Raw genomic sequence first — 72089 nt, forward strand, 5'->3', positions numbered from 1 at the left:
CTAGTAACTGTTCTAAAGAGGTAACATACAGAAGTATAAAGTTTTTTACGATAAATATTTTGAGACAATAAAATTAAATTAAAAAATAATATTTCAAATGTTTAAATAAATTACTAAAGCATAAAATTTTAATCTTACGATTTGTTGCATTTTTGCTTGTCACGTCTTGTGCTCAACTGATAATAAGTGGGTCCAAATCAATCTTTTTATATGTTGTACCAAAATAGTCGCCCCCATTCACAACTCTACGTACTTGACAATTTCATCTGATAAGAAAACGCGTTGATTTATATTTCATCACATCCTAATCACAGTGTACTGGCATAATTATTGGAGGTATTTGATAAATAAAAAATTAAATGTTGCTAAGTCTAAATATAAAATTATTTGTTGTATGATGTAAGTTTTATTTTTTCTTCTGTATCATTGTGTGTTGATGTAACTGACCTTGTAATTTTGTAATATTATTAGCCATACATTTTTAAAGAATTTGGTGTGTTTTGTCGATACGATTTAACAAATTTATTTCAATAAACTAAAATAAATACTTGAGACGGACTCGGTTAGGTTTTTATTTCAAAGTATTTTACAAGTAAACTCAAGTCCAGCTTAATTATCGAATACGGCGAACATTTAATTATTATGATAGCAACGTTTATAGTAAATGTGTGCAAAGTATCTTTGGACTTAAATATATAATTAAATCAATATTAATATTTCAATAGTTTATCATTTTATAATTAGAACATTAAAACAATACAATAGTATAAAATTCCTTGTCAAAACGGCTTGTTAAAACTTAAAGTATTTGGTCAAAACTTGACGACGTTTTCTTTCACGTGTCACGCTATTTAATAACAATAACAAGTCTCGTCGACAATAACAAGGTCGAAGAATGTAACTTGATATGATAGGAAAGGTGAAGGCAAAGGACCACTAATTGGCAAGAACAAACAAAACAACATGACCACAAAAAAACAAGCCACACATTTGTGTGACAAAAACAGAAAATATGAACAACAAGTTTGCCAAAAGCTTCAGATGGTTAATTAGGCCCTCAAGACTCACAGTTAATTCAATTTTAAGTACGTAATTAAAAAAGGTACGCAAATAAGCCTAGATTGTTAAGCACAATAATAAAATGTAAAATATTATTTTAATTTATTAGGTGACAGATGTCAGAAGTGTTGACATGATAGTTCAACCAACACGCAATATCTGTCATATAAAAAAACATTATGACTTCATTATTGTTTGTTTATCAGATACCAATATTTCAAGACTAGAAATCATTTGCAGTTTGACGTCTGTGGCGTTTCCAACACATAAGTATATACAATTTTTACATCAGAAAAAAAACCCTCATTTCATGTTTTTATATATTATATAGAAATTCTTCTTGATAGATGTCAAGAATTTGATTTTGATTTTTTTTTTATAATTTATATTTCACATTGGCGTAATTCTATTTTATACTAGCGACCCGCCCCGGCTTTGCACGGGTGCAATGCTGATACTAAATATACTACAAAATGTCTTTATTTATAGTATTAAGCTAGCTTATGACATGGTTATTAACATAATAACAACAACATTCAAATATGCGTCGTTAGATTACACGTTGTTACAGAATGCGTTGAAGAAATAAAGGTTCACTGCTCATTCCCCGTAGGTGATAGCGTGATAATTTGTAGCCTATATGTTGACCCAATTTCTTAATAATATTCGTGCCAAATTTGAAGTAAATCCATGGGGTACCTTTTGAGTTTATCCCGGACATACATACAGACAAACAGACAATCAGACAAAAATTCTAAAAACTATATTTTTGGCTTCGGTATCGATTGTAGATCACACCCCAAGTATTCTTTTAAATAAATATTCAATGTACAGTTTTGACTTTCCCACCATTTTATTATATGTATAGATTTTGCTACGTGAACATTGTTTTATATTACTACTAGCTGATCCAGCAATCGTTGTTTTGCCAGATATATTATGAGCCCCCTTAATCCCCCTTCCTTATAACTTAGGGGTATGAAATTAGATGTTTTCAGACCTACCCGATATGCAAACCAAATTTCATAAAAATCGATTAAACCGTTTCGGAGGAGTTCGACAACAAACACCGCCAGTGGAGATATCGAATATTTTATTATTATAACATCTGTAAAAAAATAGCCCATTTTCTAAACATCCATTAAATTTAGATTCTAATAAAATTTACTTTTTTATTATTATTTGAGTTTAGAGAGTTTTTAATATATGAAATACGGTTAGTGAAAAACTATCACTGATTCGGAATATGGTGAGAAAAAGTTTTTCTATGGGCAAAACACGAGTTCTTTTTCTATCTTCACTAGCTTATATCTCCCTCTCAACTTCCGCTCGCCTCGCACGATCATGATTTTTGTTACACTTTCGTCACGCATTCACCAGCTCCTCAAGTCAAGCGTGCGTAAAGAAGTTTTAAAAAGACTAAAATAAAATAAAGTTATTGAAATTCCAATAATTACTGTTTGTGGTCATATTTTAACATTTTAATTGATTCACAATTTATTTATTTATTTTTATGTAAATTGTTTCAAATTTATTTTTTGTATTAATGAATTTATTTTCAATGTTATTCAAATCATCTTGATAAAATAAACATTCCTATATATAGATTGATTTTATAAGAAGGTAATAAGGGAAATAATGAAAAAAGTGGCTTAAATATAAAAAAAAGATTTATTTAAAAAAACAGACTTAATGGTAAGAGGCATACAGTGATAATGAGTTTACAACTGGTACAGTTTCGTGGACAGTTAAACTGTGATGAGATACGGCGGAGACAGGGGTTTTATACGTGACTATAGGTGATGAGTATGAACTGTAGACTGGGGCGTGGACCACGGGAGTGTGAATCACTGGGGCATGGACTGAATGAACCACTGGGGCATGAACCACAGGGGCATGAATCACTTCGGTATTGCCATGGTTCACAACCTGACTGCTTTTAGTTACAGTGGTTTTTGCGTACGGTACGTGGTATTCAAAATCATGTGCAGCTATTACAGGTGCGTGGAGTACGTGAGTGCTACCATGATCCACGACATGGCTACTGGATGTAAGAGTCGATTTGCCGAGAGGTACATAGGCGTCATATCCTAGGTAGCCAGGCGCGGCTATAGTGACAGCCAAAATGGCGCTGAAGATGATCTGAAAAAAAAATTGACAATATATTTATTTTAATTTTAAAGTAACAATAATAGTATGTGCTGTGTGGCTACGGCACTAAAGAATTTAGCCACCCCCTCTCTTCCCGTGGGTGTCGTAAGAGGCGACTAAGGGATAACAAGGTTCCACAACCACTTTGGAACTTATGAAGCCGACCGATGGCGGGATAACCATCCAACTGCTGGCTTTGAAATACACAGGCCGAAGACGGGCAGCAGCGTCTTCGATGCGACAAAGCCAGTACTGCGGTCACCAACCCGCCTGCCCAGCGTGGTGACTATGGGCAAAACACACGAGTTCACGTTATTTTTGGCGTAAACTTGTGGAGGCCTATGTCCAGCAGTGGACTGTATAGACTGTAATGATGAATAATAGTATATTTCGAATTGGTCTGTATTTTTAAATTGAGGATTATAATGAAACAACTTTTTCGGATTCTATCGCGGTTTATTACGTTTTTTAGATACCCGACATTTAGGATATTTTGCAGCAACTATGGTCACGGGACGACTGATTGCTGTAAAGTATCCGAAACGTTGGCGGGCGTCTAAAAAATTCAATAAACCGCGATAAAATCCGAAAAATTTGTTTCAGTATTATGATCGAAATTCGCGTAAACATTAGAAAACAATAAATAAAGCATTTTTAAATATTTCACATATAATGTGCAATGGTTTTGCATTTTTATATTTTTTGGAATTATATTAAATTGTAAATTCGAAACCTAATGATATTACAATTTATTGTTATTATTTTTTCTTCTAATTAGGAAAATAGCTTACGATTTGTTGCATATTTTATGTAACGTTTACTTCTCAGCTGATACTAGAGGGCACAGCTCCAATCTTTTATGTTATAGGCTTTTTAAAATGTTCGCCCCATTCAAATGTGGTGGGTAATTAATAATTTTATCTGATAAGAAACGCCTTCATTTACGTTACGTTACATCCGAATCATATATTTAGTGACATTTTAGAGGTCATATCTATAGACTTGACTTGAATAGATGTCTAATTTTGAAGACAATATCCTTTTTTAACCGACTTCAAAATAAGGAGAAAGTTACTCAAATCGACCGTATATATATATTTTTTTATGTATGTTCGGGGATAACTGCGTCGTTTATGAACCGATTATGATAATTCTTTTTTTTGTCGGAAAGAAGATATCCCGTTGTAGTATCATGATAAGGAAACCCGGATCTAATGAAGGGATTTCAGAGAAATCGAGGGAAACTCTCGAAAATCTGCATAACTTTTTACTCGGTGTACCGATTATAATGATTTTTAATTTAATCGAAAGCCGGTGTTTATCATGTGGTCACATTTAAATTTCATCGTGATATGATTACACCTTTTGGAGTAATCTTTAATAATGCGTATTTACATGACTATTTTTTCATCTACCTACGTTGTATTACTTGTCAATATAATTGAAGTCGGTTTTTCTTCGTTTGAAATATATATTCATCATCATCATCATCATTTTTCGTTAGCCTGCAAACACAATTATTTACTCTTATGTTCTCAATTCGATAGTACTTTTTTTTATGTATGTTACGTCAGAACTTTTGACTGGGTTGACCGATTTCGATATTTTTTTAAATCATAACGTGGTTTTAATCTTTAGTCCCATTTAAATTTAATTGAGATCAGACTTTTCGAGCTATATCTGCGTATTGACTTGATTACTTTTTCGTCGACCTACTTTGTATTATACCCTATAACTTTTCACCGAGTGTACCAATTTTGATCTTTGTTATATTAATCGAAAGCTGATGCTTGGCTTGTATTCCCACTTTAACTTAATCGAGATCTTTTTTTTTTTTTTTTAATGAATTTATTTATACAAAATATTATACATATTTACAATTCACAACTTAAGAAATAAATATTTACAGATAGTTTTGGTATAAATCATGTCCGCGTGGAATTGTGCCAAGAATGCTGGCAGCATTTCCCCGTTGAATCGCTATGCCGATTCTCTGGGCAAAAAATGCTCCAACCCTCTTGTCACCAGTGGAGGCAATAAGGCGAGGTGTTATCTCATTTAAAAATTTTTTAGCACTGCTACTCCAAGGTCCAAGTGTTTCGACTGCAAACGGCACAAAGATGTAATTTGGAATTAGTGACGAATATTTGTGCCGTTTAGTCGTTTCAGCTTTTTCCGCTGCGGCTCCCGCTTTTAAGGCTGTTTCCCTGACATGAGACGGAGCAAGTGTGTCAACGCAGGTTGCGTCCCACAAAAGCGCCCGTCCCCTTTCCCAGGGAACCAACGTCAATCCATCAGGTCTCTTGCCATCATTGCGACTAATTCCAGTTGGCTCGATAAGAGCAGGAACGTCGATGGTGGCAAGAGCCCTTTTTATGGTATCGTTTAGGGAACCGTGGCGGGAAAACCTACCTGAACTCTTGTTACAGGAAAGGCCGTGTAGTCCGAAATAATCGACCTCTTTTCCGCACGGACATCTGTGTTCAAAGCACAGTGGAGCTCCCAACCGGAGACCGAGAGCAATTCTAAAACTTTCATTGTCTAAAAGTGTCCCAAGATTTTTTGACGGCATTGCGTGTAACCAGTGACCTGACTCTTTATTTGACACAGCTAGAAGCCTGGCACGGTTTTTGTCACTTGTAAGATTTTGCGTCAAACTTATATGAGTATTGTGAACTATTGGTATATCCCAAAGTTTTTGTTTTGTAACGTCCTTCGGGATATCGCCATTAGGACACATTAACTTCCAGTTTTCTATTGCATCTGTAGCATCTGTAATTTGGACTGAATTAGATTTTAAGATGTCAGAACATAAACCCTTGATACTATGCACAGAAGCAAGAAACGCAGGAAGAGCGACACTAGAAATTTTTCTCACGCCGATGCCACCATCTCTAATTGGTAAAGTAGCTTGGGTCCATGAATTTTCATCAAAAGATAAATTTAGAATTTTTTCTAATGAATTTTTTAAAGTGGCATCAAGTTTTTCGGTCATTCCAGGAAATTTCCAAATTGGGCTTGCGCGTAAAATATACATTAATTTTGGGACAAATAGACAATATTTTAATATAGTGTAGGCAATATGAGAATTTAGAGTGCCCAATTTGTCAGTGTTTTCAACAAATATTTTAATTTTATTATCCAAAATTGGCTGTATGCCTTCATCAAAAAGCGGTGCACCTAGAAGACAAAGTGTACTTCTTTGAAGTATTTTTAAATTAGGAGCAATTTTATTAAATAATTCCGTTGCCAAATTAATTTTGGAAAGTGATAGAATATCTGTGAAGAAAATTTCACACTTTGAAAAATTTAATTTGAGACCAATTTTATCAAACTCGTTTTTAATTTTAATTAAGTCTTCAACGACATCGTCCACTTTACCTCCTATGGTTCCATCATCTAGGTACCATATGTTCAATTTAGATTTTAAATTTGAAATACATTTGTGGATACCTAGACTAATAATTGTGTTTGCTCGCAAACGAAAAAAAAACCGACTTCAATTACATCGAAGAGTAATACAACGTAGATCGACGAAAAAATAGTAATACTTTGTTCGTATTCCATATAACGCGACATTATAAAATTGTAGAATTATATAATGTTCTACTGTTATTTCTAACATTTTGTTAGCGATTGTAGGCAGAAATTTCATAAAAGGCCCGTCGTCGATTCGCGCGAAGCGCTGACATCGCTTATTACGGCGGGTTTTTTAGTTGAAGCGGATTTATATTGAATTACGGTTTATGTCTTTTTTATTAAAAATATGTAATGTTCATGTTTTCACACAGCTCCGATGCACGACTGGAGTTTACCCCTTCAGATCAACTGTCTAAATAGGCACAAAAAGGCTTACTAGTCTAAGAAATATATTATTACTATATCAAATTGTAAATAAATGAATGCAATAACGCCATCTATCGGAACCTAATTGCGTTATTAGAAAACGTCTGAACGCCATCTCTAACAAGGTCATTCGTTCAGTAGATTTTACTGTTCAATTTTTTCATTCCGGGGCCTTAAATGAAAATCGATTCTTAAGGAGAAAACTCCAAAAACAGTCAAGTAAATACGCCATATCAGATATAGCTCAAAAAGTTCGAGTCAAATCTCAATTATATTTAAATGGGACCACATGACAAGCACCACCTATCGATTAAAAAAAGAATCATCGATATCGGTCCACCCAGTAAAATAGTAATGAGGTTAATATAACGTTGGTCGACGTAAAATAGCCAAGTAAATACCCAGTATTAGCGATAACTCAAAAATTAAAAGCTCAAATATATTTATAACGAATAAACTGCTACTCTCTACTCTAGTGGAATATTGTAATTTGGTCGATAGTGAACGAAGTAATTTCATTACATTTTGATAGATGGCGTTGTGGCAAAGTATTGAACATGACCACAGTCGTCTTAACATCGTCATGTAAATACGTGTCATCAAAGATTACTCAAAAATTGCTCATTATATCTCAATCATATTTAAAACGGACGACATGACAAGTATTAGCTTTTGATTTATACAAAAAAGATCAAAATCAGTGCACCCAGTAAAAAGATATAACGTATAATACAACGTAGGGTGACGAAAAAACCGTCAAGTAAATACGCAATATTAGATATAACTCACAAATTACGAATCAAATCTCAATTAAATTTGAATGGGACCACGTGACGAATAGTAGCTTTTAATTTATATAAGAAACGTCAAAATCGGTGCACCCAGTAAAAAGTTATGAGGTATAATACAACGTAAGGTGACGAAAATAATGTCAAGTAAATACGCGTTATCAAAGATTAATCAAAAAGTAGTTATCAGATCTCGATAAAATTTATATGTGACCACATGATAAACATCAGCTTTCGATTAAAGTAAAAATTATCAAAATCGATACACCCAGTAAAAAGTTATTGCGGATTTTCAAGAGTTTCTCTCGATTTCTCTAGGATCCCATCATCAGATCCTAGTTTCCTTATCATGGTACCAAACTAGGGATATTCCCTTTCCAACAAAAAAAGAATTATCAAAATCGGTACACCCAGTAGAAAGTTATGTGGTATAATACAACGTAGGTCGACGAAAAAAGCGTCAAGTAAAAACGCATTATTAGATATAATTCGAAAAGTAGTTGTTAGATCTCAAATAAATTTAAATGGGACCAATCGGCACACACCACCTTTCGATTAAAACAAAATTTGTCGAAATCGGTCTACCTGGTCAAAAGTTCTGATGTAACATACATAAAAAAAAAAAAAAAAAAAAAAAAAAATACAGTCGAATTGAGAACCTCCTCCTTTTTTGGAAGTCGGTTAAAAAGAGCCGGACCTAGTGGGTCTCCTTGCTGAACGCCGACATTAGAAAAAATTGTATTTTCGCCAAAAAGTAGTTTAGATGGTGAACTGTAACATTGCCAAACATAAGGATAAATTTCAGGAAGATGTAATGAAACTTCGTTAAGCAAGGTTGCTCTGTCTAAAGAATTAAAAGCATTCTTTAGATCAACTTTCAGCAGAACTTCAGCCTCATTACTTTTTAAAAAAGTACGAGCCGCGTGAACTGCTGCTTCACAGCTTCCTTTGCTTCCAAAGCCCAATTGTATTGGTTGAAATTTTGTTTTTAGGCTGGAGACTATGTGTCTACATGCCAATTTAGACGCCAGACGGCGAAATGTGGTCCCAATAGCAATCGGACGGATACTACCGTCTTTTTTGTTAAAGGCACATAGTCTTGCACCGTAAATATGAGACAAAAAAGATGAAGATACCTTGCCAGATAACATGAAATTACAAAGATTGGTTATGTCATTCAAGAGAGCCCTGCCAGCGTCACCGGCTGAGACACTCACAAGATCTTTAAGATGTTGTGGTGTGATGCCGTCTATGCCGCTAGCAGAGCCACTTGTGAACGACATAATTGCAGCATAGGTGTCTTCATCTTTAACCTGTAAAACATTATTGAAAATAGGTGGACTTGGGGGCAAGGACGCCGGATTCGGTAAGGGATGCTTTTCACGTAAGGCTTCTAGCGTTTTATTATCAAAAGGTGCGAGGGTATCACTAGAGAAAAGAATGCGAGCTGCATTCTTAAGATCTCCATCCATTGCTTTATTTTCAATAATTTTACTAGAATCAGAATATAAAGGTCGTGGGTTTTTAGGAATGATAATCGGAATGTCTAACAAGCTATTCTGTTTTAATTTAGTTGATAAAGAACCATTTTTGGTTTTATCAACATGTAAAAATTTATAGGAAAATAAAAAAAGATTTTGCCAGGCCGAATCAGTGTCCGAAATACATTTTTTAATTACAGACGATAGTGATCTAGCTAGAGACATCCTCGCTCCTCTAGGAACTCGTTTAACAAGCGGAATATTTTGGTGACATTTTAAAATAAATTTTTCAAATGGAACCGAATTATTATCACTGGTTACGGTTGATGAAGTATCAGTTAAAATAGGTAATGAATGCACTAATGGATCGCTGTGGCAACGGGTGGTGTGAATTTTTAAGCCTTTGCGGCCCCTAAACAACTTTCCGTTAGTGCATTCTGGACAAGTGAAAAGTTCCGGTTGAGATACATTGGTTGTTTTAAAACTATTTGACATATTATCGCACTAAACAATGTACACTTAAATACACACACATAAAGTCACTATAATGGCGTTGCTGCGGCGTCGGCAGCACGGAGACCCGCTGCAGGGGCACCCGGCTGCTTGCCTCAGGCCGCCGTCATTGCTCGGCAACGCCACGCTCAGGAAATCTGAAAAAGAAAAACGTTAAAGCGTAATCTTGTAATTTATATATAATTCCGATATTGTCGGAATTATTTTATGCAATTTGATGTCAATTTAATCAAGAAATATGATCGAAATAATAAAATATAAAAATAAAATTTAGAGAGAATATTTTTGAAGTTGACATCAAATTGACATCTATCGAGATCTGATGAAGACATTTTGGGTAATAATTGATAACGCGCATTTACTGTTTTTTTTTTTGTCTGCCTATGTTCTTATTACTAGTCGATGTAATTGAACTCGGTTTTATGTTCGTTTGCGCGCAAATACAACTATCAATTTATGCAGAAGCAACAGAGCCTTCACTAGAATAGCCTACTGGCGTTAAATTTGGAAACCCACCACTGTATGTACTGTAAAATCAAACTCAAAATGTTTAAGTGCTAAACCAAAAAAATTACTTGTAAATAAAATGCTGCCTAAAATTTAGTTAAAGATTCGTTGTATCACAGTTAAGTGGAACACTCGTTTTATCCCAGAAAATAATTTTCTCATCATTAGCGGTAACTTCGTAGAGCCTTACTTCGCAGGGCCTTAATTAAAAGTTGTATTTTTTTAATAATCTTGTTACAAGATTAAAAAGGTTGTTAACAAAGCTGTAGAACTTATTCGTTTTTTTTTTTTTTTTATGAAACTTGGTTGGCAAACAAACGTACGTCTCACCTGATGGTAAGTGATTAACGTAGTTTATAGACGTCTGCAACACTAGTAACATCGCGAGCGCGTTGCCGATCAGGATTTAAGAACATTAAGATTTTTAAGAATACAATTGTTTATCACCAATTTTTTCTACTTAAGCCATATAATAGTGGATTTAAACTACAGGTGCGACAGTCTTGTAAAGTTTCACAAAACTTCCTTGGACTAATTAGATTTTAACGACAATGAAAAACGACTTACAAATAATTTTATTCTATTTCAAGTAAATTTTAATAAGCTTGGAAAAAAATACGAAATTTTACATTTAATATATTTAAATGATTTTTTTTTACATATAATATATTTAAAATTGTCAAACCAATATTCTTAAATATTGCTTATTAAATACCAAAATTAAGTCTAGAACGATTCTGCTTGTGACGTTTATTTAAAGATATTATTTATCTTAATATATAAAATTCTCGTGTCACAGTTTTCGTTGCCATACTCCTCCGAAACGGCTTGACCGATTTTGATGAAATTTTTTGTGCTTATCCGGTATCTATGAGAATCGGCCAACATCTATTTTTCATCCCCCTAAATGTTAGGGGTAGTCCACTCCTAAATTTTTTTTTTTTTTTTAGACAAAATTTTTAATTTCTATTTTTTTATGATACAACATTAAAAAATACATACAACCCTAAATTTTCAACCCTCTACCATCAACCCCTATTTTTAATAGCGTTTAGCGGCAAGACAACGATTGCCGGGTCAGCTAGTTATTATCATTACAGCCTAAACAGTCCACTGCTGGACATAGGCCTCCACAAGTTTACGCCAAAAATAACGTGAACTCATGTGTTTTGCCCATAGTCACCACGCTGGGCAGGCGGGTTGGTGACCGCAGTACTGGCTTTGTCGCACCGAAGACGCTGCTGCCCGTTTTCGGCCTGTGTATTTCAAAGCCAGCAGTTGGATGGTTATCCCGCCATCGGTCGGCTTCTTAAGTTCCAAGGTGGTTGTGGAACCTTGTTATCCCTTAGTCGCCTCTTACGGCACCCACGGGAAGAGAGGGGGTGGCTAAATTCTTTAGTGCCGTAGCCACGCAGCACAGCAGTGCAGCTAGTTATTAATAAATGTGTTAAATTAATTTGTGAATAGAAGGGTAGGTTACAAGAGTATAATACGAATATGCTTTATTGTATACTAAGAGAGGAAATTTTTACATTGTCATGTCGGGCCGGGATGGGAACCCGGTCCTGCTAGACAAGGCATCGTCGGGATTGTTCAGAGGTGAGCCGGACAGTCCCCATGGAGGAGAAGTCTGGTCTTTTCGCCGAAGCCAGCCTGTCGCTGGAGGGATCCTATTACCTGCAGATCCGGGACCCTCCATTTAAAGCGGCTGAAGGCTTCCGCAGGGATTTTGGTCGGTAGTGCACCCCCAAGTGCTGAAGCCGACATACGGTCTAGGAATGCCTACCCGGGCATCCTGGATATCACCCGTAAATGGGTTACCCTGCGATATCAAAAAAAAAAAAGGAAATTTTTACATCGAAAAGGAAAATGAAAACGTGTACAATAGCATTGTAATCATATTTTTTTTTGTAAAGAAACATTTTTTTGTAAGAAAACGAAAAAAAAAATTTGGGCAAGTCAGTCGGAAGTTTTGCGCTCACGTACATTTCTACGATTTGTTTTTACTTAAATTATCATCACCTCAGCTTATCGCAGTCCACTGCTGGGCATAGGCCTCCACAAGTTCGCGCCAAAAATACCATGAACTTATGTGTCTTGCCCTAGTCACAACGCTGGGCAGGCGGGTTGGTGACCGCAGGGCTGGCTTTGTCGTACCGAAGACGCTGCTGCCCGTCTTCTTCCAGTGTATTTCAAACCCAGCGGTTATCCCGCCATCGGTCGGCTTTTTAAATTCCAAGGTGATACTGTGTTGTCCCTTAGTCGCCTCTTACGACGCCCACGGGACCTTACTTTTATACATTTTACTTATATACAATATTGTATTGAAAATTTGGATATGAAATATGAAAAAAAGTATTATGTTTGTATTTTGTAATCGTAATAGATTCTATCAATTTTATTTATGAAATTTATTCATACAGAAATGTCATTGCAACAACTAAAGAAAAATTACTTATAAAAAAAAGAATTCTCTATAACTCTGACATGTTCACGTGTTCTGACTTAAGACATGTACAAAACCTTACTTAATATCAATAAAAAAAAAATATCTTAATCGTTAAATCATTAAAAGAGAACAATAGGATTTTAGTAACAAAGACCACATTTAATAGTCAAAAAATGTGCAAGTCATAGACTTAAGGTGATTTTACACACCATTAGAATATTAATAGTACTTGATTAAAACAAGTCGACCCGAATTTAATTCACTTTTAGTCAATGATTTGACTGAAGTAGTTGATATAATTATTTCAGCCTATATACCCAGTGACGTAGCGAGCTTAACTGGCGCCCGGGGCACAATTCCTTTGGCCCTCCTCCCCATTCGAGAACCATATAATATATTAAGCAATTTTTTGTTTTGCGGACCATATATATTTCAACTACATATTTTAATTATGTTGTGCGTTTATATCATGAGTTCACACCGCACATACAAAAAAAAAATGAGTGTGCTTGACCGCACAACTGAAGTAAAACTTATGCACATAGGCTTGCACTGTGTCTTAGATATAAAAAACGTAACTGGCTGTGAGAGAAAGAAAATGCGTGCTTGCACCTCTGTCTCTTGCTCTGTTCGCCTCGCCCGATCTCACTTTTCGTAACGCTCTCGTCACGAATTCACCAGCTTGCTCCTCAAGTCTTGCGTGCGTAAATAAGTATTACTTCAACGATACGTGATATATCATTTATTAACATGACAGATTTCTGTACGAACACTAATAATCTTTGATTCTTTCTTTCGTTCTAATAGTAGTTAATCGTTAGAATTGTCTTCTGCTATCAATACTTCTAAGACGTATAAATACTATTTATGGCAGTATATTTATTTTTAAACGACCGTTCTTCAGCTCCAACTCAAGGTGTGTAAAAAATATTGTTTTTAATATGTATAAAAAAATTTTTTTATTGTGGCTGATGAAAATATTTCAGTGAGTGTAAAGTCCTTCTTAAATATATTTCATATCGATCACCTGATAAGTATCAGTTGCTTAACAATGATTATAATGACCATCGTTTTATAGTTTTTGTAATTTTTTCGTAATATCTGATTGTCTTAGATAGCGATTCTACATAGTATATTGTTCTGGGACGTGCTCCCGAAGTGTTTTGAAGGGCATATAATTGCGTTTGTTCGCAAACGAAAAAAAAACAGACTTCAGTTTCATAAGCTGTGTTGCAGTAAAGAATATAGCCACCACATCTCTTCCCGTGGCTGTCGTAAGAGGCAACTAAGGGATAACACAGTTCCAGTACCACCTTGGAACTTAATAAGCCGAGCGATGGCGGGATAACCATCCAACTGTTGGCTTTGAAATACACAGGCCGAAGACGGGCAGCAGCGTCTTCGGTGCGACAAAGCCAGCCCTGCAGTCACCAACCCGCCTGCCCAGCGTGGTGACTATGGACAACACATATGAGTTCACACCATTTTTGGCGTGGAGGCTTATGTCCAGCAGTGGACTGCGATAGGCTAAAGTGATGTAGTCATGTAGTGACAGTTTTAAAAATATGTTAGATGTAAAGAATAACTTAACAGATTTTACGGTTATTGAAAACAGTAGGCACGGGCTTAATCTCTATACGTGATTTTGTTCGTATATAATTTTAAAAATAATCTGTATTTTCATAATTTTATTTAATCACAATTATTAATAAAGTATTCTTAGAAATTTTATTTTAAGCGGCAATTCGAATTATTGTTTTATGAATCTTGTTATTTCACTTAAACCTACCATGAAAAGTATTCAGCCGATAAAAATCTACGAAAACCTCAGCATCTGAAAACGGGATTCATTCCCAGAATTTATTACAAAATTAATTTAATATTTACCTTGTTTTATAATAATGATATTATTGTAGCGTTTGAAGTATCTCGTAGGCGGTAGTTCGGACAAAGCGTTTATAATTCAAATATTATTTATGTTAATAAAGGTTTTAAGAATTTATTTATCACAAAAACATTATGCTCACTTACAACTCATTGTGTTAATACAATCATCTCAATACAATCAATACAGAAAAGTAGGATGTCACAATTACCTCTCCAATGCTTAATTGAAACATTTACAATAACATTGTACATACTTATTCTTTTGATTTTGATTTAAAAAAATTCATGCCGTTCGAAGTTTACCTTTCTATTCAATTCTATCCCTTAAACCTAAAACGCATTTGGCCTCTACATTACATGTGATTGAAGTGTCGATAACGTAACATCAGCTAAAAACTTCTAACGACTTCAAAAAAAGTATTTGATATACACATATGATATCAGAACTTTGGACTGGGTGTAAATTTTTTTTTCAATAACATACATATCAATAAAACAGATAAAACCGATTAAAATTTTACAAAAAACAAATTAGGTTCAAACCAGTTTCACTTTTAAGTAGGTTAAAAATAATAAGACTTAATTTGTTAACTTAACCTTCCGGATAATAAGTAGGTAGATGTAATAAACGTTCTATTTGATCTACGTAATTACGTGTTAGCGAGACCTGATTTAAAAAAATTATATTTATAATTAACACCTTTAGGCTGATATTGATCTGATTCCAAAAATAAATAAAGTGATATATTATGTGATGAAAAATAAATAAAAATTAATTCCGACTTATCTCTTATTAAATGGAAACTAAATGATACGTTGATAAAATTTTAATTACACTATAAAATTTATTTTTTTCTCGCTAATTTTTTTTTCCGTAATAAAATTCGGCAGTGGCCTGAATAGATGATGACAGTAGCTACTCGTGATTTTTTTAAGGATTGTTATTCTGTTTTTGAAGTGAAACTAGTTTAGAAAAGCTGTGATGTGAAATTCGATAAAATAAAAATTCGTCACGATAAAAAATAAGAAACATAAATGTATAGGATAGAATGAGATGGAATAAATCGCAAAGACATTCTTACTACTTTTAGAAGTTACACTTCTGCCATCTGTGAATTGCATACACACACAATTTTTATCATTTTGTGATTTGTATCCAAAAAGGAAAATAGAAGAACCTCGTCAACAGTAATAAAAAGACGATTTAAAATATCATAGAAACTTTAGCGTGAAGATCAGCGCAACTAGTAATAACACATAACAGAGTTTACCATGAGAGGTTCTTATGAAGATGTGTTTTTTCGGCGTTATTATAGTAATTTGTACTATAATCACACTCTCGGGCTCAAAAATCGAACTCACAGCACTATAGTAGCAAGCTGGGCCAACTGCGCTAACGGGCAATTACTTTTTACAGCTCTATGCCTATCTATCTATTTATATCTATACATATAATAAAATGGTAGGAAAGTCAAAACTGTACATTGAATATTTTTTTAAAAGAATACTTGAGGTGTGATCTACAATCGATACCGAAGCCAAAAATATAGTTTTTAGAATTTTTGTCTATTTGTCTGTTTGTCTGTTAGTCTGTATGTATGTCCGGGATAAACTCAAAAAGTACCGCATGGATTTACTTCAAATTTGGCACGAATATTATTAAGAAGTCGGGTCAACATATATCTATATATATTATCACGCTATCACCTACGGGGAACTAGCAGTGAACCTTCTGTAACAACGTGTAATCTAACGACGCATATTTGAATGTTGTTATTATGTTAATAACCATGCTATAAGCTAGCTTCACACTATAAATAAAGACATTCTGTAGTATATTTAGTATCAGCATTGCACCCGTGCGAAACCGGGGCGGGTCGCTAGTATTATTATATAATTACTCTTTGACGGTTCGCAGGAAAGTGGACATAAGAAAACCAAACCATTAGTACCTTTACACAGGTTTGGTTTTCTTTGGTTTGTTGTTGTATGGATTAATTAGTTGTACAGCTTTCTTCAATGTTTATATGGATTTTAGATGCCTGATGATGGTCCAATAAAGGATCGAAACGTCGCATGAATTTGCAATTAGTGGTTTGATTGGCACCTTATGTCCACTTTCCTGCGAACCGTCAAAGAGTACTTATAGCAAATGGACGCAACGATAAATAATAATTATTATATAATCTTTAGTCTTATCACATTAACCTACTATTAGTAGGTATATCGAAAAATCGCATTAAAATTATAGTTTATGTGTTTATGTCCTTGTCTTCGTGCCCTTGGTCTCAACCTCATTGGGTACAAATTAATAATAAAAAAATTATTGCAAATTTACGACTTTTACGTAAAGCAATTAATTACTTGAATAAATTAACTAGAATTTTTGTGTAGTGTTTATGTACAACCGCTTTGAGGTAGTAAGTAAAATTGTACGCGTCTAACAATGCGGTTGGTGTTTCAATTTCCGCTTGGGATGGACATTTGTATTTGTATATAATATCTTTTCAGTGTGGACGTTTCTTGTTGTGGGTCTTCTCACCGTATCTCGGAGAGTACGTTAAGCTGTCGGTTCCGTCATAGTAGAGAATATAATTGCCAGTCCGCAGTAGAACAGCTTGGTTGCTTAAGCTCCAACCTTCTCCTACATGGAGAAACAGGCCTATGCCCAGCAGTGGGATGTTACAGGCTGAAATGTTTGTCGTTCGTTTGCATATGTACTAGTTCTAGGGTTATAGTTACTGTAAATAATTGAATACTCTAGTATTAAAGCAACATATTCTGTTTGACATGACTGATTGACTGATTTATTATTGTCGTATAATTTTGTAAAGAAAATGATAAATGCGTGGAGTTAAAAACCTGAAATGTAAGAATGTTAGTTAAAAAAAGGATTTTTAAATTTTTTTGTGTTTTTTTTTTTTTTAATCTAATAACATACACACACGGTCGTCTGTTCCTATGGTAAGCGTCTTAATGCTTGTGTTACAGGTAACAACCGACTGTTATAACTATATAAATATTTTTTTTTATAAATATACATAGAACTAATACACATATAAATATATAAATATAAATATTACACGCAGACTCAGGCGGGAATCGAGCCCGCAACCCGCGGCTCAGAAAGCAGGTCCACTGCAAACTGCGCCAACGGGCTAGTCAAAAAATATTACCCATAAATTATTACCCATAGTAACGTGCATATTCAAAACTTCATTGTAATTGATGATATTTTATTAATAAAATACACTAACACCAAATCTTTTTGTGTGCACTTATGTACGCACGTAAGAAGTTATTCACCATTGGCTAGCTAATTTCACGTTGGTAGCTACGTCTTCGTTGACTAGCTAACTTCAGGGTGTCGGTTTTTTCGTGACGGTGTGCGCGCGCATCGTAAACATTTACTCTTATCGTTTTTGTCTTACGCACCAAAAGAATTATAACTTAAAAGATAACTGAATTAAATTTAACTGGTTGGTTGGTCTATCGGCAGACAACGTTTAACCGATTGGAGTGTGACGATTATTATGTAAACATTTTTGAATATTATATCAAAAATTGACCGCTCCAGCGGGGTTCGAACCCGCGTCTCCGACTGACCGTGTCGGCGCTCTAGCCAATTAAGCTATGGAACGATGTACCCGCTAGAGCGAAATTTTTGATATGATGATTTTTATTTTCGGTTTAAGCGAACCGTGGTATTATGTAATTAATAAATGCTGTGATAGTTACGTACGTAGCATTACGTCGAATGTGTACTGATAATGTCGACACTGATGTCCGGTAAAACGCGAATGAGTTTATGTAAAATCTTATTATGAGTGTTAATTGTAAATTGTAATTTTTATTCTTTTACGTATCTTAATAAATAAAATAAATATAAAAATAAACATAATTATAAAACAATATAAAAAGGACACGTGATAATTTCACGTAAATTTATCATATAAGTGCTTCATTAATTAAATTAATGTAAACAAAATGGCTATCATATAGACAGACGCATGCTTAAATACATATTATAAAAAAAAAAATTGAATTAACAAAAAGATCGCAGAAAATAAAAAACTGTAATTTGACAAAAATTACCGTTCTCAAGCTATTTTTTTACGTTTAGTCCGCGCTTCACAACATTGCGACATTTTAAGGGATTAATGTAATAACGTACGTAATTCCATGGATTATCTTTTTTTTATAAAATCGTCGACATTTGAGGAAATGTTTTCTGATCGATCGACTAACTAAACCAAGTTTAAAAAGTAGTTTTTTGATTCGACTGCATTTTATTTTATGGGTATTAAATTTTTTTTCTACCTTTACCGTAATATACTCGAAATATTTTATAGACATTATTTGTTGATGTATATTGAAATCGTTTTGAATTTTTTATGATTACGATTTATTTAACTGAGGTAGGGCACAGCAGAAACTTCCTGCTCAAAATCTGGAGCAGCCCGACTGGGGTAGTACCTCGACCTTACAGAAGACCACAGCTACATAATACTGTTTTCAAGCAGTATTGTGTTCCTGTTGGCGAGTAAGGTGACCAGAGCTCCTGGGGGGATTGGGGATTGGGTCGGCAACGCGCTTTCGATGCTTCTGGTATTGTAGACATCTGTAAGCTACGGTAATTTCTTACCATCAGGTGAGCCGTACGCTTGTTTGCCGACCTATTGATATAAAAAAAAGTCATGGTTCTTAAGGAGGTCTCCGTCGTGACGGACCTTACACACACTTTTTTTACAGATGTTCACACACACATCATTTGCATACAGTACCATGTTAACAAGAATCCATTATGCCTCAAATTTCTTAATGATAAAAATTAAAAAAACATTCCCTTTTTTGTGAAGTCAAAACCGGTTAAAGACGAACATGTAAAGGAGTAATGAGACGCGTGTCTAGATTTAATGACGCTGATAACAATTGTCGTAAACAAGCATATTTTTAATGAAATTCAATTATTTTAATTATGTCGTCGTAATGAAGTCTACACACTGAATGCCGCGCAACGCTATAAAGGAGCAACGCTATATTTCATATACTTATAAATCTGAATAATTGAGTTATTATTGTACACATCCTACTAATATTATAAATGTGAATGTAAGTTTGTTTGTTACGCTTTCACGCGAAAACTACTTAGCCGACCATCATGAAACTTTGTACACATATTCTTGGAAGTATTAGAAGTAACATAAGATACTACTGATTAAAAAAAATCGATCCGAGCGAAGCCGCGGGTAGAAGCTAGTGTGTCTGTAAAAGCTAAAAGTGGACATTTATTTTGGCTAAAGTGAGGTTGAAATTTGGTGTTGAAGTTAAAGAGAAAATAAGAGTTGGCTGGGCTAGAAAAGTAAACATATAAGCAATGATAAATATTACTATTATATGTATTGTTATATCTTTTTTTAGGGAATATTTATACATATATTGTAAATATCGTGTGCGACAGTAACATCAACTCTGGTGTAGTGTGAGAGCAGTCGCCTAAAATACCGACGGTTTGCGGGCTCGGATATTTGTGTTTGTACGAATATTTCTTTTCGGTTAGGAAATCTGTTCTTATGCCGTTGATCCCGTTTGTTCTCATAAATACACGAAGAATGAGGCCTATGCCCAGCGGTGGGGTGATTCAGGCTGAATCGTGACATGTCAGTATAGGTTACTAGTTAGCTACAAATAGTTATAATAATGGGTTTAACTTAGGCATTAAGCTAATCTTAATTAATTAGTTAGTAATAATTAATAAATTATTAGCGACTGAATAAAATTTTACATTTTACCACTTACGGCATTTTTCTCAATTCTATCAGAATAAATTTGCATTGTGATCTATACTTTATGTATCTTTAGCCATCATATTTCATAATAATTTGGATCGCATCATTTGGGAGTTGTTTCCCTATGAATTCCCAAGGCGCATTCTGTATACGTTAAAACAAATGTACCGTGCAAAATACAATAGACATATTCAACGCATCGCAAAGCTTTCAGTGTCATTTCACCCTAATATATTTACTTAAAAGAATATTTCATACAATCTTATCTCCATACATTTAATTCCATTAAACGGTCAAACTTCAATCATTTTCGTGACCTGACCCCCATTCCGTGACACAGAGGGCGTCAGCGTGACATTTTAAGCTAGACTGATGAAAGGGTGATTAATGATCAAATGTAAGAATAATTCATTTTTATTTTAAACATTTTTATTGAATATAAAAGAAGGAGTTTAATCCCCTGATCCTTTTTCAATACAACCTTCAGAGCGAGAAAGGTTTACAAGTTCACAGTTGAAATAATAAGAATTAATAATTGTATGACTGTGCTATAAAGCGAAGAAAAAAGTGTGTGTGTACTTATGTACGCACGTAAGAAATTATACTTCAATGGCTAGCTAACTTCATGTTGCTAACTTCTTCTTCGTTGACTAGCTAGCTTCAGGGCGTCGGTTTTTAACCAACTTCCAAAAAAGGAGGATTTTCTCAATTCATCTGTATTTTTTTTTATGTACGTTACATCAGAAGTTTTGACTGGGTGGACCGATTTCGACAAATTTTTTTGTAATCGAAAGGTAGTGTGTGTCAATTGGTCCATTTTAATTTATTTGAGATCTAACAACTACTTTTCGAGTTATATCTAGTAATGCGTTTTTACTTGACGCTTTTTCGTCGACCTACGTTGTATTATACCGCATAACTTTCTACTGGATGTACCGATTTTGATAATTCTTTTTTTGTTGGAAAGGAGATATCCCAAGTTTAGTACCATGATAAGGAAACCAGGATTTGATGATGGGATCCCAGAGAAATTGATGGAAATTCTTGAAAATCCGCAATAACTTTTTACTGCATGTACCGATTTTGATAATTCTTGTTTTGTTGGAAAGGGGATATCCCTGGTTTGGTACCATGATAAGGAAACCAGGATCTGATGATGGGATCCTAGAGAAATCGAGGGAAACTCTTGAAAATCCGCAATAACTTTTTACTGGGTGTACTGATTTTGATAATTTTTAATTTAATCGAAAGCTAATGTTTATCATGTGGTCACATATAAATTTTATCGAGATCTGATAACTACTTTTTGAGTAATCTTTGATAACGCGTACTTGACTATTTTTTCTTCGATCTACGTTGTATTACTCTTCGATGTAATTGAAGTCGGTTTTTTTTTCTTTTGCGAGCAAACACAATTATTAGTTACGGTGTGCAAACGCGTTGTAAAAATTTACTCTATCGAGCCAAAAGAAGCATAACTTCAAAACAAAAGATATTCGAAAAAAAGGTCAATGCATAATTCAATGTCAACGCATATTAGCAAAAACTAACTTTCCAATATCAGAAAAATCGTTATATACAGTCAAAAGTTATGAGGCATGACACATCGTAATATACAGTCGAAATGAGAATCTCCTCCTTTTTTATATTCGGTTCAAATATTTTTATGTCTATATAAATATTTATATAATAAATAAATACAAACGATTTAATTTAATTTGTCTTGTAATTGATATGATTTAATTTTTAATGTTTTATCTTTCAAACGGGAACTTGAAAATTATTTTTTGTACATGGTAATAAAACTTCTGGAAACAAATTTATAAACCTGTTATCAATGAGTGGAGGACGTGTGAACTTAAATTGATGAGCTTATATAATAATACATAACTAATACTACATAGCTATATGATACAACGAAGAAAATAAAAATATTCTAATTTAAAAACGTATTGGCAAACTCAGTGTGACACGTCATCGGGCCCGCTGGACTGACGATCTACATGAGATTGCTGGTGTAGGGTGGATGAGGATTGCAGAAAATTGGATTATCTGGCGCGAACTTGGAGAGGCCTATGGCTAGCAGTGAACTTTTTGGCGTTTATTTGCTTGTGTTATTTGGTCATATTTAATGTTAAGCGAGATTCGACGAGTGATTTTATGAATAATCTATAATAGTCCGTCTTTCATTGCCTATGTTTTTGATTACTTACATTAAATAAATATATATCTTTAAGTATCTTATATCACATACACGCTCGTCTTTACGTATATAAAAAAAGTGTGTTTGTCAGCTCCGACGCACGACTGGATCTTACTCCTACAGATCGATTGTCTAAATAGGCACAAAAAAGGCTTACTAGTCTAAGAAAAAGATTAACACCATATCAATTGGTAAACATATTAATTTGGACCGCATAACAAATAAACGAATCAAATATCGCCATCTATAGGGTGGCGTTTTTAGAAAACATCGTCGTCTATGGCGATATCGATAGATGGCGTTACGAGAAACGTAACGAGGTCATTCGTTCAGTAGATTCTACTCCTCATATTTTTTTCATACCAGGGGTCTTAGATGAAAATCAATTCTTAAAGAAGATTAAACTCCAAAAAGAACTCCAAAAAGGACGCCGCGTTGGCGCAACAGTCATAGCCACGGATTGTACCTGTTGCGCTGGCGGTTGCGGGTTCTCCGCACATGACAAACATTTGTTTTGGCCATACAGGTGTTTGCCGTGGTCTGGGTGTTTGTGCAGTCCTTGTGGGTCTCCTCACCGTTCCTCGAAGAGCACGTTAAGCCGTCGGTCCCGGTTGTTATCATGTACACCTGATAGCGATCTTTACTCATAGTAGGGAATATATTCGCCAATCCGCATTGGAGCAACGTGGTGGATTAAGCTTTGATCCTTCTCCTACATGGGGAAAGAGGCCTATGCCCAGCAGTGGGATATTACAGGCTGAAGCGTAAGCGTAAACTCCAAAAAGGTTCAACGAGTAGCTTTTGAGTTATACCTTATATGTGTTGCACTGTGCTAGTTGATGATGAATTCAAGTCAGCTTTTCTCATTTTGGGAACAAACACCAGTCATAGACTAAATATTGTTACGAACACACAAAGAAACTAGCGCCATCTAGCGGCAACCATTGTCAATTGTCAAGTCCATTTGCGATAAAAGTGAATAATTCTTGAGTCATTTAGATAGTATGATAAACTTACCGCCGTTTTGAATTATTTATCTATGAACACAGTTTTTATGGAGACCACGTCAACATTCTACCTCTAGTAACTAAATTCAGTGATAGATAAAGAATTGACACTGGCCGTTAGAAGATAGGGATATATCTTATTACTAGGTCAATGTCCAAGCAAATGAAAATTTCTGCCAGCTTAACTTATTTAACTATAAAATCACAATGTATCAGATATTATATATATAATTACTTTATTGATTTAATGAACATGCATTAATTAAACAACGCCACTTAATCAATAAGTAAAAATCTTGTTGAAATCTTGTTTAACGTTCTGAAATACGATTAAAATATAATATTACGTAATATGATTGACTTGTTACGAATTCCATAAAACTAAATACAGAAAAAGAATGTTTTTTGTACCTTTTTAAAGTTTTAAGCTTGATTAATTGAATATAATTGGTAAATAATAATAAGGTTCGTTGGATATTTTATTGTAAACCAAATAATAAATAAATAAAGGCTTCAGATTAAATCCTGAAGGGTCAAAATTGTATGTATAAGCCGATAACTAATTTATGTACGCTTGATTTAGGGAGTAAGCTGGTGAATGCGCGACGGGAGCGTTACGAAATGCGTGATCGGGTGAGGCGAACGGAGCAAGAGAAAGAGCTGTGAGCACACATTTTCTTTCTCTCTTTCTTTCTTAGCCAGTTACGTTTCGTATATCTAAGACGAAACGCAGGCTTATTGTGCAGAAGTTTTACTTCAGTCGTGTGGTCTAAAGCACACTCGTTTTTTTCAAAGTAGGTGTTGCTATAAATATACTGAACCGATTGCGTCAAAAAGTGGTATGCGTATAACTGAAGATCAAAAATAACAAACAAATTATAGGTCCCAAAATTCGAACATAAACAAGAATTACACGCATAGCTTTATAAGCCGCAGATAGTTATAAGAAAATAAATGTATGGACCACAAATGATAATAAAGTTAAGGCTAAAGACTGAAAAATAAATTCTGTATTATTAATAATTAGCTGTGTCCGCGACTACGTCCGCGTGGAATTTAATAAAAAAATTATGGGTCAGTTCGCAGACTTATAAAAAGCCTAAGTTACTCTTTATTATATCAGCTATCTGCCAGTGAAAGTCAGCTGCTTGAGAGATTAGCCGAAAAAAACAGACTGATAGACAGACAGACAGACAGACAAAAATTATAAAAAAAAAAAAAAATTGATATATGTATCGTGTATACATCCATATGCACACGTGACACAAAAATAAAATCGTAGATATTACAAAATAGCACGGTGTCGTCTCCTGTCAAAGATTTTCATTGTAATATGAAACTTTGAATGGTTACGGGTTTCTGTAAAAATCTCAGTATAGACGGCGCCACGATTCGCTTAAACCGAATATAAAAATTATCATATCAAAAATTTCGATCTAGCAGGTACATCGTTCCATAGCTTAATTGGCTAGAGCGCCGACACGGTCAGTCGGAGACGCGGGTTCGAACCCCGCTGGAGCGGTCAATTTTTGATATGATATACAAAAATGTTTAGAATATTAATGTTTTGTTTATTTGACCTAAACTTAGAAAACTTATTACGTAAGACATAATAAAAACATCACATTACTATCCCAGCTAAAAATAAATCAATGTCAGAAAAGAACGTTCAAATAAAAAAAAAGTAAATAAAACGATGTCACGTCACCAGTATTACGTAAAATGATGATTCATTTCACTTTACTTATATGATGAAAAGACGAAGAAAAAGCTTCTTTATGACGACGATACTCTAAAATGTTTCACAACAGCGGGTTTTATTATCTGAGCCGAGATTATCTTAAACGCTACCTCATTTGTATCTTGAGATTGCGACGTCACTGTGTAAGAGTCCCATATATCTTTGCAATAAATACCTAATTTTATTATTTTTACTGCTAGCACTTTTGCATAGTTTACTTTCTGCTCCGAGGGTTGTGGGTCGATTCCCGCCTCGAGTCTGGGTGTGATATATGTATTTATTGATATACTAGCTGACCTCGCAAACATTGCTTTGCCATACATTTTACTAACCCCTTAATCCCCTCCCATCCCTTATAAATTAGGGGTATGAAAAATAAATTTTGGCCGATTCTCAGATCTACCCAATATGCACACAAAATTTCATAAAAATCGGTCCAGTCGTTTCGGAAGAGCATTTCAACTAACATTGTGACACGAGAATTTTATATAGGTATAAGGACTATTATGTATTTATATTACACGTTGAGCGACTTTAAATTTGTTGACCAGTCATTTCGTCAACACAAGCTATGAAAGGGCTATGCTTGGGGTTTCTCTCAAAGATATGAGATGTATATGATGATAAAAGTGTTGTGTTCCTGTTGTATAAAACAGTACGCTTGAAAATAAATCCAAGCGTGCATCTCATCGTCATCATCATTGCGCATACCATCGTCGATGACAGGACTCGCTTGACGCGACCCGTTAAATACGACATAGCATAGACACTCCCAGTTGTTATCATATAGCGACCGCTCATAGAAGGGAATATATCCGTCAACCCGCATTGAATCAGCGTTGTGGATTAAGCTCTGATCCTTCTCCTACATGGGGAAAAAGGCCTATGTCCAGTAGTGGCATATTATAGGCTGCAACGTAATCGTATAGATAAAAAATTGCATATAATCTAATATATAAAATTCTCGTGTCGCGGTGTTTGTAGTTAAACTACTCCGAAACGGCTTGACCGATTCTCATGAAGTTTTGTGTGCATATTGGATAGGTCTGAGAATCGAACACACCTGATTTTTTTTTAATTTTTTTATAAAATGTTTACTTTTTATTTTATTATGATTTGGCGTTGAAAAATACATACAATCCTAAATTTTCACCCTTCTACCACCAACCCCTATTTTTAATTAGCATTTAGCGGCAAGACAACGTTTGCTGAGTCAGCCAGTACATATATAAAAATAAAATAAAAAAAGAATCAAAAAGTTTTAATTATTGAGATTATTATTATTAAAAATTAAACTAAGATCTTCCCTAGTTGCAGTCTATCACCTTAAAATTAAAGATTAGAGACATTTCAATTCTTACACAAATTAAACTATGTATATTAGTGTCAAAATACAAAATATGTTACTTGTTAAAAGTAACTTTAAGCGAGGCCCGAGATTTAGATCAAGACACTATTTTGAATACGACATTGAGAAGATTTTATTTTAAAAACTCACTTCGAGAACGAGCAGAATATTTAAACCTATTAAATATTCTGCTCGTTCTCGAAGTGAGTTTTTAAAATAAAATTTATAATCTGGCACGACATTCGGTAACATCAGTCATTTTGATAAAGACTTAATTAAAAAAGTTAAAAAAAATTCACATTAGCAAACGTAAATTTTTAATGATCGTTAAATTTAAAAATTTCTTCCGTAATAAGTGACAGCCTAAGTTGATAAACAATTATTTTTTTTTTAGATAATATACAACCTTATTGCTTGCACTAAAGAGTATATTTTAATATATTTATAATCTGTATCGCGCATATGTAGAGAGTTGTATATATGTCATTGCCAACATCAGTGTCAGATTTTAGGGCGCCAAAATTTGTCAACATCGCAAAAAATATTGATTTATTTGACATCGTGTAATTATATCGATCAATCTAGAACGAAATTATCGTATTACATACACACGGATTGTTTACTTGAGAAAGTTTTTTTATGTCAATAATTTAAGTGACATTTTGGCGATAAAATTCGATTTTTTTTTATTGACACAATAACGTGCGAATTATTGCCTGGCGATGGCAATGAATGTGCAAATAAAATAAAAAATTTATGTCAACTATTTTAATAAAATAAATATAAAAAATATGTGTAATTTTGAACAAATCGTACAACACTTGTAACACCTTGTCAGTCAATACATACACAATTTTATATATTAATGAATTACTTTTTTGGTAATAAGAAATAAAACATTTTATAAGAATCACTTAACATATAAATAATCTTGCAAACGTAAAATATATTAAAATTAAAAATATATAATTACATAATTACATATATTTAAAAAATCGGAGTATCGATTTTGTTTTATAGTCTTAAATACGTTCAAATTAATTGATGAGAAGTAGCTTTTTTTCAATATCGTCTACTTTTAAAAATACTCTATTTTAATACTTTAAAAATATTTATCTTATATGTCCTAATAAATAAAAGATGAAGAGTTGTATTATATTTTTGTTTTTTTTTAGTTCCAATTTATATATAATAACAAATTCGCATTATTAGATATAATTATTATATTATATAATTTCAATGGAGTCCAATCCCACACGACCAACATTAGCTTTCGATTCAAAAAAAGATCATCGAAATCGGTCCGCCCAGTCAATAGTTCTACGGTAACATACATAAAAAAAATATTAAAAATTACAATCGAATTGAGAACCATTCACAACCAATCTAAGGATATTTGGAAGTCGGTTAAAAATAAAGCTTTAGTTCCTCGCATAGCTCGTTGGTAGCTTTTGATTCAGAAGCTCGATATTAAGATTGAGTAGAGACCTAGAAATCATAGAAAGATGTCGATGCTTTGAATCGTAACACATCAACCGATATGGCAGCTCCAATAAATATTGATACGTTCCAGTTTATATATGTATTATTTACAAGTATTTTTATCGAAAAAAAATATTTAGCTTTACCAGTCGGCTGTTACCTATAACACAAGCGTTAAGTTGCTTACTTTAGGAACAGACGACCGTGTGTGTATTGTGTAGATATTTATTATTATTATATTAATCTTTTGATCGAAGTGTTAATACAAATATGATATCTATACATATAATAAAATGGTAGGAAAATCAAAACTGTACATTGAATATTTTTTTTAAAGAATACTTGGGATGTGATCTAAAATCGATACCGAAGCCAAAAATATAGTTTTTAGAATTTTTGTCTGTTTGTCTGTATGTATGTCCGGGATAAACTCAAAAAGTACAGCATGGATTTACTTCAAATTTTGGTACGAATATTATTAAGAAGTCTGGTCAACATATAGGCTACATAATATCACGCTATCACCTACTGGGAACGAGCAGTGAACCTTTATTTCTTCAACGCATTCTGTAACAACGTGTAATCTAACGACGCATATTTGAATGTTGTTATTATGTTAACCATGCTATAAGCTAGCTTCATACTATAAATAAAGACATTCTGTAGTATATTTAGTATCAGCATTGCACCCGTGCGAAGTCGGGGCGGGTGGCTAGTCAACACATAAATCAGTACACCCGTAACAAGCTACAAGGTGACACAGATAGAAAACTTTTTTTGAAGTCAGTTAGAAATTATATCTAAGCAATATTTAATGCTGTCTTTTGTAAACTTAAATGTTTGTATTTTGATCTTATAAACGATACCAAGAATGTTAGTTTATTCATAAATCAATCATTTAAATCAATTATTCATAAATTATGGGTAATCATTTTAACATTTACATCGAGAAAGATTTCTTTTTTTTTTTACTGATTTTAAGACGTCTTTAATGTAAAGGGCACGTCAAAGAGCAACCTCACGTGAAGGGGGCGATGTCAAATTTATAACGAGATTAATAGACACTTGCCAGGGTTCCTTAAGGTTTTTGAATGAGTTTAATGTATATATAATTGATTAATTAATTTATTATGTATATATATATATATATATATATATACTTAAGTTTTTTTTTTAGTTTAAGATAATTTAATAATTCAAAAAGTCGCCTTCATGATTTTTGTAAGTGTACAGTACATAATGTGTGAAATTGGTGTGATTTATTGTGTAATTATAGAATTTTTATTTGCTAAGATGTCAAATAAATTCACAGATAACAAAAAAAAGGTTTAATGTATATATATTATTATTATAAATATATTAATTTTTTTTCATAATCTTACAAAAGAAAAGTTCAGAACATTTATTTGAAAGCATAAATTATTTTTAATGCTTTTTTTTAAGTTTTGAGAAATATAAAATTTATTTGGAGAAAATTAAAAACTCAGTATATTTTCAAACTTAATTATCATACCATCCATCTGCTGGCTTTGAAATACACAGGCCGAAAACGGACAGCAGCGTTTTCTCTGCGACAAAACCCTGCGGTCACCAACACAAATGAGTTCTAGCCACTTTTGGCGCGAACTTGTGGAGGCCTATGTCCAGCAGTGGACTAGGATAGGCTGAAGTGATGATGATGAGTGAGGCTTTGCCAGATCAGTTTATTACGTGTCAGTATTTAATTTAAATACAGCTTTGTATTCACTGGGCTTCGGCCCTTATGATGATAAAAAAGTGTGTGTACAAATTATTTAATTTTCGTATTAAATTAACACGAAATGCGAATTATAAAGAGGCTGCGGGCGATAACTATATAAAATAAAATTTGTCTTAAATTTTAGATAAAACGCGATAATAATTGCAAAATTGAAGGTAATGAGAGTATTTATTGATAAGTGCTTTTTTATTGACTTACGTTACTAGATAGCGAATCGTCCTGGCTTCGTTTGGAATTGTTGTAAAGAAAATAGGATGCTTAATACTTCAAGCCACATTTACGTTACTAAGGAGGAATAGCGTTGGCAATAGAACTTTGACAATTTTTATTTTATTTCACATAAAACAATCTTCAAAGTAAAAATTACTTACACTCAAACTTTTAATAATGAAACAACCAAAAATACCAAATTCATATCATTCAATTGATTTTCAAAAGCTTCTTTTGCATACACAAGAAAATAATTTAAAATTATGTACATATATATATATATATATATATATATATATATATATATATATATATATATATATATATATAAAAACACTCGTAAACATAAAGTAAATAATGATAAATTGTAATCAAATCTAATAATCTTAAATTAAGAAATTAATTTATCTTTTACTGGAAACCCGCGACCTTGACACGATAAAAAATTTAAAAACATTCGAAAGCAACGTTATCTTAAAATCTTTACTTTATAATCATGTTCTTAGATATATATTTAATACATCATTTTAATTTTTTATATAAATTTCAAGATTTATCTGCGTTTTTTAAAACAGAAATATATATTTTATAATCTTTAATCAGTATCATTAAATTCGTTGTTATTGGTGTTTGTAAGCTTAAATGAATTCATGAATATAATTTTTTTAAATATATGACTAGGTTGGCGAGCAAGATTAAGGCTCAACTGATGGTAAGCGGTTACCGTTCCACCAACCCTTTCCTGGAGCTCTGTCCATCTTACTTAGCACCGGAAGACAGCACTACTAGCTAGTTAATTATTAAGCTGTGATCTTCTGCGAGGCTTATAATACTTCCCCAGATTGACTGCTACAGATTTGGAGCAAGATATAATGAGATGATGGTGTGCCCTATTTTAGTTGTATGTAATTCAATTTAAAACATCTCGTTTGTAGACATAATACATAAGGTACTTAATAATACAATTTTGAGCTGATTTTTTTTCTTTACATTTTAGCTACCATAGTGCACTGTATTGTGTTTTGTGAATTTCAAATACAATATAATAGTCAAGATATCATAGAAGATCAATTTAGCTTCTTCATAATAATATCCAATAGATTTTTTTTTAAACCAGTTCATCGGCGTAATTGGTGACGAATATATATAAAAAAATATAAATATACAATAACAGTCGACTGTAGCCAAATATATTTATTTTTGTTAAATATACATAAAAAATAATACACATATAACATCCAGATTCAAGCGGGAATCGAAACTGCAATCCGCGGAACAGAAAGCAGAGCCACTACTAACTGCGCCAGCGGGCTAGTATAATATTTATTATTAGCATGCATTATAATACTACTAAATTGTAGTGACGAAACTATAACATAATTATGTAAGCAAAAAGTAACCACCTACTGAACCCAGGCGTTTATTAAGTGAAATGGTACCTTACAGTTTTCGAATTATAAGTAATTCATTTGTTGCCTCTGTGAATTATGACTGCGTTTAACCCAAATTTTTAAATCGGGTTTATGAGAACAGACATAATTGTACTTACAACTGCAAACTGTTGAATGTGTGATTTATTATGTATAATTTTCTTATTCATCTTTTAAAGCCATGTTTTATAAATGCAATATATGAAACTCTTAAAATTTTTTATATACCAGATTTGGCCCATGTCGATACTTTTTTTATTTATTTAAAAATTAACATCCACGGTTTAAAAATGCTATGCCTTGTCATGCCTTGTTGCCTGTCGATGACGTTTATAGAGATTTGGCTCATAAGACATGGATGAGATATTTAGGTAGCTTATAACCTACGTCAATAAAAATATAATAAAACGCAAAAAATAATTTGACACCTAATTTCGAAATCGATAAGTTCAAAAAGCACAAATCATCAATTTACAGCAATACAATTTTACACTAATGTACGAAAAGGTAAACTCGAAAATTTATTTATTCAAGTAGGTTTTATGGAATTTTAAATGTTATTAAAAAAATAGTTTTTACTATTTTTTTTTATCGAATAAAATTCATTTAAAAAAGTGAATCTGTATAAAATTCAGTTGTAAAGAACTATAAAGGAACTCAATATTTACTGAGTAAAGAAAATCAGAATATCGCATAAAATATATCAAAAATTTAGTCCATAGAACATTAGAAAACACACCTAAAAGCCTCCGGTCATCGAACCCGAAGCAATAAAATGCATCAGGTCTATATTCTTCGGCCTAACAACATGACAGGTCGTTTGTCAGCTGTCAGACATTTGTTCTTTTGCTTTTCTTTTCGTGTTAGATCATCTATTTGTGATTTATTTTGAGTTTTATTGCTAGGCGTGTGGCTTTTAGCGAATTATAGAACGGTTGAAATCAATTGTATAATACGATGAATTGAATGTGTTACAAATAAAATTATTTGATGTTATGTAAAACGTTCTTTGTAATATACGAGACTTTAAATAGTGAATAGAATATATCTTGTATGCGAATGATTTTATTAGTAGATGTCAAGTGGTATTCTAATTTATTATTAGTTATATACTTTTTTATTATTGACTAGCTAATTGGTATTGATTTTAGATGTGTGGGAATTTGTAATGCAATTCTTTTTGATCCTTCGTCGGACCTGGCGATTAAGGTGTATTGGATGATTTTAAGATTGGTTAGTTTAAGAGTATAGTGATTTTGTTTTGATCAATGGGGTTGACATAGTCGCTAAGCGGCCAAAGCCTCCTACATTAAACAAATAAAGAAAAAAATATATATTATTGACTAGCTGAGCCCGCGACTTCGTCCGCGTGGAATTTAACAACAACAAAGTTATTGTTCAGTTTGCAGAGTTATAAAATAAATACATTTCTAAAATAAAAGTAGCCTAGGTTACTCCTTACTTACTACATTGGCTATCTGCCAGTGAAAATCCCGTCAAAATCGGTCCAGCCGTTTCAGAGATTAGCCGGAACAAACAGACAGACAGATAGACAAAAATCATAAAAAATGTTATTTTGGTATATGTACTGTGTATACCGTACATCCATATGCATTTAGTAAAAAGCGGTTATTTTAATATTACAAACAGACACTCCAATTTTATTTATTTGTATAGATAATAAATTGATAATTATATTCTTTTTTATTATTAGAATATTGCTTAGGAAAAACTTTAATGAAAATTGAACTTTAACGCTTTATTAATATTAATTATTTTTACTTGGATGTACTTTGATTGAGGGAAGTTGCCCAGTCCTGCAAATTGTCAAACACTCATAAGTTTATTGAAATTTTCAAATTTTCTGCATGATTTTCTTTATTTTTTTTTTCCATAAGAAATAAAAAATCGTAAAAAAAGATATATATAATCAGAGGAACCGGTTGAAATATCCGTTTTAGTTTCGGCTTAAGAAAATCTAGTTTCGAAGTTGGTTTTGATTTCGGGCAATAATAGTCCGAAACTTTCAGCCCCACCGAAACTTTGTGTCTGTGGAATGTTTTGCGTCGTTCCGCGAACCTAACCGCCCCCCATCGCCGCTGGCTTAGATACCAAAGAGTAAATAATTACGAAATTCTAAACATTTTTTAATATTATATCAAAAATCAACCGTTCCAGCGGGGATCGAACCTGTATCTCTGACTGACCGTGTCGATGCTCTAGCTAATTTAGCTATGGAACGATGTACCCGCTAGATCTGGTTCGATCCCTGCTGGAACGGTCGATTGTTGATATGATATTAAAAAATGTTTAGAATTTCCTAATGTGTGGGTAACACAAAAATAAAACCGTACAAAGTAAATAATTATTATTACAAAGCTTCTAAAAAGTAAACAAGTTCAAACTTGATTAAACATCTCTATAGTCAGCTTAAAATAAGATTCAATTTAGTAAACAATTTGCGGGACACAATTACGAACTAATAATGCCCTAGATTCGTTTGAGAACCGATTGAATACCGTTACGAGTTTCTGTATTAATTACGACGCTTCAAGGTCACCTTGCGCTATGAGCTTGTGGTGCAGTGAGCTTAGTATTTTTTTTAAATCTTTTTTTTGTTTTCACTATCGATATATCAAAAATTAACTACAAATGCAAACGCCGACCTTGACAGCATAAATGAGTGACATAAGTAGTAAAATAACGCCATAACAAAATCTAGACTCGAATATATGTAGTCCGTGGAAATTCCGTATTCACGATACTTTTTGGATACACCTCGTACACTATAATGGATGGAACATAAAATTACCGTTTGAATAACTGTTTAACTGTTTTGCAAACTATTTGTCTTAGCCTGTGTCATTTATTATTATATTACCTGATTGATTGATTGTCTGATTGTTGTGGACTCGATTTTCCGCATTTAGACTTAATGCTGGTCCATTATGCGTGAAATTATATAACCTGAATACCTAGGGAACAACAATACAATTAATTGGATATTTACAATTCACTTCAGCCTATCTCAGTAAACTGCTGGGCATAGGCCTCTGAAAGTTCGGACCAATTAGATATAGTTATTATTAGATATAGTTATTGTAAGTTGAATACTATCCAAAAAAAATTAAATTAAATTACATTTAATGAGAACATCATCTTACAAAAAAAAAAAACATTAAAAATAACTTTTAAAACAGTGTTCACTCAGTGTGCAACATGCTTTCTTACGAATTACGTGGGCAAAGGCATACGTTGTATCACTCATGTGTAACGCGATACAACAGTTGATCATTTTATCGCACGTCAATCAATATTGATCACAATTACCCACTGAAGCTCTATAATGTTTGAACATAATGTCACTAAGACTTTAGTTCAGAATAACGTAGTGAACAAGGGCTTTGTCACATATTATGTTTGATTTGAGAATCGTGTTTGTTTCTTGTAAATGTTACACTAAATGAAATGATTCGGAAATATGTTTAGCATTTGATCCCATCGGGCTCGTTCTGGCTTTGACAAGTAATCGGCGTGTTTCAAGAATTTAGATATTCTGTTCACTGAATAGCCTAACATCGTGTGAAAAAGTATTGCTGTTACTTTTTAATCGACTTCAAAAAAGGAGAAGTTCTCAATTCCATTGCATTTTTTAACCGACTTCAAAAAATGAGGATGTTACTCAATTCGCCCGTATATATATATATAATCGGTTTATATATATATAAACCGATTATATATGAACCGATTTTGATAATTCTTTTTTTGTTAGAAAGGAGATATCCCAAGTGTGGTACCATGATAAGGAAACAGGATCTAAGAGATCTATAGTTGTTGTTATCTAAAGTACCTGATAGCGATCGTTACTCATCGTAGGGTATATGTACCAAACCGCAACAGAACAGGGTGGTGGATTATGCCCATCCCACCCCTGGGCTAGGCCTTAGAAGTCTATACCCAGCAGTGGGATGTTACAGGCTGAATTGTGATCCTTTTGATTGCCCAAATATTTACTTGCAAAATTTGATAAATATCAGTTTTATTATTCCAATCGAGACTTATATTAACCAATCAATGTCGATTGCTATCACAGCATCCAATCAACGAAATTTAGAAGTATGTTTATGTCTTCGAAGGTCCTGGATCCTGGATCGATCTTCTTATTAATTATACCTAGATTCTAGATATTTTTAATTCTCATTTACTTATAATACTAACTGTTTAATTTAAACATATTTTAGTTATCTAGATACCTATATATTTTTTTAAGCAACAGTCCAAATGAAAAGTGAAACCACCGAAGACACGTATTACGACGTGCTTTCTGCGTGACTTTGGCTAGAGAATAATGTTGGCAGACCTGAGTTACGGAACTAACTTATTTTTTTTTATATCCGCTTTATAATTTTATCGAAATGATACGCACACGTAATCGCAGCTACAGCCTAGCTTAAATTGAAGTAGTAAACAAAAGGGAAATTTTTAAATTCAAAAACTACACACACACACACACACAGTTTTTTATTGAGCATGTGCTTATTTACGTTCGATTACGTATACTAATCATTGATAACCCAATTTTCTAACTATGTACATACGAAGTTTCATCCGATACTATCCCACTCCACGCTGACGCTGTTGGCAGTAGCTCAGATTTCAGCTATGGGATTGTATAATAATTAATAATTCCAAAATATGTGTATAAGTCGACTGTTACCCAAAGTAAAGGCAAATGCCTAAATAAGAACCAAATAATTATATACTTTAGAAACAAACGAGTGTATACTTTGAACATATTACAGAACAGTGGTTCTCTAGTCTCAAACTTTCAAGTCAGTAATGGATACCCAATAGAGAAGAACTGAAATTATTTTTTCGTGAGTATATTTACGTACTCAAACTTTATTTGAAGTATTAAATAATTAGCCTTCCGAATTCTTAAATGGATATTTTTTTAATAAACGGCTTACTTCAATCACCCATTGAAAAAGTTTTCAAAATTAATACAAGCACTTTTATTCCATCATAAACTAAAAAATAAAACTATTTTCAGTGAAACGTTATATTAAGTCCTCGCTGTCTGAGAACAATCAATTTGCATCTTTAAAATTTCCTTGTTTTTCACAAGAACCAATTACCCCTCCAGACCGTAAGGTCGAGACTTCTTCCGAGCAATATCTTTGGTCGATTTCAGAAAATTTACTACCTTAATCTCGGCTGCAGCTGCAGCTGTTGCAATTAATGGGTAATTAAAATCTCTACAGACGGTAAATTCTGAGCTGAGTTTATTGCATTGTCTTTCGAGAATTTGAACTTGGTAAATACGTAACTTCTGTAAATTATTTTCTTTTAAAGTGTATTGAAGAAAGGTATTGTAAAATGTACTATTTATTGTACACATATTTTTAATTTTAGTAGCAAATATAAGTAAATAATATGGATTTTAGGACTCTAAAGTATAGATGAAAAGAAAAACAAAAAAAGACTGAAATCGATACTATAATTAAAATACTTTTGACCACAATTTTCATATTATTGTGTTTTTTATGCATTCGTGTTTCATTTCATGATATTGTTACACAATATACACCAAAATAATTCACACAAAAGTAAATTTAAGTTTAGAATAAAAAATGTCGCTGCTTTTAAAATTTTTTTATATATATATATAGATTTAAATAAAACTTTGAACGCTTATTTACGTAAATATATTTATTTGTTTCAGATTCTTGGCCATCTGGTGGCCTTTGAAGTGCCAGATCACGAAACGCCGCGCTAGAATGATGATCGTTTTCATTTGGATCTTTGCGATACTCGTCACCACACCTTGGGTATTCTTCTTCGACCTCGTGGTCGTATTCGACGACAACCCTCACGTCCGTCTCTGCCTGGACGTCTGGCCCAACCCCATCAGCGAAGTCCTCTACTTCGTAATTGGAAACCTCATATTCTGCTACATTTTACCCATGGTTCTCATAACCATGTGCTACATTCTGATCTGGATTAAAGTGTGGCGCCGATCCATCCCCACTGATACTCAAGATGCTCAAATGGAGAGAATGCAACAGAAGTCTAAAGTCAAAGTTGTAAAAATGTTAGTTGCAGTGGTGATACTTTTCGTGCTATCCTGGTTTCCACTTTACTTGATCTTCGCGAGGATAAAACTGGGAGGGCCAGTTCAGAAATGGGAGGAAGAGATGTTTCCAGTTGTAACTCCTTTAGCCCAATGGCTCGGAGCATCGAACTCTTGCATCAATCCGATTCTATACGCCTTCTTCAATAAAAAATATAGGAAGGGATTCGTTGCGATTATCAAGAGCAGAAAATGCTGTGGCAGATTGCGCTACTACGAGACAATAGCTTTACAATCATCTAGTACATCAACGAGAAAATCGTGGCATTACAATAACAATAACCACGCTTCGATAACTCGACGGTCACCACCGGTGGACAAGAACGCCGTGTCATTTATATTCAACAATACGGGAGTTTAAGGCCTTCGTCAAAGGTATTTGGTGTTAAAATACGGCCTCCTAGCCTGAGTCTCAGAGGATTTGCAAAGCAAACAGAGACGTACCTTTCCATATCGACAACTATGAAAGTGTTGTGCTTGACTTTTAGTTCGTCAGTTTGGTGTTGTCCTGTGTAATTATCGATATCTCGATTTACGTGAATGTTTGATAATCTAGCGAAATAAATTATTGTAAGATGTTTTAATACTTCTAATCATATATAATATATACTTTTATACTTATCAATAGTATGTGTAAAAACATAACTATGGAGAAAATACGCACAGATCGCACAATGATTTTTCTTATTTACGAAATTCTATTATTTTTGACCACATTTCTTTTCTAAATTTTTAACAGATTTTTAGTCTTAAAAATATTTTAATATAGATTTTAATAGGTCCTTTGTTTTTCAATTTTTTTTACTCAGAGCATTGTTAAATGGATGTTGTAGATTTCTCGTAACTGAAATAATGTAAAGTACCATGTACCTGTTTGTGCATAGATTTTCTATAATATTAGAGTAACTCTTTTGTATATTCATGCATGTAAAATATAAGATTTATAACTGGTTGAAATAAGAATTAGATTTTTATGAAATCGATTAAAAAAAAAAACATCGTCGAATATTTGACATTTTTATAAAAAAAATAATTCAGTACAAAATTTATCGTGGGTATAATAGCATTTGTAGCGCTGTATCGCTTCATTTCATTACTCATACATGATGACTTTAGCACAAGATCACGTAAGTATACGTGCTTATCTATATATAATTTAGAATTATGTGAGAGTATATTTTCTATTCGAATTTCGAACCTCGACAATTGAATTAATTACTGAGTGAATTAAGCGATTTCACTGTCTCAAATAATTTTCAAAGTAAATGTCTACATTTTTAAAATTATTTATTTTAAAAACATATAATTACTATTCATATTATTATTAATATTATTATTACTCTCGGGGACATAACCCATTAATTAATGCAAATAAACAATCAATATTATTTATCGACCAGAATTTTTCGCACAAATTCATTTTAGTTAAAAGTATAAAAAATATATTCTATATAAAATATATATGGAAATCATTGATATTAATATGTTAATATTACAATAAAAATATTAAGAATATTTAAGTGTAATTTTTTTAGTGATAATTTTAATACATATTTGTAAAAATAAGATGAAATTCATAGCTATTGGGTAAACAATTATCTTATTTTTACAGATAATTTGATATTGACGCCCGGAGACGGGATAAAGCCGCTTATAATGCACAAAATATTATTAAATAAAATTTCGTAGATTTAAGATTTAAAAAAAAAATACCGTTAATAGTAAATTAGTAATAATGAAATAATAAATATCTATTTACAAATATTTTCTTGTACGTCATTGTAACCAACTGTTAATATAACAAAACTATTAATAATATAATCTGATTAGTTAACACAATTACAGCACATAAAACAGTTTTATATAAAATCTGAAAAAAAATAAAAATAAAAGAAATCTATGAAAAAAAAAATACTGTATTTTTCTACTAGGAATGCGGCATCGTATATTAAATGCGCTTATATTAAATGCGCTTAAACTTTTATTTTTAAACCTTAACTGTTATTTTTAGCTTTCAACTTTTTTTCCATAATTTATTTTTGCCGTTTTATTTATTAATGATACTTAATAGAATAGAATGTGGTAAACGTGAACATGAGCTTTTCAGAATTTCAGTGTATGTATGATAATTATATAGACAAGGTCGACGCTTGCAAGACTGAAGTTTGAGTATCTAGGTCCTTCTAAAGGAGTAAAATTTTTGCGTGATAGATTTGTCCAGCTATTTTTCTATGTAGCTCAAATAACTTTGTTTCGGATCGCAGCGCAAAGTAAAACGGTGGTACAATACGTGTAGATAAACGTTTATAGTTTTATACATTACAGATTGAAAAAAATAAATGTTTAACAAAAAAAGTTTATGTCGAATGAGATTCTATATATCTATATACAATAATTCATAAACACATATTTTCACTTTATGTAAATATATGATAATATAATGTTAGTTGTACGTTTTGTTTCAAATAGATGCATTTGTGTATTATAGTGCTGGTTTAATTTGCTGTGTTTGGTGTTAGACGTAAGACTATACTTAGAAATAATACAGTTATTTTGAATACATATAAAAATCAACACACGTATAAATTATTTATCTTTGTATGTAAAGTTCTATTTTTAAAAGATCGTAGTTTCGGGGTCTTAAAACGTAATGGAAATTTCCTTTTTTCAAAATTAAATAAATATTCTGTCTCGTTCTAACATAATTTATTTGAATGGAGTGTGAAAGAGAAAAGATAGAGATATAAAGACGGTCACAAGAGTTAGAGGAGTGTATCGCGGTTGTTTCATTAGAATTGTCTTGTCTGGACGATATTGGAAACACTTTCAATAGAATCTTGTGTATGAAAATATAGTGTTTTGAAATGATTGAAATGTTTATTAATTATTTTAAAAGTACACATAAATTATATAACGGAAAAATATATTTATTTTATACACATTTTTGTGCTGTGTTTTATCTTTTATTCTTGTTTTGTTTTTATTAATTAATTCATTTAATACTATGTATACAAATAAAATATATGCATTTATCACATAACTTTAAGTACAATTTAGTGATAATTATTCTCTTAGTATATAAGAAATTTATTAGTGAAATATGTAAAAATAGTTATGTATAGTATGTAAAAATAACCGTAGATGATGTTTCAAGCAATGTTAGTTGATTATTAGGAGTTTTTAATAAAGTTTAGTATGCTTTTAGTGACGACTGACGCAATTATGTTACATTCCATTAAATGAAAAAGAACTTACTCGTAATGAAAAAAAAATTCAAATGGAATAAAAAAATATATATTTATAATAAAATTTACTATTTATGGATTATTTCAACTATATTTAAAACAAATTTTTGATCAAGAATAGTTTGGTTTAGTTACCTCAATTTAGTTAAAACTTTTTATTCTAATTTAAATACGATTTATAATTATTTGATTTGTTAATTTTTAATATAATAAAATATAACATAATCGAGTCAGACGCGTAAACTTATTGCAATATTTAAATGAAAATATGTACCGAATGTTGGAATCGTAAGCAATCAGAACATATTATTATTACTATCACAAACTTTTTTACATATCAATTGAATAACGCCCTCTATTTTCTCATTTTGATGGACATATTGTTTTTTATAAAACACAAAAAATATACATAGAAAAATCATTTTGTAAGATGAAAACAAACTAAGATAATGAGGCAAGCGACGAAGATATTAGGTAAGCGACGAAATAACGACGAGAAGTTACGCGACGAGTCAGAATATGACTAATAATTCATGTGTAAAAATCAAATTAATATTTAATATGACGAATATTCCACGTGTAAAGTTATTAATTTTATGTAATTATGCTTCTTTTAATAAATTACAAACGATACTGAATGTAGATTCTGCAGAGATGTATTAGCAAGAAACTCCGAATCATGATCATTTTCCACCAGTGTGTGTTTCCGCTATAAGTGTAGTGAATTTTTTAGACAATATTTGACATTATTATGAGTGAAATAAGTTGATATTTTAGTTGTCGCACTTGTCGCTCACCTGGCACAACAGTTCGGTTGCGGCATCAAAACAGTTTTATGACAAACTATTTTATTTCAGTTTCAGTATATTTTATGTAATGACATAAAATGATATTGTGTATTTTTTAATTTTAATATTTTAAGACAAATAATAAGATATACAAATCTCAGTTTGTTTTTATCGTTACGAAATTGTTGATATGCTTTCTTGTAATGTTACTTGACTTTCTCACTGCCATTGATTTCGAATGACTGTTAATTTTTTTACTATAGCAATTTTAATATTTTAGAAGGACAAGCACATTTGATACTTTTCGTATTACCTAGTTCTTGGCTTATACTTGAAATTCTTAGGACGAGTTTTGTAATAATAATTTGACTTAAAAACTTAGTATAGCTACGACGAGACGACGTCGAAACGTCCAACTGCATTACCAAATTAAGTAATACAAAATTAATAAAAAAACTATCTATTTCTCAATATATAGATTAGTAAGAAAAGTAAATTTTTACCAAAAATTATGTCACGGGAAAAAGGTGCTAAGCATCGATAAAAAAATAATTACAAAACTATTTTCACCAAAACAAATTGGATTTTGTGTTGAAATTCAATTTTGTTGCAATCCTTAAAATTGACAAGTTACAATAATTTTATATAGAATCAAAATTAATGACACATTGATGTATTTTTTTTTTGTAGTCTCAGTTAAGTGGTTAGACCAATGTGAATTTTTCTTCCAGAAACATTTCTAATCTGAGGCCAATCTAAATTTGCTAATAACGTGGCTAACTGTATTGAACATTTTTTGTATAACCAAAATAAGAATCGAATGTGCTTGTTTTCTCTTACTATTACTAAATTTTTTAAAGATAATTATGTATGTTTATAAAAATTTTCAAGTTTTTACAAGAGTGATTTTGATTGGATTGATGTTATTAATGATCTCAAGATATTTATTTTATTTATTACACTATCAACCACAAAACAGACTTCGTATTAAGACAACTAATGTTTTATTTTACACAAATTTTAAGATCAGAAATGAATTTTAGCGTTTATTTGGTATTTATTAATTTAAAAAAAATTACACCATATTTTTCGAACTCTGCACACGTGCTATTTATCGATTTTTCTATGAGGTTTAATATTTTTTTTAAACTTAATTCGATATTTTAGCACTGAATATTTTATTTTTGGTAACTTATTAAATTTAAAAATGCGAAAAATGATAAAAATTCTAATGTAATCACTAAATTCTTTATTTAATTTTTTTACTTCTTATAAATTTTTAATTATTATTAAATTGGTGTAGCTATCAGTGTCTACTATTTATTAAATATTGACATATACCATTTTTAATGTAAAAATAATTTATCTTTTAAAATTATAAATTTGATTTTTATGTATATTTATAATGGAATCTAAGATTACATGTCTATAAACTGATCTGAACCCGAGGGCCCTGTTTTCTATGAACTAAATCACCGTGTGGGTTTACTATGAAGTTGATTTTCGTACTGTAACCGCTTTCAAGAGATCACAATGCAACTATGAGATATATTTGAATAAATTAATTTGATGTAAAATACTAATTCATCGTTTTATTGCCCTACTCCTTTATATACGATATTTTTGTGAAATTTTTTTTTACATCACTAGGTCAGCAAACAAGCGTACGGCTCACCTGATGGTAAGAGATTAGCGTAGCTTATAGATGCCTGCAAAACCAGAAGCATCGCAAGCGTGTTGCTGACCAAATCCCCAATCCCCCCAGGAGTTCTGGTCACCTTACTCACCAACAGGAACACAATACTGCTTGAAAACAGTATTATTTTGCTGTGATTTTTTGTAAGGTCGAGGTTCTACCCCAGTCGGGCTGCTACATATTTTGAGCAGGAAATTCCTGCTGTACCCTACCTCAGTTAAAAAGTTTTGAAAAATTAATTATAATGAGAATGAACCATAACTGTTATTTCCTCTAAGGGGCCATTCATAGCTATGTTACATGTTTAGGGGGAGTCGAGGTCGTCGAAGAGTGACATTGTGTGACAAGGGGTGGGGAGAGACGAAAAATTTGTGACATTACATTTCAAAATATATTATATCTAATTGTTAGTTAAAAGAAAATAAAAACAATGCCGAAACTAACGTATCAATTTAATACGTAAGAATTAATACGAGAAAAATTGCAATACGTGTGACCTTACACTAGGTAGGGGGGGAAGGGTCTCGTAAATATGACCACCTGAGACAAGGACGGAGGATGGGTCCAAAAATCGTGAATTTCTTCGTGTGACATAATTACGGATGGCCCTTTTGAGTCGTTGTTGGTATTGTTTTAGCCTAGCCCTCTGATATATTAATTTTATATGATCAAAGACGTAAACGAAGAATTGGACATACCTAAATAAATATTACGTGATATATAAAATAGATTACCTTCGATTAAAGTTTTAAAATATGTATGTATGATTTTAATAAAACAATAGAGTTAAATGTGCTGATAAATAGAATAGAACTGGAGTAATCAGTATATTCTAATACTGGCTATGCTAGCACTTTATAGGAATCTAGTCTGACGAAAAGATTACATCTAGGCTAGAGTTCGCTTGCTCAGGCAACACTCATTCTCGTTACTCTCGAACACGTTCATGCATAACAAGAGTTAGTGCACAGACGGTGGCAAGATGATCTCGATCTTAGACGTGCGTATCAGAAACTTAGATGAGATAATGATTAGATGAGATATGGGTTAGATATCAAACACATAAGGATGCCATTGATTACAGCGATAAGTGATGTATCCAGTATTACAATCCTGTATTAAATCTCAATTTGCTTTGAAAGGCGAACCAAGCTCGGTCAATAACCTTGGAGATATCAAGTGAGCTTCAAGTTCATTCACAAATAACTTAATTCGAATTTTACTCGTAGCAACCGATAAAAGGAATCCATCAGTAATTGTACGAATCGTAAACGCTTTAATGTGAAGATGAAGGATTTCAATTCGTTTATTTATTTGATAACAATCAGCTTAAATTTATATATTTATCAGCTTATATTTTAAGATTATGTACCGGCACGAAAACTTTTCAAATGATTCTGTAATTCTTCCTTATTTCAAATTAAAAAAAGAAAGTTTTTTTTTTATACACCTGGGTCGACAAACAAGCGATTACCGTAGCTTATAGACGCCTGCAACACCAGAAACATCGCAAGCGCGTTGCCGACCTAACCCCCAATCCCCCCAGGAGCTCTGGTCACCTTACTCACCAACAGGAACACAATACTGCTTGAAAACAGTATTATTTAGCTGTGATCTTCTGTAAGGTAAAGTACTACTCCAGTCGGGCTGCTCCATATTTTGAGCAGGAAATTCCTGCTGTGCCCTACCTCAGTTGTGTGCAATTCACACACAGAAGTGAAACTTTTAAAAAAATAGGTAAAAAAACTTTTTAAGTTAAACGGTTTTATGTTAAACATACATTGCAATGTTTAAGATAAATGTACTAAAAACCAAAAAATAATAAAATAGATACAGTCGTGGGAATTATAAACATATGCATAGACTAGACTAAAATAAAACCGTGGGGCACGTCAATTGTCTACAATCGTTGATTAAAATGTTTGTTTTGTAATGTTACACTATAATTAGGCAGTTGTTCAACCGACAACGATGGACGTGTGATAAGTAGGGCTAGAATGTGGAAACAAGCTAGCAAGCTCGATTATAAGCGAGTTTTAGGGTTTCATAGTGGTGAGCGAGTAGTACTTTTATCATATGTTTTGTCGATTAAAGACAAACTACGAGCAGTGAAACGATTCCTCGCCAGCCAGCAGTGTGAATGTCCAACGATAAACTAGTTGAAACATCTCTTTTATTTACATGGAGTGTATAACTATTGGAATTTCCATGAGCAAGAAAATAGTAAGTAATTTCCTCACCGTCTGCGGGCCAACTGCCTATTTTAACGACGAATTAAACGATTCTTCTATCGCACATTAAGTCGATAATTTGTAGACAATTGACGTGCCCCACGGTTTTATTTTAGTCTAGTCTATGCATATGTTTATAATTCCCACGACTGTATCTATTTTACTATTTTTTGGTTTTTAGTACATTTATCTTAAACATTGCAATGTATGTTTAACATAAAACCGTTTAACTTAAAAAGTTTTTTTACCTATTTTTATTTTCTAGTTTTAGGTTTTTATTTCGCATTCTGTTTAATTCATTTAGTGCTTCATTATTGCAAGGCCCATCTTAAATATTGAGGTTGTATAGTACACTGTATTCTTCTTGTCAAGCCCTTTTATTTGATACCCATATTGGTGGGATTGATAAAAAATTGTTATCAGACATTTGGTAGCGGCGGCCATCTTGGATTTCAATTTTTTATAGTATATTGTATTCTGCTTGTTGAGACCTTTCATTTGATACCCATATTGATGGGATTAATAAAACATAAATTATCCGCCATTTTGTAGCGGCGGCCATCTTGAATTTATAATGATAATGAATAAACATAATTGTATTGTCACCAAATCCAAAGTGTATACAAAATTTCAGATTAATCGGTTGACAGGAAGAGGGTGAAATTTGAATTACTAAATTTGACCCAAGAATAAAAAATAAAACAAACGGGGTGAGCTAAATAAAACCGTTTAAAAAAAGAAGCCTATGAGGTATTTTTTCATGGATAATATAAAATACTGTGTAAGGTATTCTATCTCATTCTCCGACTTAATCTTGTACAATTATGTGTTTGTTTTTTTATCGTGACGTATTTTTGTTTCATCGAGTTTCAAATCACAATGAATCTAAAGAAGTTTAACTTCAAAAGTTATCGTAAATTTGTATTAAAATATTAATCTCTTCAGTTCTTGTAAAAATTTCTCTTAATGTAATAAAAATATATGGCCTTACAAATTTTTATTTCCATACTTAAATACTAGGTCATACACATAAAAAACCGATAATACTCACCGACCACCTGATCTTAAAGTTTGGGACGAAAAAGATATCAACACAAATTTATTGTATAATATTTATTACTTTTTAAGGAAATTTATTTCAAATGGGATTAGAAGTTCATCAGAAAAATATCATGAATATATTAATAAAAATTAAAATACTTTTTATTCTAATTCAAGTAAGATTCTCAAAAACTTTTGTACATTTTTGTAAAATAAATTATAATGTAAGAGGAAAGTCTATGACTCGAAAACCGTCAATTCTGTTCACTGTAGACTATTAACTAGATCGGTAAACAAGCGTACGGCTCACCTGATAGTAATTACCGTAACCTACGGACGCTTGCAACACTACAAGCATTGCAAACGCGTTGCCGATCATTCCCTCAAACCCCACAGGAGCTCTGGTCGCCTTACTCACCAACAGGAACACAACACTGGTTAAAAGCTGTATTATTTAGCTGTGATCTTCTGTAAGGTCGAGGTACTACCTCAGTCGGGCTGCTCCATATTTTGAGCAGGAAATTTTCTTCTGTGCCCCACTTCAGTGAAGGGGCTGAACGACAAGTTACAAGACGAGTCAATTTAAGACGCAGCTGTAGAGAAAATATTAAGCTCTTTTCCTCTCCTGTAAAATTCGTCACTGTGTACTAACGACCTTCTTGCCATTGTTGGTAAAGTTGGTGGCTTTGATTCAGAAATCGACATATCTATAATATCACATTACTTTAATTTAATTATTATGTTATGTAACTTACTAGCAAAGGCTGATGTTATATAACAAGTTTATATAACTTCATCCTATACCAATAACAGTAACGGTTGTGCAATTTCTCTTTGTTTTCAGAAATTTATTAAAATATAATTGTTTAATTATCTTCAAAGTTTTAACAAACATTTCAATATTTGAATTAATTCAGATCAGTTGAAACGAAGTATTTATAAATGGAATATTGTAATTAATTAATAATTCTAATTAAAATTTATATTGAACCATTTATGAGTTTTAATATTAAATCGTAATAAACGTAACGTAAAAACGTAACGTTTGTGTACTCGTATGTTTTCTAGAATATTCCAAGTTTATTTGTATTATCGTCTGTTACAGGTTATTGGTGAAACTTATTCGTATTAATTTTTGTAATTAAAAAAATGAATGCTTTAGGCCACACGACTGAAGTAAAACTTACGAAACGTAATTCTCTTTCTTTCTATATTCACTAACTTATATCTTCCTCTCAACTTCCGTTCGCCTCACCCGATCACACTTTTCGTAACGCTATAGTCAAGTATTCACCAGCTTACTCCCCAAGTCAAGCGTGCGTAGAGAAGTTTCACTTCAATAACTTTGATGTAGTGTTCTTATGTAATCAATAGTTTAGCAGCCTGACGGATTAAGGTCCTATCATTCTCTTTATAGGCTTGGTCCAGCTGTGGGACGCCCACTTCACAGTAAAGACTTCTAATGAGAGTAATATGGATCGTAGTATATAAATCGGTTATAATCTATAATTTATTAATATTAATTTAGTGATTTATACTTTATTTACTATTTTCATATTCCTCTGTTTTCAAAATAAATAAATAAAAAACAACTTGTCAAAAGCAGCACACGAGTGAGAACGTACAAAAGCAAGATTCAAAAATTAAATGAGAATAATGTTAAAAAGTAAATTAAAAGCGGTTGCAGCGCTGCAAGCGACCGTGAACCCGATTTTGGGTCAATGGTGCAAGGTCGCAGTAGGCGCTTTATTTGTGCAGGATTTCAGGGACAAACGTGTCGTTAGGGAGAAATATTATTAATATCTTTTAGATAACTATAACGACCTTTTTTGACGCTCAAATGGATGTTTGTCTCGCAACATGTTCGAATAATAAATATCTTTTGAAAATGGAACGTAATAACTGTATTAAAAAGATTTGTGTTATGTATTTTGAAGATTCGAATTTCGAATGTTTTGTAATATGTCATTTTAGTAAAGGAGAAGAGCTTGAAATGATATCTGAGGGATAAGATTGTATATGTATAACAATAATGTATTGTGTGTTATGTGCACCTCATTCTTATGATAATAAATAAAATATTGTGAGTCTGTGGGAAAAACTCACAAAATCAGACAGCTCAGGATACTTTAGTCCGATCCCCACTACTTATCAATATACGTGCTTTGCGCTCCAGGGTTATAAGTTCGATTCTCACCCCAAGCATATGTCACACGCAAACATTTTTATTGAATGTAACTAATTAACCAGTTTTTAATTCAATTAAAATACTCATTTCTACATTAATTTTATTTCTTGCTCTTAAAACATTTAAATGTAAAAACAACAAATACAAATAGACGAAAAAAATATACATATAGATTTTTTTTTAAATATCTTAACAGCTGATCACAACCGACTAAAGGCACAGAGTAATAAATCGCAGTATATCCGGACGCAGGTGCACACAGCGCCTGTGACCTGACCCAATAAATTACAGTTCAAGGACGCGCTCCCTGTTGCATTTAACTGTGAATGATCGATGATATAATATTCATGTGGAAAAAAAAATATATTTGACACTAATTGACCTGGCAGACTTTGTCTTGTGCCGAGAACTGTCAAATGTGCAAAATGATCGTTTTTTTTTTAATTTTAGAAACTATCTGCGCAAATGTTTTAATTTTTTGTTCCGTAAGAACCTTCTGTAAAGTATTAGCAATCTCTAAAAGAAATTAAATCCAAAATATAATTTAAATGTGACAATATCAGTTGGTTCCTGTCGATCTTGATATTTGTTCAGGATTTTATCTAATGTAGGCATTTCATTATGGGAATAATGTTTTTGAACCAATTTTCTATGAGCGCTTTTCTTAAGATCATATATTTTGCTAATAATACTCAAGCGACTTTTTTTTCTTTTTTTTGGTGATTTTTGTAGTTCACTTGATGATGATGTGATTTCATGTCTCCATTAAACTCAAAAGAAACGAAATACACTTTATAATATAAGTAATATTCGAGGACCCGGCAGACGTTGTCCTGCTCGAAATGCATCTACCAAATTTGATTGCTGACATACCGATAGGAGCGCCACCTATCGGATTCAATTGAGTTTTAAACCATCCATGAGCCCATACAAATATATGAACAAAAATTTTAACCAAGTCAGTCTAGCCGTTTAGGAGGAGTTCAGTGACAAACACACGCACAGAAGAAATATATAATGTTTTTATTTATAATTTTGTTAAACGTAAGTAGTTATTTGTAATTTACTAATATGTATTTAATAATTTTATCTATTTATAATAATATAATATTACTAGCTGTACCCCGCAAACGTTGTTTTTGCCATAACATTTATTAATCCTCTTTAATTATAACTCTCTCTATAATATCTCTCTGAAAAACAGAAAGAAGATAACTTATATAAAATCTAAATGACAAAAGAATCAAAATAAATATGAAGTGTAAAAAATAAATTTGTAATCTATTTGTGAAATAAATTAGATTTATTATAAGACCTCAAAACCCCATAAATCGACGGTCCAAAAAGTAGATTTTAACCGTATTGATTAATAAATTACAAAGTTCCATTGCAAAATGTTTATAGCAAGTAGCCTTATGAGCACATTAAGCAGCATTAGCATTAATCATTTATATTTCGAGCTTTGATAATAATTAAATGTCAAAATACTAAACCAGTTATCCAAAAATAATTTGTAATTTACTTTATTGATTTGTAAATTACATCGAAATAATTAAATATTTAGATTTAGATTTCGAAGATTTCAAATTATACTTAAAATAATATTGTTGTTTGTAATAAATATGGATTAGTGCATACAAAATTATCAGAGGCAGGTGCGCAGCTGTTAGCTGTGCCGACCGTGGCCTGCGCGTGACCTAATATTGATAGTTCAAGGGCGGGTTCCTGTTGCATTCCGGTGCAACCCAAACATTATAATTATCAACTTCGACCTTTTTTTAATATGTCATTTTTTATATGATCTGAACTGTACTGACCCAGCTTGCAAACGTCCCAAAACTTTTTTCCCGTAGGACACAACGGGACCTTAAAATTTGGAGTAGCACATCTGAGGAAGTACCTCAACATTACAAGAGATCACAGCTAAATAATACTGCTATCAAGTATTGTTGTGTTCCAGTGACGAGTATGATGGCCCGTTATCCTGGAGAAACTCAAGGGTGGGGTCGGCAACGCGAACTGTAAGTTTATCAGCCTATACTCCTAATAAAGGTTGAAACAATGGCCCAATATGAAGTAAGTGGCTTTGGCAGGTACTAGGTAATAAAAGTGTATAAAATGATTTTCTAATATCTTGTTCGAAGTACTGCTATAAATCAAGTGAATCATTGCCAGATACGTTGCATAATGGAAACCTCTAACCAGACACCCCCAACCTTCAATTTTTGTAAAATAACGAAGGTCCGACACTCACGGGCTCGGGTTCATTAAAATTTAGATCATGAATAAACAACGGTATAAAATTTATATATTTTTTTTGTCAATAACATTTTATTTAATTGCAATAACGATTAAAATTTAATGTTGTTTTAAAAAAGATTGAATAAAATATGAAAATATTGGAACTACAAAGATATTATTATTTTTTTACATACGACTAATTCGCCAAATAAGAGTACGGTTCACTTGATGGTAAGCGGTTACCGTACACACGTGCCTACAGACGCCTCGAACCCTACAAGCATCGCAAGCGCGTTGTCAAGTCTACCTCCAACTCTTCCCAGGAGTTAGGGCTACCTTACCAAACTACTACTAACTATAAAAACACAAAACTAGTTGATGTACAACATTATAGTGAAATAAATTTTATATATGTGGTCATAATGATGATGTTACTTTTATCTGTAAGAAATAATATATCATTCTTGCGTGACAAATACGTTAAACGATATTAAATATTAATTATATAGTCATTAACTTTTTTCTAGATAAGATTGACGGTATTGGCTGGATGAGGATTGCGGAAAACCGGTGTGTTTGGTACGAAATTGGGAAGACCTATGTTCTTCAGCCTTATATTGTTCAGCTGTGGACTGCGATAGGATAAAGTGATGAGTGATATATTTTTTTTCATATTACAAATTTACAATATCAGCTGATGATGACAATATGGTTTAATAATAAAAAATTTTTAACAGTGCCAGTGTTTACAAATGTTTATGTAAAGTACTTCCTTGTAAATATATACTCGTATTTTGATCATATCATACACTAATGTCATACGCTTCAGCCTGTAATATCCCACTACTGGGCATAGGCCTCTTTCCCCATGTAGGAGAAGGGTCAGAGCTTAATCCACCACGCTGCTCCAATGCGAGTTGGCGGATATATTCCCTACTATGGGTAACGATCGCTATCAGGTGTACATGATAACAACCGGGACCGATAGCTTAACGTGCTCTCCGAGGCACGGTGGGGAGACCCACAAGGACTGCACAAACACCCAGACCACGGCAAACACCTGTATGGCCAATACAAATGTTTGTCATGTGCGGGGATCGAACCCGCAACCGCCAGCGCAACAGGTACAATCCATGGCTGTGACCGTTGCGCTAACGCGGCGTCAACATACACTAATGTCATTAATAAAAAATCCGGTTTTTTTATTGATTGAACAATTTATCCTGTAATGTTAATAAGAGAATATCGTGGTGTAATAAGTTTTAGTCGAGAGTAAGTTATCTTGGATGTTTTTGTCATGTATGTAATTTTACTAAAATTTTATTGTAATATCTTATAAAGATATCTAGAATATTTTTGATTATAGCTGAACTATAGTGAGTACTAGTATGATTCATAGTACCCACTATAGTCCCTGGTTAAAGGCCTGGTTCTTTGGTTACTGACAAATGATTGTCTTGTACATAAGTAAATGATAGTCTTTATCGACTGAGGGTAAAACTGGTCCTTAGGTCTGGTTTCACTGCAACTAATAAACTTTAGGTTAGGATTTCTCATGTTGTGAATAAAAGTGTGTTACAGGTAAAGTGGTGTTCGATAGTGGAAAAGAAAAAAATATAAACTTATTTAAGATACAGTTATAAGTCCGGCAATTACCTGCATCTGGTAAAACAAGCCTCTAAATAGCACAATATCTATATATAAAATTCTCGTGTCACTCGTGTTAGTACTCCTCAGAAGCGATCGATTTTTATGAAATTTTTTGTGATAATCGGGTAGGTCTAAGTATCGGCCAACATTTATTTTCCATAGCCATAACTTATAAGGGGGGTGGGGATTAAAGGGGTTAATAGCATATATGATAAAACAACGTTTGCGGGGTCAGCTAGTAAATAAATAAATAACTTCTATATACACACTGTCATTCGTTCGAATTAATAATAATAATAATAATAATAAGATTTATTTATTTTCTCACGACAATATTGCTAACAGGACATTAGATAGGTACATAATAACATGAGCACTAATATTGTGGGAGACTGGTGCCTAAGCTAGGCTCGAGGCCTGTGTTTCAGGACACCAGGACCCTTAAAAAAGTACATTTCAATTATTATCATACGGACATTAACAATTTTGTTGTAAACAATATTATATAATATGGTAACTTTATATATCTAAGGTTAGTATAAATTGTAAGCAATTTAATTCTCGTGCTACGGGTAATAGCCGGGTGATATATCTACATTTTTTTTTCTAAACATAAATACTACATAATAACATAAGTACGAGTACTATCTACTTATATAGATAACCACACATATACCAAGACTTGAGGTGCGATCGAACCCACAAATCGGAGCATAGAGCAAAAAACTGCAAACTGCACCAACGGGCTAGTCACAATCAAGTGTAATGTTAAAATTTAAACTATATTTCTGTCATAGCTAGTTTATGTCAAAAAGTGTACGAACAACAAGATGCGTGCACTGAGCTACTTTCTTTTCTCATTACGATTTCTCTCACAAAAATTTGGAAATAATTTTTCGCACAGATGCAATGCGGTCCTAAAATTTGTACTAGTTGAAACCGTTTAAGGTTGTCTAAGATAAGTTTCATATAAACAGTCGGATCGACCTTATCTGACACATAAGTATAGAGAAATATCATATTGCGAATCGTTCAGGTTCCGAATGTTTCAGGCAGGTGTCCGGACATTACCCGGCCGGCACACATCCAGCGACCTACATTCTACATCTGGTTCAAGGGCGCTGCACTCAGATCGATAACGTTTTAAATTCAATCTACCGCTAGAAGCCGGGGGATAGCCCGGAAGCTTAAATATATTTGCTTATTTAAACCATTATAATATTTCAGAATAAATATTTGTTTCTTCTTATGTGCCCCAACTGTTTTTCGAAGTGTGCGTTAAGGCGGTTATTAGTTGTTAGCTTCAACAACAGTCTTTAACAACCGCTTTGGTGTAGTGGTATGTGAAGTTACCTAAAACACAGACAGTTTCCCGCTCGGGATCGATATTTGTACTTGTACAGTTGTTTCTTTCGGCTTGGATGTCGGTCCTTGTGCGTCTCCTGCCGTGCCTCAGCGAGCACGTTAAGCAGTCGGTTCTGGTTCTTATTACAGACACCTGATAGCGAACGTAGAGCACGTTAAGCTGTCGATCTGCTGTCACTGCTGGTTATAGGCTTCTTTCCCCGTGAAGAAAAAGGATCAAAGCTTAATCCATCACGCTGCTTCAATGCGGGTTGGCAGATATATTCCGTACTATGGATAACGATAAGGATAACAACTAGGACCGACGGCTTAACGTACTCTCCGAGGCACGGTGGGGAGACCCACAACGAATGCTCAAACACCCAGACCATGGCAAACATCTGTGTCAATACAAATGTTTGTTATGTGCGGGGATCGAACCCGCAATCGCCAGCGCAACACGCATAAACCAGTGTTGTGACCGTTGCGCCAACGCGGCGTCATAAAAAACTACAATATCCGCCAACCCGCATTGGAGCAGCGTGGTGCATTAACCTACGATCTTTCTCCTACATGGGGAAAGAAGCCTATGGCCCAGCAGTAGGATATTACAGGCTGATGCGTAAAAGAATACAATAAACAAAAGTATAGGAAACATATCTCTTATATATATTAAATAATATATAAATTATTAAATACTAGCGACCCGCCCCGGCTTCACACGGTTGCAAAAACTATCAGTGTTCCTCTATTATATTATGCATGTATTATACATATAAACCTTCCTTTTCAATCAAGCAAACTGCAACAAAACAAACTGCATCAAAATCCGTTGCTTAGTTCTAAAGATTTAAGCTACATAGGGACAGAGAAAGCGACTTTGTTTTATACTATGTAGTGATACATATAGATATTAAACTTCATACTTCGTTAATACTGTAGAATAAAATATCTTTAATTATTTTCAATGACGTTAAGCAAATAAAATTTAAAACAGTAAGAAATTCCGCCTTTTTAAGTACTTAAAACAAACAAAAAAGAGCAAAATCAAAACAATTAACCCTAAACTAAATTACGTAAACAAGTTCTACTACCCTCGTCACATCGTACAAAGCGTCACCTTCACACAATATTAAATAATTAAAGTACATAAAACACATGTATATTATATATGTAACCAGGTATTGTGACACGAGCTAAGTTGAAGGCTCTCGACCTCGTTCCGATCTGACCGCCTCTAGCCGCCGGAAGCGAGGAAATGAAACTCTGATAACTATATCTTTGCAAGTATCATTTTAAAATATTTTTTATTAAATATTTTTGATTAATTTTACACGGAGAAAGAAAGCCTATGTCCAGTAGTAGGATATTACAGACTGAATCAGAGAGTAACTTCACGAGTACCCATACATTCATTTGACTTAAGTTGCTAATTAGCGTGACTGTCGTGAAGTCTACGATTTATAAATACGAAAATGAGTTGCCGGAACGTATGTATGCGGTAATATAACTTTCGAACGACTGCAACAAATATATATGTTATCGGAAATATTTATTATTTTTTCTTGTTTTGAAGGTTTGTATAAAAAAATGTACCTTAAAAAAATATGGTGGTACGAAATTTGCTAGGGCAGGTAGTCAAGAATACATAAATTACTAGCTGACTCGGCAAACGTTGTCTTGCCGCTAAACGCTATTTAAAAATAGGGGTTGGTGGTAGAAGGGTGAAAATTTAGGGTTGTATGTATTTTTCAATACGAAATCATAATAAAATAAAGAATAAATAATTTAACAAAAAATTAAAAAAAAATTGGGGTGGACTATCCTTAACATTTAGGGGGATGAAAAATAGATGTTTTTCGATTCTCAGACCTAGCCAATATGCACACAAAATTTCATGAGAATCGGTCAAGCCGTTTCGGAGGAGTTAAACTACATACACCGCGACACAAGAATATTATATATTAGATTTTAATTATTATCAAAGAATTTATTAAGGATTTTTTTTCTTATACTAATATATTTAGGGATATTTTCAACAAAAAGCTTGGTAAAAATGGCAGAAGCTTCCTGTGAACAATGCAGAGCAACTATTAGCCTTAAGTTTTTTTTTCTTTTTTTAGTGTATGTAGATTATACACTTGGGTATTCTGGTGATAGATATAGAAATCAAATTGAGAACATACGGGTGGGGAACCGATGGAGAAATTCTATAACAAACGCCAAAACTTGTTCCCCGGTTCTTACTGCGGCTCCGATCACAAGTTTCTTGTAGTAACAGTTGAAGTGCGGCTTAAGAAGACAGATATGTAAATCAAAAGTTGCTCAGAATATGTACAGCATTAACCTCAATGGCTTCAGGGAAGATTTTGGGCAGAGATTGGAGGACTTTCCAAATCAAATGACCGATAGTGGTAGTAAATATTAATATTTTAAAAGTATGATAGAAAAATGAAATAGAAGAACAACGCAAGATCGACAAAGTCTATCACTACATGTACCTAGACTCCCAAATCTGCAATGATAGCAGTTGTGTCCTCGAGATAAAAAGGCAAATGGAAAGGCAAACACGTATTCTCTTCTATTTCAGATACACAATACGCAGAGACGATAAAAACTTGGAAAAACTGATTGTCGTAGGGAACACTGAAGGCAAAAGATGGAGTCTCCGTTCACCAGCAAGATGGACCGATCAAGTAAAAGACTCAGCGCCAAATCTCTACAGTTTACGGACTGCCATTTTTGACGATGCGTTAGCGCAGCGGTCACAGTACTGACTGTTGCGCTGGCGGTCGCGGGTTCGATCCCCGCTCACGACAGATATTTGTATTGGCCATATGTCGTGATCTGGGCGTTTGTGCATGTTTATTGTGTGTATTTCCGGACCCCTAACACTACTAACTAACTACTGGGGGCCGTTGAGTGTGAAGCGTTGAGTGTAAAGTTTCACAATTCTCAGATATGAGAGATTGACTTGAAAAGAGAGAAAAACACAATTATTTGAGTTTTAATAATGTATAAAAGACAATAAAAATAAATGGGTCGATGTTCGGTAATCAGCTAATTTGAAATAACAATAACAGACATAGGCACTTAAGAGCCCATGGATGTTAAAAAAAACAGTCAAATAGCGCCATCTATCTATCTAAGATGGCATTTTTAGAAAACGTATTTACACCATCTATCGGAACCCTATTGTTTCCAATAGATGGCGTTACGAGAAACGTAACGAGGTCATTCGTTCAGTAGATTTTACTCCTCATTTTTTTTTATACCAGGGCCTTATATGAAAATCGATTATCAAGAAGTAAACTCCCAAAATTTAAGCTACTTATAAACTAACTTAACTGTATAAATAAAATAATAAATGAGAAGTGAACACTAATCACAATACTATAACCTTCACGACCTATAAGCACTAACAGCCTAGACATTTCAATGTACGATTTCCCTGATTCAATAGGAAGCGTTAATACCGTTGCGCTGGCAAACAAATAGGAAGTACACTCGCTTACTAAAACATCTTTAACTAACTTTTAACTTTTACGCCCTAATTCATTAGTTGTGAATAAAGGTTATCCTGGAAATAAGTTACGATTAAACATAAACAGCAAGAAGTAGAATAGACCGCTGGGACCTGTTTCATCACAATTAATAAAGTACAAGTTTTAGGTACATAATTATTTGCGAATAGATATATCAAAAAGGAAATACAACACATTATGAATAAAATCAATAGATTGTCTGTATGTAAATTCGCATTATAGTTAAATATCTCTCATGCAACGCTCTATCATGCAACAGACGTTTGCGTTCAACTCCTTATTTCCTTTAAAAACTAAAATTAAAAAAGAGCTAGGATTTTTTTAAATGTTGAACAAGATCTATAACACCTACAGAACACACTATTTGAAGGAACGCAGTTAAGAGTCCAATAACCTAAACGTGTGTCGCTATCGCTTCAACTTATCGCAGTTCACTGTTGGACGTATACCTCCCCAAGTTTGCGCCAAACTTTCCACTTCTCCGCAACCTCACCTAGCCCCCAGTGGACCGGATGGCATTCCACACTGCGTTTCCCAATACGCGATCTCCACTCCAGTACACGTCTGCTCCAACGGCCAGGCAGCTCTGCCATTTCAACTTGCTTATTCTACAGTCTATGTTGGAGACTTTTATTCTCTAGGACAGTCATTACTAATCCTATCTCTCAGAGAGACACCCAGCATAACCCGTTCCATTGCGCGTTGAGCGACTTCGAACCTGTGGACCAGTCCCTTTCTCTGTGTCCACGTCTCGGCACCGTATGCCATAGCAGGCAAGACGCATCGCTCTCAGACTTGTGTGTGCTCATCATGATCATCATTTCAGCCTATTGCAGTCCACTGCTGGACATAGGCCTCCACAAGTTCGCGTAACTCAGATGTTTTGCTCATAGTCACCACGCTGGGTAGGCGGGTTGGTGATCGATCATGAATATAATTATAATATAATATTACCCTTAAAAACTTGTGAAAGTTACTTATAATATATATTTTTATATATGTATGTTTTTAATATTTTACTCTTTAATAATTTGCGGGTGTGAAGTGGAATCGAATCAGTAATTTTTTTTAGAAATTAAAAAAAATAAATAACTCAAATTCTAAATTTTGAAAGTGCAAACAACTTTTAGGAGCTGACTGTACGTTCAAGGCTGTGACCTAGATGCGGCGGGACGCCTAGGGCTTGCCTTACATCTGCTCCAGGGAGTAAGCATTGTTTAATTTGTATTTTATATTACGTAAAACTTTATACGCTTCAGCATATAATATCCCACTGCTGGGCAAAGGACTCTTTCTCCATTGATAGGAGAAGGATCAGGGCTTCGTCCACCGCGCTGCTCGAATGCGAATTGGCGGATAGAATTTTACAAATAATACATTATTTTGTTTTTTATTTAATTGCAAATCTAGCTAACACTTTTCGTTAACTTCAAAACACGGCTATTGTGACGGTGTGCGCGCTTTGTAAAAATTTACTCTTATGATGTTTTCCCTAACGAAAAAAGCAGTATAACTTCATAAACTTAAAAAAAGCTTTTATTTAAAGGCGCCAAAAGAGTAAAATAAACTTAACCTTTAATAGTCTTACTATAGACACATAAAACCGCTACACAATTTATATGATAAACCTTTTCGCGAGATTTGATTAAAAAAATGTAAAAATTAGAATCAATCAGATGAAGTTATTTAATTTAATTTATCTATAACGGTAAATGTTTAGTTAAAGCCTTTACCATTAGCGTAGAATGTATTGTAATACATAATCCTTGACCTTGGAAGTTGATAACTTTACTAAGTTAACCAATATCTCGTTAAATGTTCCGTAAACATCCAAAGGCCTATCTTAACTCTGATAATTAATCATCAGCCGCCGATAGCAAATTACACTTCAGGCTTTGACCTTCACGTATTGTTTTCGACATACTTTTATCATTTACAACAAAAATGTTCTTCACTCTTCTTAACGGATGATATCCAGTTGAAGAAGTAAGATATTGAAATATCTTTACAATACGTCGGTGAGGTAGTAAGTAGTACTAAGTGTAAGCAATATGCGCGCCGTTGATATAATTACTTATTTTTCATCTTCCTAGAATATTCCAGATCTTTGATTTGGTTTTACTAATTCTATTTTTTTTTTCTTGTGGGTCTCTTTACTGTGCTGTTAAGTAATAAAGACAAGAAATGGAATGGATAATTTTCGATCCATTTCTAATATTCGTGCTTTTTAATTTAAAATGAATAATGAGATTTTCTCCTATATCGGGAGTCCAGAAACACACACAATACACAAACATAAACATCCAGACCACGACAAACTATATGGCCAATATAAAATGTTTATCGTGTGTGGGGACCGAATCCGCGACCGATACCGCAACAGCCAGTGCTGTGAACGTTGCGCACACGCATTGTCATGTATTTCATTAGTTTTCTTTGAGTTAAAAAGGTTATAAGTTAAAGCACGAAAGTTGAAAGAGGATCAAAAAGTAATCGATTCATCTCGATAAAAGTTCTGACATATTTACACAAAATAAAATTTTATAAAATTGTTTTAGGAATGTTTTTAAGTAAAAAAGATTTTTTTTTCCCTATACACTCCTGATTGGAACCTCAGGTATGGTCTGAAACATGTTTGCTATGCTTCTGGTGCTGTAAGTATCCATAGGTAGTCGCTTATCAGTTGGGCCACGCGCTTGTTTACCACTCTAATTATTTAAAAATGCCTTGAAATTCCCATGGGATTAAATCTTCAAGGTTCGGCTATTAAGTAATGAATTCGTAACAACTATTAATATCTCATAAATGGAAAACAGGTTTTACGACACAGTAAGAAAACATAATTTTCAATCTATTAAGTCTGAGATAGCGATTTGGTTCAAGGATACGTAAAATATTCGCAGGAAATCGTTTCAAACATATCTCATTTATAACGAATAATAAAAACATTGTAACATAATGTGAAACATAAATATAAATACGTTATTTTATCGAAAAATATTTTTCCTTTTATTTTCATAATCGAATACAAGCAGAAGACAAACGAATATAAATTGATAAAATGTTTGTATCGGAGTACAAGACACGTGTATTCACAGCTTAGGCGTCGCCATGGATTAGCGAAGCGAAACGAAGTGGCGCGAAATGTTGCAAGTAACTTTAATCACAAGCCAAACGCTGAAGACGTATTGAGGACATGGTACTTTAGCATCTCATCGCTAAAATGGGAGAGTATTACATATTCTCGTAGGTTATATTAGAAAGTAATATGTGAAGGGCTTTTGACGAATCAGAGAAATATCAGGTATTAAATCCTGAAATAATCGGTACAAATAATAATAATAATTTTTTTTTTTTTTTTTTTTTTATGTCACTATGTCGGCAAACAAGCGTACGGCTCACCTGATGGTAAGCGATTACCGTAGCTTATAGACGTCTGCAACACCAGAAGCATCGCAAGCGCGTTGCCGACCCAATCCCCAATCCCCCCAGGAGCTCTGGTCACCTTACTCACCAACAGGAACACAATACTGCTTGAAAATAGTATTATTTAGCTGTGGTCTTCTGTAAGGTCGAGGTACTTCCCCAGTCGGGCTGCTCCATATTTTGAGCAGGAAATTCCTGCTGTGCCCTACCTCAGTTAAAAATTAATTAACGCCTAACACTCAACATAAATATCACTTGTCTTCAGCCTACCGCAGTCCACTGCTGGATATAGGCCTACCTAAGTTCGCGCAGGGCTGGTTTTGTCGCACCGAAGACTGCTGCCCAACTTCGGCTTGTGTATTTCAAAGCCAGCAGTTGGATGGTTATCCCGCCATCGGTCGGCCTTATAAGTTCCAAGGTGGTAGTGGAACTGTGTTATCCCTTTGTCACCTATATTCTTTAAATAAATATACAAATACAAAGGCCTAGACCACGAAAAATATCTATATGGCCGATACAAATGTCTGTCGTGAGCGAGGATTGCAAAAAACTGTGGCCGCTGCACTAACGCGTCGTCGATATTGATCGAGAATTAATTTCCTAGTTATTAGTTAAATATGTTTAAGATTGTTACAGAGTTTATACGCAAACTTTTCTATACCAAAGTTAGATACATACATCAGACCTCTTGTGCTACCAAGAAAGTGGTTAAACGGTAGCTTGTTTAAAAAGTGTCGATTGTGAGAAGACGCCATGTTTTTAATATCATAGAATTACTATATTAAATAATTAAGTATATCTATCCATACATATATATTTTCATACAACGGGAATATTTAACTTAGCCATTTTAATAGCACTTTTGTATTTCTTTAGACTTATTAATGTATTTTTTATAACATCTTATATAATTCTATGAACAAAACGTAAACCCACGCATTTTCATCATATGAGTATAATATTTAATATATATCAAAAAGTACTCTTAAATATTTGTAATAATTTTACTGAATTTTCAAAGTCAACTTGTCAATCTTATATTATTAAATTGATTTTTAAAAGATGACGCGATATAAAATCCTCCAAAGTTTCTTTATAAAACAGTCGAATGAAAAATGGCGGTGATTCCAGTCCGATACACAATCTCATTCTGTTATTAACATAGACTCGCCCCGCCTCGCGGTTAGATCTGCGTAATTTTAGATTTCGCTTGAACATCGGGGTAAAAATAGCTTACGAGGATTCTACGAGTAAATATCCATCTATTTAGGTAACATTACATACATTACAATTCATTTAGTCGTTTTTAGTTAGTAGTATTTCTTATAGTAATTATTTATGTTCATTTTAAAAAAAGAAAATAAAATGATACCTATAATGTGTATATATATATATATATATATATATATATATATATATATATATATATATATATATATATATATTAGTATTTTGTTTGATATTTTATTACCAAACCAGGCCGGTCGCGCAGTTTGTAGTGGCCCCGATTTTTGTTCCACGAGTTTTGGGTTAATATTTATATATGTATTTATATATTTATTATTTTTATGTATATTTATCAAAAAATATTTACTTATAACAGTCGGTTGTTACCTATAATACAAGCATTAAGTTGCTTACAGTAGGAACAGACCTTGTGTGTATATTTATAAGGTATTTATTTATTTCATTAATTATAATACTAATAAAACCGGTCAAAAACCTATTAAAAAAACTAAAAAACAATCACATTATAAACTTTTTTATTTATTTTTGAAACGATTCTCAAAAGTTTAACGACTAACTCTTCCATTATCATTAGCGTATTAGAAATGTCACGTTTACACGATGAAAGAGACGACATAGTTTTTCATTTCTAGTTCTTGATTGTGAATTATTTATTATCTGTTCTGATCTAAAGTCATTTCAATAATATGACTTACTTAAACATAATTGTTAGTTTAAGAAGCTGTAGAACTTAAATTATATAAAATATATTGACACAAACAGACTCTTAAAGCAATTAGAAATCTTATTACAACAATTAATGTCACTAGAAACTGAACTGCAATCGAGCTACCCTTAAAGAAAAATTATCATTTCGAAATGCAGATGAAGGAACGCGGAAAGACAATTGATACTTTTTAGCCAACTTTCAAAAAAGGAAGTGGTTCTCAATTTTTTTGTTTTTTTTTTATATATACCTATATGATAACTCAGAACTTTTGACTAGATGGATCGATTTCGATGACTTTTTTCTTTATCGAAAGATGATACGTCACGTGGTCCAATTTAAATTTAATTGACATTTGACGAGTACTTTTCAAGTTGTATCGAATATTGCGTATTTACATGACTGTTTTTTCGTCGACCTGTGTTGTCATACTTATCGTTGTAATTGAAGTCGGTTTTTTTTTTATTTGCGAGCAAACATGAATGACATACAAATGTGGTTTTTTTTTACTGAGGCTAGGGAAAAGCTTAGGCAAAATAGTTTTTTAAGGAGGTTTCCCCTCCTATCATCATCACATTGCTTGAAGGCAGGTCGGGTCATTCTCCTATACGAAACCCGGGAATGCGTTCGGTCGGTGTTCAACCTTGTTCCCTGCACCAGTTTATAAAGTTTAAAGAACTCCGAGATACTACTGTGTGGGTATGTTACATGTTGTACAATAAAAAAAAAATCATCACACACACGTTGAAGAATATCATCCAAGACCGTATAACCTAATCTATATATATATGTATGTATCTGAATAAAATTCTTATCTACGAAGATTCTCTTCTCTAGTTATTAAACCAATTCGATTTAATGTAAACGGGCTACAAAGTCTGGAAACAAGCAATCAAAAAGTCATTTCTTAAGTCAACACTGAAACTGCTTCATAAATATTAAAACTGTTTAGTTTATTGTTTCTTGACAGATTCTTTCGAGCAATTTGAGAAAGAGCTTTGCTGGACTGAGCGTGAACTCGGCGTCACGTTTGTACATCATTTGTCACCATTTTTAACAGACTTCAAAATAAGGAGGAGGTCCCCAATTCGACTGTTTTATATGTGGACTACCTCACAAATTTTTACTGGGTAGGGGGTAGGTAGGTACCCATTTTAATTACTTGTTTGATGTAAATTTAAGCCAATTTTTATGTTTTAATACAATTATTGGACTCCATGCTGATAGCGCCTTAACTTGACAATAGAGAAATCATCTGTGCTCTGGCACCATTGAAATTTATTAAACCAAACGTTTAAGCGGAACTTCACTTCCAGAGCTTATTATTTGTTCGACAGTGGACATTACAATAGAACACCACAGGACTCTAGCGCGACTCTATGATCCTTTTTAAAAATACAAGAGTGGCATAAAAGCGTATGGTTCATCTGATGGTGAGCAGATACCATTGTTTATGGATGCTAGTAACACTCTGGCTACTTTACTCACCATAGGGAAACAACACTACTTCTACGGTATCATTAATAGCAATTTTGGACTCAACACTCGCGCTTGTACTTGATATTGGCGAAATAATCTGTGCTTTGGAACTATTGAAAGCCAATAAACCGAAAGTTACAGGTAGAATCTGATACTTTTTTGACAGCGAATGAAACGCAGCGAACGAAGTCTTTCTCAGACTAAGCCCTACTAGGATGTAATTTTTTTCTCCTTATTCTTTGAATAACGTACAGTTTGAGTGTGTATGTATTTTGTATCTTAAATAAAATGAGCAAAAAATATGCGCGGACAAAAAAGTAGTATAATCCCATGGATAAAAAAATGGAATAAAAATTATATTATACCAAGTTATGGTTTAAATGTCCACCTTTAAAATACAGAACTGTATATAATTATAATACAAAATATATTAAATTAATTTACAATAGTCATACAAAGTTGAATACAGCCCGTTTGGGATTTTTACCAATAATAATTTTCAGTATTTTCAAAATGTATTTGAGAAACCTGCTGGACTTTTTTACCGTACTTCAAAAGAGATAAGGCTTCAGACCGTCTTTATTACTCATAGAATATTTCGTTACAGCGATTGAGATAAAAAGTTTGACAACAAAAGATGATTAACAACGACGAAAAATAAGAGTTTTTGACACAGGTCTTAATCGCTAGTTTTTCTTCTTCATAAATAAATAAATAAATAAATATCTACACGATACACACACGGTCGTCTGTTCCTAAAGTAAGCAACTTAATGCTTGTGTTATAGGTAACAGCCGACTGGTATAGCTACATTTTTTAAACATACTTATAAATAATACATATATAAATATATAAATAAATATATACATTACACCCAGACTCAGGGTGGGAATCGAATCCACAACCCCCGGAGCAGAAAGCAGGGTCACTACACACTGCGCCACCGGGCTAGTCAAAATGTTTGCAGCAATATTATGACGGAGACAATAGGCTTAGTTAGAGACTTTTAACTAAGGTAGTGCTCAGTAGGAAATATCCTGCTCCAAAATCTGGAGCAACCTCACTGCGGAAGTACCTCGACCTTACAGAAGATCACAGATAAATAATACTACTTTCAAGCAGTGCTGCTGTGTGGTTACGGCAGTAAGAATGCCACCCCCTCTATTCCCGTGGGTGTCGTAAGAGGCGATTAAGGAATAACACAGTTCCACTACCACCTTGGAACTTAAAAATCCGACTGATGGCGGGATAGCCATTCAACTGCAGCGTCTTAGGTGCGACAAACCCAGCCCCGCGGTCACGAACCTGCCTGTCTAGCGTGGTAACTATGGGCAACACACATGAGTTGAACTTGAACATGTGGCCTATGTCCAGCAGTGGACTGCGATAAGCTGAAATGATGAATGATGATAATTATAATAATATTATTGACCCATCTACCTCTTTCAACTCTATGATTTTCGACAAAAAGGAAGAAATCGCTAAATAACGGTAAAATCATCGTGTTGTCATCATTTTATATGTATATTTATAGTTGTTATGTTTTAAACATTTTTGAATATCATATCAAAAATTGACCGCTCCAGCGGGATTCGAACCCGCGTCTCCGACTGACCGTGTCGGCGCTCTAGCCAATTAAGCTATGGAGCGATGTACCCGCTCGAGCGAAATTTTTGATATGATGATTTTTATTTTCTGTTTAAGCGAACCGTGGCGCCGTCTATAGTGAGTTCTTTACAGAGACCCGTAACTATTCAAAGTTTCATATTACAATGAAAATCTTTGACAGGAGACGACACCATGCTATTTTTAATATGTACGATTGTACGATATTATTATAATAAAATCGTACATATTGTTATGTTTTATTGAAAAATTTAGGTGGTTCTCAATAATACAATGAATGCAATGAATGAATTTCATGATTTTTTGGAAACACTTTTATTCATTATCAAAAAATCATGAAATAAATATTGAATAAACGATCTCGCTAATAACGACTTGAAAACTTCGCGCCGACTTAAAGTAGATTAACTCACCGTTAATTACCGCCATTTGTCATTTTTGATGAAGAATTAACTTAATTAAGAGTTCATCGACCGGGACACTCGCGAAAACTCGACTACAACGAAAATACTCATTTATTAAATGTATCGAAAACTTTATCCGCATTTCTAGAAAGTTCTTCCTAATGTTATCAAGATAATTTTATTGGATTAATAATTTAGACTGTAATTTATGAATGATTTTCATGTGTGTAGATGTGTGTGGATGTGAATGTACTTATGTTTGTGTAATTTGACACGTGCTAGTTATTTTTTGCACATATTTTTTTTTTAATTTTGCTGACGAATTTGAGATGATAAAGGTGATAAGGAATGAGCAATTGCTATCGTTCTATTAAAAAGATGAAAAAAAATGTATGTGGATACGTAAAGGATTGAAATTGAATAAAATGGTGTTTTGACGGATTTCAAATTTATCTGAAAAAAAAAAAATACGGTCACCAACCCGCCTGCCTAGCGTGGTGACTATGGGCAAAACACATGAGTTCACGCCATTTTTAGCGTAAACTTGTGGAGGCCTATGTCCAGCAGTGGACTGTATAGGCTGTAATGATGATGATGATGAAAAAAAAAATATACCTAGCGTTCGAAAATACATTGAAAAAATATAAATAAGGTTAAATTGAGTTTGTTATTTACAATAAAGTGACGTCACTTATGTCGAAAAATTCAAATGGGTTTCTAAATTAAGGATGATTAAACATACCGTCGGGTCGGTACTTGTAATAGATAAATTAAAGCATTGTATTATCTACGGTTTTAGAACAAAGGCCTTCGAGGTTACTGACATTCGTGGATCTAAATTAATTTCTGTTAATAAATATAAAGCTATTTTTAATATCATATGTTGAAAATTCTGACATATTTTTGCTTAGTTTCTATACTTTTGCTTATAGCTATAGAAGAAGAAGTGTTATTGTGTTGTAAATGTCAATTTTGAGCTTGAATGCTATGTCACAGCAAAATATCTGATGAAAATTTGGAGCAGCTCAACTTTGGAAGTACTTCAACTACAGACGATCATAGATAAATAACACTGCTCTTAAGCAATATTGTGTTCCTGTGGCGAATAGGATGAAAAGATCTCTTGGGATTGCGTTATGTTATTTGCGGGGTAAGGTCGAAATCGGGGGGGAAGACGAATGTCAAAAAAATCTATCTATACTCACTCACTCACTTCAGCCTATTGCAGTCCACTGCTGGACATAGGCCTCCCCAAGTTCGCGCCAGACATCCCGGTTTTCCACAATCCTCATCCAGCCTATCCAGCCTACACCAGCAATCTTACGTAGATCGTCGGTCCAACGGGCCGGAGGACGTCCCACACTGCGTTTGCCGAAACGCGGTCTCCACTCCAGGATCCATCTACTTCAACGGCCATCGGTCCTGCGACACAGATGACCAGCCCACTGCCACTTCAACTTGCTAATTCTGTGGGCTATGTCGGTTACTTTCGTTCTCTCGCGGATAGTCTCATCTATACAAATAAATAAAATTAAAGTGTCTGTTTGTAGTATTAAAAGAGGGTTTATGCTAAATGCATATTGATGTATACACTTTGCATATACCAAAATAAAACTTTTTACAATTTTTGTCTGTCTGTCTGTCTGCTTGTTTCGGCTAATTTCTGAAACGCCTGGACCGATTCGGCGGGACTTTCACTGGCAGATAGCTGATAAAATAAGGAATAACTTTGGCTACTTTTATTTTAGAAATTTTATTTATTTTATAACTCTGCGAACAATAACTTTTTTGTTAAATTCCACGTCAAAAGTCGTGGGCACAGATAGTATTTCATAAAAATCTCGATACTTTTTTTCAAATTTCAGGTTTTCATACAAAAAAAAGTCAACAACACTGAACCATGAAATAACCAGGACAAGTACGAGACAGCCTCGTGTGTGCCACCTACTTACATTATTTGGATTTATATCTAATGACAGGGCGGGATATAGAGCCTAAGTTGAAGCCTAATTCAATGCCATACTTTTTCATATTTAAGGTATTCATTGATGTCGTAATAAGCTATCCTACGCAAAGTATAATTTATCTTGTACAGTAAAGATGAGATTACGACGTAAATAATGTTCCCAACCCGCATTACCAAGAACCAGGCGCTTCAGCTCATTACCGCAAGGATTTTGACCCCAAAATGACATAAGACCTAAAAGTATACTAGGAAACTATAAAATAACTTAATAGGCTAAAATGTCTCTTCAAAATACTGGAGAAGGTTGGGTGAGTTTTTTATTGTTCGTGTCAATGTTTTTCGTTAATTAAAATCACATTTTTAACACAAGAATAATAATATCGTATCTTATAGAAAACTTGAATGTCTTTTTATTATTACAAAAAAAAAAATATCGAAAGGTTGTGTGTATCATTTGGTCCCATTTAAATTTATTTGAGATCTAACAACTACTTTTCGAGTTATATCTAATGATGCGTTTTTACTTGACGCTTTTTTCGTCGACCTACGTTTTATTATACCACATAACTTTTTACTGGATATACCGATTTTGATAATTCTTTTTTGTTGGAAAGGAGATATCCCTGGTATGATACCGTGATAAGGAAACCAGGATCTGATGATGGGATCCCAGAGAAATCGAGGGAAACTCTCGAAAATCCGCATAACTTTTTACTAGGTATACCGATTTTGATGATTTTTAATTTAATCGAAAGCTGATGTTTATTATGTGGTTACATTTAAATTTTATCAAGATTTTCTTTGATAACGCGCAGTTACTTGACTATTTTTTCGTCGATCTACGTTGTATTACTTGTCGATGTAATTGGAGTCGGTTTTTTTTCGTTTGCGAGCAAATTCAATTATTATCTTCTTCATATTAATACATTTTCTAATTTTGATTTTTTTTTTCGTAAGCACCAGTATAAATTCCGTTTCAAATAAAAATAGAAAATATGTTAATTTAATATTTACTAAATGATATAGGGTATAAGGTTACTACCTTTTTAAAAGAACGGCTATTGCGCTGTACGCTATAAAAAAAAAAAATAAACAATAGCAAGACTAAAGTCCCTTTAACTGCCAAAGTCTCTTTCACATGTGATTTTAAAATATAAACTTACTAAGATACTGATTGTGCATTAAATATTAAGATATAATTTCGTATAAAAAGTATAAGACTAGCTGACTCCGCAAACGTTGTTTTACCGTATATGTTATCAACCCTCTTAATCCTTTATAACGTAGGGGTATGAAAAATAGATGTTGGTTTCTTAAAACTATATTTGTTTTAACTAATTAATTATAGTTAAATAAATAAAATAAATATCATATAACATACACACACGCTCGTCTGTTCTTATGTTAAGCAACTTAATGCTTGTATTATAGGTAACAACCGGCTGATATAGCTAAATGTATTTTTAATAAGTATACATAGAAATAAAACGTATATATGTCAACGTATATATGTATGTAATATGTACATACAAATATTACATTCAGACTCAGACGGGAATGTGCAAAATGCGCCAACGGGCTAGTCAAGTCAGTTACAAATTAAGCTACCATAGATTCAAAATGAAGATTCTGCAAAGAAAAATTGGCAAGACACTTAGTAGTTATTCTTTAAATAATAATAATAATAATAAAAACTCTTTATTGTACACCAAGAGTGAGCAAAATTACAAAAATAAAAACAGGAGTTAAGTACAAAAGGCGGCCTTATCGCTAATGAGCGATCTCTTCCAGGCAACAAAACCAAAAAATCTCTATAGATATATCTATAAATAGTAATTTCAGTTCATAGCAATATTCTGTTGCACGAAATTGATATGAACTGACGTAGTTAACATTCTTATGAGATGTGTAGATTTACTTAACGTTTTAGTCGCGTGTAGACGACCGGATCGGAAACTGTAAAGCTGATAATGAAATGCGTACCAACGAAAATGTATCTGAACGTCTCACATTTGACTAACCGTTGATTGCCATAAAAATTACTAGTACAATAAAATTAAATCAAAAACTGGTAATTTTAAAATAAAATATTACTAACGTTTTGGTAAAATTAGTGCTAGAATAAAATAATTATACAGGTGAGTAAGCAGAGCTAAACATAACATTAAAAAAATTTTGTTTTCTTATGTTTACGCGGCGAATTTCACTCATCGTCGAGGCTTATTAGGGTTTTACATGCCCGACGTTTCGGATACATTACAGCAGGGGTTCCCAAACTTATTTTGTCTACTGCCCACTAAGAGAATAAATTATTTTATAGTGCACTTTTGAGCAATCTTTTAATGAATATTTATATAATAATTGATGTTCATAAGTTGCACTCAAGATTCCTTATAGATTAAATGACAAATCGCCCTCAAGCCTCTACACAACGCCACCATTTTCTTCTAGGTCTCTTACCAGTAGTACTGCAGCGCCCACAAGGGGGCGTTATCGCCCACTTTGGCAAACCCTGCTTTACAGCAACCATGATCACGGGAGGAAATAAAAATATACATGAACAAAACATTCGAGGTGTTTTTCTATTGTCCAAGATAATTAACTATCGTTTGACATTATAACAACTTTTCGGATTGAGTCGCGGTTTATTAAGTTTTTTAGATGCCCGACGTTTCGCGAAAAAACGCGATGTAATCCGAAAATGTTGTTTCAGTATAATGAGTGAAATTCGCGTAAACATTAGAAAATAATGTCTTTTGACATATTTAACAGAAATATAGTTTGTTATGATTTGCGAAGTAATATAATGTATTATTATTATTATCTTTTCTCCGAATTCAGGAACCTCTCATAATGGATATACGCTCAATGTATGTATTTGTTTATGTATGTATCTATTTTATGTATGTATGTACATATTCATATAAGTGTGTATGTAGTCAAGTATACATGTATTTTATATTATAAATTCTGAATAAGTTTATAGATTTATAATCACTCTTGCACTTCTGTGCCCCGTGATAACACCAATTCTTACCACCATGGGTAGACTGGTAGAGATCTCTTCTAGAGATAAGTTCGCCCTTGCCAACTTTCTTTGTCAATATGATTATTACTTGTTCCTTTTTCTTTAAGTGCAATAAAGAATATAATTATTAAAGTCACAAATTAAAAAATGTAACACTTATAAAAACTAAACCTCTCTGTTACTAAGTTTTTTAAAAAAAACTAATTTAATTCTTCGATAAATAACATCTTGATATGGTCTTAGATGAAGATATAAATGTTATTTGTTTTATTTATTTAAAGTAGTTTTATAAAGGATATAAGATCAGATTAAACTTTATTAATTGACTTAAAATTTATAACTATACACACCGAACCTACAAAATATTTGCCACATATATGAACTTACAAGAAACATTTAAAACCAGAAATAATAATAATATTTTACTATATTCTAGCTAACCATTTCATAGTTA

The 72089-nt window shown here is 33.0% G+C and overlaps 1 protein-coding gene across 1 annotated transcript; it reads left to right on the forward strand.

Annotated features, from left to right (window-relative positions):
• Window positions 1-9872: 9872 nt before the first annotated feature.
• Window positions 9873-38144, forward strand: LOC123657662 (neuropeptide SIFamide receptor-like). The gene is made up of 2 exons (XM_045593183.1): window positions 9873-9937; window positions 37376-38144. The coding sequence occupies exons 1-2, from the start codon at window positions 9873-9875 to the stop codon at window positions 38142-38144; spliced, it is 834 nt and encodes a 277-aa protein (XP_045449139.1).
• Window positions 38145-72089: the final 33945 nt, after the last annotated feature.

This window comes from Melitaea cinxia, chromosome 11 (assembly GCF_905220565.1).
Source record: "Melitaea cinxia chromosome 11, ilMelCinx1.1, whole genome shotgun sequence".
Lineage (NCBI taxonomy): Eukaryota > Metazoa > Arthropoda > Insecta > Lepidoptera > Nymphalidae > Melitaea > Melitaea cinxia.

What these genes read in the sequence shown, in the direction of transcription:
- LOC123657662 (XM_045593183.1), top strand. Translation starts at nt 9,873, where the DNA reads ATGGCGTTGCTGCGGCGTCGGCAGCACGGAGACCCGCTGCAGGGGCAC. An exon ending in CACCCGGCTGCTTGCCTCAG is followed by an intron (nt 9,938 to 37,375) that starts GCCGCCGTCATT and finishes TATTTGTTTCAG; the next exon opens with ATTCTTGGCCATCTGGTGGC.